At 47.6% G+C, this 70,867-nt stretch overlaps 2 protein-coding genes across 2 annotated transcripts; one reads left to right on the top strand and one right to left on the bottom strand.

The window, feature by feature from the left end:
* Positions 1 to 28,047: 28,047 nt before the first annotated feature.
* Positions 28,048 to 30,207, top strand: Vrtn (vertebrae development associated). The gene has a single exon (XM_052185423.1). It carries the CDS (start codon positions 28,048 to 28,050, stop codon positions 30,205 to 30,207), a length of 2,160 nt encoding a protein of 719 aa, XP_052041383.1.
* A 30,807-nt stretch (positions 30,208 to 61,014) lies between these two features.
* Syndig1l (synapse differentiation inducing 1 like) lies at positions 61,015 to 64,881 on the bottom strand. The gene is made up of 3 exons (XM_052185452.1): positions 64,414 to 64,881; positions 62,765 to 62,905; positions 61,015 to 62,607 (listed from the first exon to the last, which is right to left on the bottom strand). The coding sequence occupies exons 1-3, from the start codon at positions 64,828 to 64,830 to the stop codon at positions 62,449 to 62,451; spliced, it is 717 nt and encodes a 238-aa protein (XP_052041412.1). The 5' UTR covers positions 64,831 to 64,881; the 3' UTR covers positions 61,015 to 62,448.
* Between the last annotated feature and the right edge of the window lie 5,986 nt (positions 64,882 to 70,867).

Raw genomic sequence — 70,867 nt, 5'->3', positions numbered from 1 at the left:
TCTCCTACTGTAAATTTTAATTCCTAGCTAATTACCATTTATTTCCCCCTTGGTAAGAAAAAAACATAACTCCTGGTTTTTCAAGACTCAACTGAAAGTTTGCCATGGTGGTGAGACATGTCTTTTGGAGTCAGAAGCAAGAGGCAGTGTGGTCTACATAGTGAGTTCTAGAACAGTTGGGACTACATAACAGAGAGGTCTCAAAACAAACAAACAAACAAACAAACAAACAAAACCAACACACCATAGAAGGGACTCGAGTATACGCAGATGGTGAATGCACAGTTGGTACTCTGGGGAGAAGAGGATCCTGGAACCAACTCCTGGCAGATACCAAGGGACAATGTGCTGATAATATTGGAAGCCACACACAGTTAAGTGTGGGTGACAATGAAACCAGCTGGAGACAACCAATATTCAGTGCAACAGCTGGGCATGGTGGTCTAGACACCAGTGACTGCAATATCTGGAAGCTGGACATGGAAAAGGTCTAGTGGATATGGTACACATACTTGTAATCTCTAGCACTTGAGAAGTAAGGGCAGGGAGACTGGGGGTTCAAGGCAAGCTTTAGTCACACTCTGAGTTTAAAGCCAGCCTGAGCACTGTGTAAGACCCTGTCTTAAAGAGAGGAGTGTAGCCGGGCGTGGTGGTGCATGCCTGTAATCGCAGCACTTGGGAGGCAGAGGCAGATGGATTTCTGAGTTCGAGGCCAGCCTGGTCTACAGAGTGAGTTCCAGGACAGCCAGGGCTACTCAGAGAAACCCTATCTCGAAAACAGGCAACAAAACAAAACAAAACAAAACAAAACAAAACAAGAGAGAGAGAGGAGTGAGGAGCTGGGGTTGTAGCTCAGTGTAGAGAGCAGGCCTAGCATGCTTGAGGCCCAAGGGTCTATTTCCAGCACTGTCAGGGGGAAAATACAAATTTCTGAGTGTGGCATGTGCTGGTAGGGTGTGTGTGTTAGGGTGTATGTATTAGGGAATGTGTGTTAGAGTATGTGTATTAGAGAATGTGTGTTAGGGGAATATGTGTCAGGGAATGTGTGTCAGGGTATGTGTGTCAGAGTATGTGTGTCAGGGAATGTGTGTCAGGGTATGTGTGTCAGAGTATGTGTGTCAGAGTATGTGTGTCAGGGAATGTGTGTCAGGGTATGTGTGTCAGAGAATGTATGTTAGGGTATGTGTGTCAGGGAATGTGTATCAGGGTATGTGTGTCAGAGAATGTATGTTAGGGTATGTGTGTCAGGGAATGTGTGTTAGGGTATGTTTATCAGGGTGTGTGTGGTAGGGTATGTGTAGTAGAGTGTGTGTCCAGTTCTCAGCACTAAAAAGAAGAATGAAAAAACAAGGGAAGAAAAGTACAAAGCCTTAAGCCTTAAGCCCCCCACACACCAACATTTTATAGTGTGCCTGAGGCAGGATTTTGTGTTATTGCAAGTAGGTTCCTGGCTTTGGAAAGAATTCCATAGTCCCAGACTCTGGGAGGCCAAAGCAGAAAACTCACTGACAGTTGGAGGCCAGCCTACGCTACCCAGTGAGTTCCAGGCCACTGGGGCCACATCTTAGATCCTATCTCAAAAGCCAAACAAATATGGCAAGGGGCATGGCTCATCAAGTAAATCTTGGAATCCGAGTTTGATTTACAGCAGCTATGTGACAGGAGCGGACCAGCTCCGGCAGGCTGTTTAACCTTCACATTTGCAGTGTCGCGTTCACATCCACAGACATCCACACAGATGCACGAGTGCATATGTACATGTGTACATGTAAGACAAACAATCCCATGAAAGAACCTCACTGTCCTAACACTGTGAGCTCAGGGCATCAGGAGACTTGGAATTCCTTCAGATTCCATCGCTGACTGGGTGGGCAGGGCTCCCAAGAAAATGCTGTGCGCAGTATTTGGGACATGCTGTCCTAAAACATTCTGCATTGCTTATGTTGTGTTTGAAATGTACTGGGTGTCCTGCATTTTTCCTTAGCTCAGCCTGGAAACCTTTGAGCTGGGTGATCTTGCCCAGTTCCACAGTCCCTTTGAACTTCTTATCTACAAAGCGGAGGGAGAAGTTGGGACATTCCTCATTGTGGTGAGAGTAATGAAGGCTCTTCATAGGAAAGTGATTAACACAGCAGAAGGCACATGAGAAGTGCCCGCCAATGAGCTGTTAGAATTCATAACTTTCATTTTTTTTAATTTCTGTATCTCCTAGAGCATTTCCATATATTCTATCATGTTAGAGTTACACCGGCTTCCCAGAAATGCATCAGTTAACAGTGAGTTCACATGAATCCGGCCTGTCGTGCAGCTGGCTGGGAGCTTGAGTCAGTCCTGGGCCCCAAAAAGGAGATTAATGACGATAATGTATCAATCAGATGGAATTTCCTCAAGGGAGCAAAGCAGAAAAACAAAATAAAACAGAAACAGTGCACTTCTTTAAGAAACCACTAGGGGGAGTGTGCGCGTTTTAGACCAGACCTGGGGTCCACTGCAAATGGCGAGCTTTCCATCTTAAGAGAACAAAGCAAGGCTTAAGTGCCGGTTCCAGAAATTAGCCCGGAGGCCCGAAATGCCAAGAAAACCAGTCTATATAAGACCATCGCCTGTGGGGCGTCAATGGGAAGATGGTAGAAGGAGAAAACAACTCCGTGGATCAAAAAAGAAAAAGGACTGAGAGGTGGTGGCACATGCTTTTAATCCCAGCCCTCAGCACCGAGGAGGCAAAGGCCAGAACATCTCTGAGGCCGGTCTCGTCAACAGAGCTAGTTCTGTGATAGCCAGGCCTACGAAAAGAAACTCTGGGGCAGGCGGGGTGATGGGGTGGGGGATGAGCATACTGAAAGAGTAATAATAAAATAAAATTGTATGGCAAATTCCAGAGTTCCAGAATTTATAAAGATTTCACCACCATTAGACCACATATACAAAACAATGAAATAAAAGCACAAGACAAAATTAAAAAGGAGAGGGGGCTTTGCTGGAAAGATACTTGCCTCCGATGTGTGAAGAAGCCCTGGGCTTGATCTCCAACTCTGCAGAACAGAATAAATTGAATTAATGATCTCATCTTGGGAGAGGAGGCGGCAGAGGGATCAGAAGGTCAAAGCTAAATTGGGCTCGTTCTCTGATGGGACTCTGGGGGCGGGGAGAGATGGCAGAGGGCTGGGATGTTTGTGGTATAGTCCTTGCCCAGAATGTGAGGATCTGTGACCAGTATAATTAAAGGGTTTCAGAGGCTTCTGTCATGTGGCTGCTCAATGGCGTTTTAAGAGGCCCTCCTCTGCTCTGTTCCCCTTTTAATAACTGAGATTCTAGGGCGGCTTTAGACATGCCTTAGGTGGGATACAATCTGATAAGAAAATGTACAAGGGCCCTGAGGGTTGCATATGGGGTTTATGACATGTCTTTAAACGAGGGTTCTGATGAGGGTCCTAGAAACTTGCATGTTACAAGGTTACAGCTGGGAGAGAGGAAAGGCAAATGTTATTACCTGTGTGGGCATTCTTTTTTTTTTTTTTTAATTTGGATTTTTTTTTTTCCGAGACAGGGTTTCTCTGTGTTACCCTGGCTGTCCTGGAACTCACTCTGTAGACCAGGCTGACCTCGAACTCAGAAATCCGCCTGCCTCTGCCTCCCCTGTGTGGGAATTCTTGGTTCTCAGCTAGTGAGAGACTTCAGTCAAACTCTGGGAGGAAAGGCTCCTTCCCTTCCCTCATCTCAACAAATTTCCCATCTTTCTGTCCTGCCTTAATAGTACTCCAGGGCTGAAGAAGGAGAATCAGGAGTTCAAAGCCAGCCTGGAAACAAAGAGCTGGGAATGACAGGATCCGGGTGCAAAGTGGATAGATAGATAGATAGATAGATAGGAAAGAAAGAATGAATGAAAAAAGAAAAGAAAAAAGAAAGAAAGGAAGGAAGGAAGGAAGGAAGGAAGGAAGAAAGAAAGGCAGGCTTGCTGTTCTCGGATGGGACCAGAGTTCCAGTCTGGCTCCCACTCACACCGGGAGGCTCATCACTGTTCTGGGGACCTGGTATCCTCTTCTGGCCTCTGTGGGCACTGTATCCACATGATGACATGGTGCGCAGACCCATGTGCAGACAAAACACTCAGACACATTAAAAAAAAAAAAGCCTGCCTTTCCAGTGGGGACAACCTCCTTAAAAGAACAAGCCAATTGCAAAGGATCATCCTCTCCCTCATCCCTACACCAGAAGAGACGAGAAAATACAAGGAAAAGTGCCCATTCAGAGCCCAATTCTTTTTTTTGGGGGGGGGGAGGGTTGTTTGTTTGGCTGGTTTGGTTTTTGAGACAGGGTTTCTCTATATAGCCCTGGAACTCACTCTGTAGACCAGGCTGGCCTTGAACTCAGAAATCCACTTGCTTCTGCCTCCCAAGTACTGGTATTAAAGGCATGTGCCACCACTGCCTGGTCAAAGTCCAATTCCTAATTCACTAGTGGGAAATCCCCAGAGTGCTGTACGTCATGACGGTCTTTAGCCATCTTGCCTCAGTCTGCTCCACTGTCTAGTTAGCCTACAGGTGGGAAAGCAAGGGGGAGGGGAGAGGAGGAAACAGGCAGGTGGCCAGCCAATCTAGTCCACACAGCAAACTGCAGAATCTGTGAGAGGCTCTGCCTCAGAAAATATGGTGAAGTAGCTGATGGGATGTTTCTGCTGGTAAAGACACACCTTAAAGCCTGAAAGCCAGACTCAATTTCCAGAATCCATAAAGAGGCAGGAGAACTGAACCCACAAAGTTATCTTTTCACCACTCCACATTGTGTGCTGATGATGGACATCATACACACACCCGCTCTCAGGCACACACACACACACACACTTGCACGCACACACAGACAGTTTTTAAATGATAGAGAGCTGGGATAGTTGCAGACTCTGGTGGCCGAGGCTGGTCTATATAAAGAGTTCCAGGTCAGCCGGGGTTCATAGTGAGATCCTGTCTCAAACAAAATAAAACAAAACTGAAAGCTAAATAAATTAAAAACACCAATAAAATGGGGGAGAACAATGGAGGAAGACCCCCAGAGTGGGTCTCAGCCTCCAGATGAGAATGTAGGGACGGCACAGCACAGGCTTACAAGCAGGTGTGTACGTGATATATACATACAAACAGACAGATACAATTATATATGTGCATATATATGTATGTGTGCATATATATGTACATGTATGCACACACACACACACACACACACACACACACAATGTTAAAGCCACCATTGCTGGAGTTTGTGCCTTATGTCCCCGTGATTATTAAGGGAAGTGGTAGTCAACCACCATTGATCCTGTTGTATCAAGATCTTTTTAAACATTAGCTCAAACCAGGAGTCGTGGCTCCTGCTTATAGCCTTAGCACTCAGGAGGCTGAAGTAGATTTATATTGAGTTTGATGCTAGCCTGGGCTACGCAGTGATTTCCAGACCAGTTTGAGCTACAGAGTCAGACCTTGTTTCAAGAAACAAAAAAGCAGAATAATCCAGAAATTATTGTGTACAAACCCTCTGAGGAGGAGGTGAAGGATGCTGTGTATTTTACTGTGGAACTCTGAATGGACTTTGAGTCTTGGATCTGTTCAGTCTCCCTAGTCCGCTTCCGTTCTCGGGAATGTTTTCCTCTTTGCCCATAGCTGTTTCTGTTTCCATCATGGAAATAAATACCTATGAAAGAAAGGGAGAAAGGAGGGAAAGAAGGGGGAAAGGAGGAAAGAACAAAAGAAAAGAAGGAAGAAAAGAAAAGAAACAGATGTTATCTTGTCTGGGTTTACGCAGCTGGAAAGAGGACTCCAATTTGGACCTGGGTCCGAGCCCATCCACTCCCTGACACTGGTTTATCTAGGAAGTCAATTAATTTGCCCACTCAGCCTTTAGTGCCTGGAGTTTTGAAGCAGCACAGAAAAATAAAAAAACAATACAACTCCCAAACTTCAGAAAAATCCAACAGTCTTAGTTATGGGCCCCAGGAAGCTTTGGCGGATTTGGGGACAGGAGAGAGGGGGGTTTGGAATGACAATTGAGAGGTGGGCGGGTGGGGGGGGGGTTCAGTTTGTAGCCAGATTCTAATAAGCAGGATGGAGTCTACGTGGCTTGGAAGTTCACAGGCTGGGAGGCGAGAAGCTGTGAAATCTGTTTGTCTGGTCCAGGGCATGCTGAGTTTCCATTCTCATTTCTAAACCTTCTAGGCCTGAGTCTGCGAGGCCCTCCCCCATTGTCGCACCTGCTGGCAGCAGGGGCTCCAGTGAATGGACACGTTTCAACAATTCTCCCCCTTCCCCCACCTTTTACATAGCCGAGCCCGGAGACAAAAGGCGTCCAGAGTCTAGAGCTTCAGGCGCACCCTCTGCCAGCTCCAGGGAGTGTCAGACAGCTGGAGCCGAGCCTCCACTACACCATTCACACTTTTTAGCGCCTGCCCAGCCCACTCCCTCCTCTCCACCCCATGGCTAGGAGGTCCTAAGATCCTCCTCGCGGTTTCCTGGAGGCTGAGGGTGGCTGCCAGTAGAACCAGCAGGGAACCCGGCGCATACTCGGGGAACCCGGTCCATAGCTCAGATTACAGGTGCAGATATTTTGTATAGGGTAAGACACAGCACAATGGAAACGCAGCAGCGCAGAGGAACGGGGTGCAGGGTAACCCGAAGCTTTTTTGCCTGATCTCACTGCCCTGATTTCAGGCCTTGGTAGCTTCCCTGAAGGACATTGGTCCCCTGTCTTTCTCAGCTAGTTCATTTATCTTCCATAAATGTAACTTATTCACTGAGCACTTACCCCGATCAAGGTCGGTCAGCAGTAGCCCTGACGCAAATCCAGGTCTTCCACACCTGAGTGCAAGGTTGAGGATTGCTGTCCTGTCCAAATTCTCCCGGTCTGCTGTTTACTGATATTTCCAGATCTTGGCTTTTCCTGTCCTCAGGGGCTAGCCCAGTCTGGTCCTTCTTAACCTCTGAAACGTACATTGTTTTTTTTTTTTCTACTGGTAGGCTGGGAAGTCACGTTATCTCTCAGTTCTGGGAGCTGCCCTAAGGGGTTGGAGGCCCAGCTCGAATCAGATGCCACAGGTATGACTCCCTCTCTTGCAAGTCCAGTCTTACCGGACTAGGCCCACCTTCAGAGAAAATGAAGACCCTTTAGGATCGTCTCCCAGCACTTCCGACTCTAAAGCCAATGTATCAAAGACCATTATCATTTATCATTAATCACAATAAGATTTAACATCAGTAATGATAAAATAAATAAAAATGTTAAACAATCCACCCACAATAAGCCAACTGCTTGGGGGAAATGTAACTTTTGTGAATAGGGGTCTGAAAGCTGCTCAGGTCCTCCATGCACACCAGTTAGAGCCCCACCCCTTGCCCCTTAGGTCTTCCCACCCTGGTATGCCGAGCTGCGAGCTGCGACTAGATCCTGGCAGTCAACAGCAGTGTTATACCGCCATTTCTTTTTTCTTTTCTTACTTTTTTTTTTTTTTAAGATTTATTTATTGGGACTGGAGAGATGGCTCAGCAGGTAAGAGCATCGACTGCTCTTCCAAAGGTCATGAGTTCAAATCCCAGCAACCACATGGTGGCTCACAACCATCTGTTAAGAGATCTGACACTCTCTTCTGGTGTCTGAAGACAGTTACAATGTACTTACATATAATAAATAAATCTTTTTTTCTTCTTTTAAGATTTATTTATTTATTATATGTAAGTACACTGTAGCTGTCTTCAGACACTCCAGAAGAGGGCATCAGATCTCATTATTATGGATAGTTGTGAGCCACCATGTGGTTGCTGGGATTTGAACTCAGGACCTTCTAAAGAGTAGCCAATGCTCTTAACCACTGAGCCATCTCTCCAGCCCTGCATTTCTTATTACCACCCTCGCCGGAGGTACAAAGCATAACAACATAGGGAAAAAGTATTTGGTGACAGACACCCATCCAGCGCTCAGACACACGTCTCTGCTAGTTTGTCGTATTCCTTTGTGGATTTTTAAAGACCCACAAAGTCTTGCTGTATTACCCTAACTGACCAGTGATCTCTTCCTTGCTGCCTCTGCTTTACATTACATATTACATTAGCTCTTTAAAGTTGTTTGCATTTGCATACATTAACTATGTACAATACTGGGTTTTATTGTGACGCTTTCATACTTGTATACAATGTGTTTCCATCACATGCACCCCTCTTGTCCTTCTCACTCTGCCAATCATCTGCCCAACTAGCCCACTTTCTGTGTATATGTATGTGTGTGTGCATGCATGTATATGTGTGTGCATGTGTGGATATATATGTGTGTATGTATATATATATATATGTGTGCTGTGTAAGTATGTGTATGGTGTGTGCATATGTGTATGTGTGTGAGCTATGTGTGTTGTATGTGTATATGTGTGTTATGTGTGCATGTATGTATATGTGTATGTGCATGAGAATATGAGTGTATATGTATGTGTTTATATGTGTGTGTGTGTGTATGTGTGTTTATATGTGTGTGATTGAATTTCACTAGAGTTACTTACAGGAGTGCAGGTTAGAGTTTATTTATAGGCACATGGGCCTAATCCAGTGGCTACCCTACTGAAGGAACTGTCCTTCCTTCTCCCGTGCGGTGAGCTCAAGAAGGAAACAGTGGGTTAGTGTGGTGGGAATGCCTTGTAGGTGAGCTCTGTGAATTCGAGGACTGCCTGGGCTGCACAGTGAGTACCAAGTCATCCAAAGCTATATAACGTGACCCTGTCTTAAAGGATGGAAGGAAGGAGAGAGAGAGAGAGAGAGAGAGAGAGAGAGAGAGAGAGAGTTATATCCAGAAGGCAGGGTTCCCGCCTTCACTCTGGTTTCTCTGATCCCTTCCATCACCTCTTCCATGATGTTCCCAAAGCCTTGGAGGGAATGTATAGCTGTCCTCTTTATAGCTGGGCATTCAGTAGTCATTTATTTTTAGTACTTCTTTCAGTTGAGTCTCAATAGTCACTTCAGATCACTGCAAAAACAAAAACAAATACAAAGAAACACACAATAAAAAAAAAAAACAAACAAACCAAACCAAAACAGCAAAACATTTTTCTGACAAAGCTGGCACCAGGACTATTCTATGAGCATAAACACAGTCATGTAGCCGGTGATCTGACAGGCATAGCGCGCTCATCTACAAGGAGCAGTGGTAGCGCCCCACTAGAACTCAAATCCTTTCTACAGGCCTCTGACTGAGTTTACAGAGTCAGACATGATTTTCCCTGTGGGAGCTGGCATCAAATCCAAGCACAAAGCATTTGGTAACACCCATAACAGACTGGCCATTATTGTACCCATGAACTCGCCTCGTCTGGCTGCTCAGTATTGAGGGAGAAGTACAGACGACAGGTAAGACTACTGGTGGCATTTCTCCGCCACAGCATGCAAGGGTCTGTGACTTGCCAGGGCCAGCCAGCAGGCACAATGCTTGCAGCTTAGTTCAGTTTAATTTCACTGTTTCCTCTGACCAAGGTATATGTGGTGTCTTTATGATAATAGCCTTATCTAGCTGGGAATGGTGATGCTTGCCTTTAATCCCTGCACTTGGGATGTAGGACAGTCAGAGCTATACAGAGAAATCTGATCTCAAAGAAACAATAAACAAAACCTAAACAAACAAAAAGTCCTATCCAGTTCTTAAGTCCAACCAACAGTAGTAGCAATTGTTTATGTTGTTTTGGGCCAATAATTCATATAGCAGCTGGGCAGAGGTGGTACATTCCTTTAATCCCAGCACTCTGTGAGGCAGAGGCAGGCGGATTTCTGGGTTCGAGGCCAGCCTGGTCTACCGAGTAAGTTTCAGGACAGTCAGGGCTACACAGAGAAACCCTGTTTCAAAAAACCAAACAGAAACAAAACCACTTCATATGGCAGTAGCCCGTGTCCTGCCATTGGGATTTTCATTTAATTATCTGTGGCTTCTGGGAGCAGCTTTATCTACTCACAAAGGCTACCTCCATTCAGCTTATTTTATTTTATTTTATTTTTGATTAGTTTATCAAGTATCAGATTTCCTAGGGCTTTTCTTTACACTGTTGGTTAATCCTTCTACCAGCACCCCTTCTTCCCCATCACTTCCCTGAACCCTGCCTGCTAACTTTAATCCCAACACTCAGAAGGCAGAAGCAGGTGGATCTCTGAGTTCCAGGCCAGCCTGGTCTACAGAGGTAGTTCTAGGACAGCCAGAGCTACACAGAGAGACTGTCTCCAAATAAAACAAAGCAAGCAAATGAACAAAAAGACAAAGGGCTGTAAGGTTCGGGGCTGCATGTTGGACAAGTTCGCTGAGTAGCAGCCCTTGGAAAATAAAGACTTTCTGCTTTGAGAGTGCCTGTGTGCTAGTCTCTGGGCTTACCAGAGCCTACAGCAGTAGGCTCCTCAAATATCTGCCTGATTAATGCCTAGACATCAATGAATGGATGGTTATCTTAATAAATGAACGGTGAAAAGAATGGTGGGTTATAATACATAACACAGGGTTTTGTTTGTTTGCTTTTGTTTTTTAAGTGAATCCCAGAGTGGCTGAAGTAATACAAAAGAAAGATGGATAATGGATACATTCTTTGTTTTGACTTTTCTTTGCTTTCATCTTCTTTCTTCCTGTCTTTTCTTTCTTTCTGCCTGTCCTTCCTTCCTTAGCCTTTCTTTCTTTCCTTCTTTCTTTCTCTCTTTCTTTCTTTCTTTCTTTTTTCTTTCTTTCTTTCTTTCTTCCTTTCTTTCCTTCTTTCTTTCCTTCCATCCTTTTTTCTTTCTTTCTTTCTTTCTTTCTTTCTTTCTTTCTTTTTTTCTTTCTTTCTTTCTTTCTTCCTTTCTTCCTTTCTTTCCTTCTTTCTTTCATTCCATCCTTTTCTTTCTTTCTTTCTTTCTTTCTTTCCTTCCTTCCTTCCTTCCTTCCTTCCTTCCTTCCTTCCTTCCTTCCTTCCTTCCTTCCTTCCTTCCTTCCTTCCTTCTTTCTTTCTTTCTTTCTTTCTTTCTTTCTTTCTTTCTTTCTTTCTTTCTTTCTTTCTAGACACTCTCTCATCGCCATGTCTAGTAACAAAAGGGAAGAATTCTTTAAATCTCTCTAGAGCTGGATGCGGTAGCAATCACCTGTAATCTGTGTAATCCCACTCAGGAGGCAAGCAAAGGCAGGATGATCAACCCAAGTTTGAGGCCAGTCTAGCCTGTATAGCCAGTTCTAGGCTAGTCAGGGCTACAAAGTGAGAACCTGTCTTAAAAAATAAACTGGAGGTCCGAGATCCGGCTCAGCAGTTCTGTTTCTTAATAGCCCATCAGGTGCTCACAAGCACCTCTAACCCCAGCTTCAGGGCATCCGACATGACATCCTCTTCTGAGCTTCTCCACACACGGACACGGACACAGACACAATGTAGGCAGTAGGGCTTACAATTAGCTTATCAGCAAGACGGGAACTGAGCATCTAGGTGTTGGAACCCAGCTACACACTTTTACCAGCAGCCTGTTCACACACACACACACACACACACACACACACACACACACACACACACGAGCAACCTCTCATCTTCTAAGTGGGAAACTAACTCCTGTGGGTTAGAAAGCCTGCTCAGTGTCACACAGGGCAAAGCAGGTATTGATATCATTTCAGTCTACACCTGGGGCTTTTCACAGCATATGGATCCCCAACAAGTTGTTTACTCCTCTCCAAAGTGGTTTTGGCAGCTGATGTAAGAACAGGTAAACCGTGAACTCTGTGAACTTCCCTCAAAGCTATCCCTGGGAAGCTGCAACTTCAAACTGCTCATTTCCTAGCTCTGTCCGTTTTTGTTTGTTTGTTTTGTTTTGTTTTGTTTTAATGGAAGCTCTTCTTCTGCATGTCCCTTTATAAGTGACAGATTACTCTTTTCTTATCTACTCAATCTGGATTTTGTTTGAAGACAGGTATGTATTTACTAAAGATGTCTGCTTCTACTTTATTTATTTATTTATTTTGTTAAATAAACTGCCAGGCAGTTTTTTTAATTAATTAATTAATTTATTTATTTATTATATGTAAGTACACTGTAGCTGTCTTTAGACACCCCACAGGAAGGCATCAGATCTCAGTACGGATAATTACTAGCCACCATGTGGTTGCTGGGATTTGAACTCAGGACCTTTGGAAGAGCAGTCAAGCCATCTCTTCAGCCCAGATATCTGCTTTAATGGCCAGGTCCTCAGGGCCTTTACTTTTATGATACCTCATTGTTTTTTCTCTGTGTTTGAGAAAGGATGTTGCTATGTAGCACAGGCTAGCCTAGAACTCAGAGAAATCTTCCTGCCTCAGCTTCACAAGTGTCCAGATTTACAAGTGTGCACTACCACACACCCGGCCTCCTCTCTCTCTCTCTCTCTCTCTCTCTCTCTCTCTGGTATTTTTTGAGATAGAGTCTTGTATAGCCCAGAATGTTCTTGGCCTGAGGGAAAAGGGACAAATTTTCTGCCTATTAAATTGACAAAGATTACCAAAAAGAATTAGTTGGGCATGGTAGTAATATACATCTACAATCACAGCATTTAAAAGGCTGGGAAGGAAGGAAAACTGTCATGAGTGTGAGGGCTAGCCTAAGCTAAGCAATGAAGTTCTAAGGATAGCCTGGGCTATAGATCTAAACTGTATCAAAAAACAAAACAAACAACAGTTATTCACTGTAATTCACTTTAGCATAGTTTAATAGCAAAATATGGGAACTGTGCTGGCTTCAGACTCAGATCTCTGTCTCTCTGCCTCTCTGCCATCTCTCTGTGCCTCCTCAGTGCTGAGATTAAAGGAGTATGCCATCACCACCTGGTTTAGAAATAATCATAACCTTTATCAATACCTCAAGAGCTGAACTGATTTGTGCCCAGTTCATGGTCTGTGTAAATTTGTGATAACATAGAAACACTAGGTGATGAAATGTGTCTGGTCCTGCTTGAAGTCTCCCTCCCTCCGCCCCTGTTCCCAGTCTCTTCTTTTCCCATTGAACTGAACGCAGAGCCTCTCACAGGGAGAGTTCTTTAAGCATAAAACACTCACTCTCTCACACCCAAGCAGGACCTGCTGAGACAGGTCTGTAATCTCTGAATGCTGGAGATGGAGATGAGTTCCAGACCAACCAGGGTTAGGAAACTTTGTCTTAAGAACCAAAACAAAGGCCTGGAGAGATGGCTCAGTGGTTAAGAGCACTGACTGTTCTTCCAGAGGTCCCAAGTTCAATTCCCAGCAACCACACGGTGGTTCACAACCATCTGTAATGAGATCTGATGCTATCTTCTGCTGTGTCTGAGGACAGCTACAGTGCATTCATATAAGTAAAATAAATTTTAAAAAAAGGTAGGATCCAAATATAAAGACATCGATGTTAATAAACAGTCATGAGAAAAAAAAAAGAAATGCAAATTTGGGGATGTGACTTCATTGGTAAAGTTCTTGCCTAATATGGATAAAATCTTGTTTTGGTCCCCAGCACTCCGTACACATGTGTGACATACAGGTATAATCCAAGCTCTTGCTCACAGAAGCAGGAGGGTCAGAAGGGAAGGGTCTTCCCTAGCTACGATAGGTTTCAATACAGAAGCAAACCTAAAACGACTAAAAAAATGAAATCTGTGTGTGTGTGTGTGTGTGTGTGTGTGTATCTGTGTTTCTCTCTGTGTCTCTTTGTCTCTTTTCCTCCTGAGGCAAGGTCTCCCCCCCAGAGCTAAAGTTGGCCTGGAACTTGCTGTTGTCGATTAACTTCTCCAACCTCAGCCTCTGGAGTTTAAGGATTTCAGGTGACTCCTCCCTCATTTGTAAATTTAATATTAGCAAATAATTAATATTTCTCACCAAAAAACTTTTTAAAAATTTTTTTCTTTGTTTTCATATCTAGGAAATCTGTAACCTTGAAGTTCTGATACTCATGTCTAACTTCCCAGGGCGGGGACTACGGTCACGGGCCATCACACTTGGTTTGTTTGTTTTTTGTTTTTTGGATTTTTTTTTTTTTTGGTGTTTTTTTTTGTTTTTGTTTTTTTGAGACAGGCTTTCTCTGTGTAGCCCTGGCTGTCCTGAAACTCACTCTGTAGACCAGACCAGGCTGGCCTTGAACTCAGAAATCTGCCTGCCTCTGCCTCCCAGAGTGCTGGGATTGCAGGCGTGTGCCACCAGCAGCCGGCTCACACTTGGTTTATTAGTGCTGGAGACTGAATCTGTTGGGGTCTGGGAGTCGCCACACAAACCGTGCATCCAGCAATCTCAGTAAAGCAAGAACAGTTTACGGAACATACATGTGATACTGGACGGCCAGGACCACAAGAAGGAAAACCGTAATTGTGGCACCAGTCTGTCCTCAGGGCGGGCCTTTTATATGAGAGTTCAAAAGTTCAAAAGTTCAAAGGGCAAGGAGGAGAGCAGGTGGCTTAGGCAAAGTATTCTCCGCTGACCTTTAGACTGGCCCTGAGCAAGGTGAGGGTGGTGGGGATGGGAGGAACAGGAATTTCACGGTGCTGAGATGGCAGTGCATGAGTGTTAGAATCATAACTTTTGGCCTTATTAGTAGCATTCTTCAGTCATGAAGAATGTCATGAAGAATGTCAGCCATGAAGCCCACAGTGAGCTCATACGTAGATGCAGGAAAGGCTGCCCAGTGGCCAGTTCTGACTTAAGATATTTTAGACATAACAGTTCATATTGACTTCTGATTTGATGGGTCCTAACATACAGCTTTGTGGAATTTCTTAAGATCAGTGAGCCCCATACATTCAGAACATACAGAACAAGCCAGGAATATGGGCAGGATGTCCTTGGGCCAAGTCACTTCTGTGTCAGTGGCTGGCAGACTTGTTACAGCAACAATATGAAATAGCTGGCAGACATGGAACAGAATGGCTACAGCTATTGGTGGGGTTGGGGGGGAGAAGGGGGGGAGTGTCAGACCATAACAGAACCTAAGGCCTAGTGCCTGCTAGACAAGCACTCAACCAACTGAGCAGCACCCTCAACGCAGCATGACTGTATATCTAGATACAGTGTTCTGAGTAATAACTGTCTCCTGTTGGTCTGATGGGAGCACACTTACATACTTGTTCCTGCTGCCACATCTTCCGTAATGCACTGGACTGTATATCCAAAACCTGAGCCAAAATAATATGTAACATGTATGTGCATATGTTTGTGAACATGCTGTGACCAGCGTGTGGAGCTCAGCTCAGAGAACAGCTTTGTGGAGTTGGCGGTCTCCTGTGGTGCGGTAAGAGGGTGGACCTCAGGTTGCCTCGCTCCTAAAGGAAGGAAGTCCCTCTACCTGCTGAGCCGTCTTACCAGCCAATTGTTGTTTGTGGTTTTTTGTTTATCTGTTTGCTTTTCTTTCTGAGATGGGGTTTCTCTGTGTAGCCCTGGCTGTCCTGGAACTCGTTCTGTAGACCAGGCTGGCCTTGAACTCGGAGATCTGCCAGCCTCTGCCTCCTGAGTGCTGTCATTAAAGGCCTGCACTACCACCACCTGGTCGTTGCTCTTCTTTTGAGATGGTCTCTCTCTACATAGCCCTGTGTAGCTCAGACTGGTGTCAAACTCAAGGCCTACGTGCAGTTCTACCTGAGTACTGGGATTAAAGGCTTATGCAACCGTGCTCTGCTATTTTATTTATAAAGTGGCTAAATAACTTGTGACAGTATATATTACTTAGCATGATTTTCAACCTATTTCATTGGTGGTGTTATCGCTGGGTAAAAATAGACAGAAAAAAAATGAGGCACGTAATCCCAGTAATCAAAAAACCAAAAGAAAAAACCAACTAACCCACCCACCAACCAAACAAACAAACAAATAAAAGAAAGAAAAAAGAAAGAGGAAAAGGCCTTTCTATCTGGCTCTGCTCTATTTCTGACATAATTTTTGTTTTTGAGACAGTATCTAAGGAACATTTTTTTGAAGATTTATTTATTATTATTATATGTAAGTACACTGTAGCTGTCTTCAGACACACCAGAAGAGGGCATCAGATCTCATTATGGATGGTTGTGAGCCACCATGTGGATGCTGGGATTTGAACTCAGGACCTTCGGAAGAGCAGTCAGTGCTCTTAACTGCTGAGCCGTTTCTTCAGCCCCTCTAAGGAACTTTGTAATCATTCTGCACCTCCCAAGTGTTATGATTTTAGGAATGTACCACTGAAGCCAGGCCTGGTACATGCTGGACAAGTACTCTAATTGACCCTCTCCTCTCCAGATACTTCCTGGCTTTTTAAATCCTTCTCTGGAATGATACACTGAGAATGGTATCAGGTGGTCTTTTAGGTTTCTATTGCTGTGATAAGAACCAAGACCAAAAGCAAATTAGGGAGGAAAATGCTTCTCTTACTCTTTCAGGTAACAGTTCTTCACCGTGCGAAGTTGGCAGGAACTCAAGCAGGGCGGGAACCTGGAGGCAGGAGCTGATGCAGAGGCCACAGAGGGGTGCTGCTTGTTGGCTTGCTCCTTATGTATAGCTCTGCCTGGCTTCTTATAGTGTGCAGGGCTACCAGCTGAGGGATGGCTCCCCGTCCTCCACCGTGAGCTGGGTCCTCCCCAACCAGTCATCAATTAAGAAAATGCATCACAGCCTTGCCCACAGGCCAATCTACTGGAGCATTTTCTCAAGTGAGATTCCCTCTACCAAAAAAGACTCAAGTTGACTTAAAACTAGCCAGGACAGGTGGTATTTATTTAGAAAGATAAACTACTGCCAGAGAATAAGATTACCATTTGAATTTTAAATCTTTTCATAAAGTTTTGAACCAAGCCGTATCAGCATTTTAATTATTGTGTGTGTGTATACACATATATATTGTGTAATTTAAATGTTCTGTGTATCTAAGTGTGCCTGTGTGAGTCCATGCCATGTGGGTATACTTACTTGAGGGGGCCAGAAGGAAGTGTCAGATCCCTGGAGTTGGGTGACAGGTGGTCCTGAGCCATCTGCTCACTCAGGTCCTAGGAATGAAGCTTAGGACCCTGAAGGAGTGTGTGTGTGTGTGTGTGTGTGTGTGTGAATGGGGCATGCGCCAAGGCACACTTGGGTCCGAGGCCATCTGTCTCTTAGCCTCAGTCCTTGCTTTCCAGTCCACTGTTTCTGCTCCTGCATGGTTTCCTCCAGGCTAGCTGCCCACACACCAGGTTTTTCCCATAGGTTCTGGGGATCAAGTGGACCAGGTTTGAGAGACCTCCCTTGCCCTATTACGTACATTTTATATGCATGGCTTTTTTGTTTGTTTGTTTGTTTCCAGACAGGGTCTCACTATGCAGGTCTGGCTGTCCTGGAACTCACTGTAGACCAGGCTGGCCTCAAATTTACAGAGCTCCACCTGCCATCACTGCCCAGTCATTTAATGTGTATAATGCATCTGATCATCGTTTTAAAATCTTGGCTGTGTCTGGTGGAACTTGGGAGGCCGAAGCAGAAGATTGAGAGTGTAAGGCCCTGCCCGCGTTAGAGTGAGTCCAAGATCTGTTTGGGCAATGTGGTGAGATCCGGCTCAAAATAAAAACTGAGCTGGGCTGCAGCTCTGTGGTGGAGCTCTTGCTTGCCACCAGTGAAGCCCTAGCTCGAATTAAAAATTCAACCCTGGTGAGGATTGAATTGAAAATAAAATTCAGTCCTTAACATAGAACAAAAATATTCATCCAGAGAAAATTTCCTCAGACTGGAGTATACAGGAAAGGCCGTGACAGTGTGGGAAGACTGCTAAACTGACTCTATGTTCTAACATGTATTTTATTAAACTTATTGATGTGTGTGTGTGCGTGCGCGCGTGGGTCATGTGTATGTCTCTGTGTTTGTGTCTCTGTCTGTGTGGTATGTGTCTATGTGTGTTTGGGTGTATGTGCCTCTGTGTGTGTGTGTATGTGTGTGTGTGTGTGCATGCATGTGTCTGTGTGTATGTCTCTGCTTAAGTGTGTCGGTGTGTGTGCCTGTGTGTGTCTGTGTGTGACTGTGTATGTGTCTGTGTGTGTGTCTCTGTGTGCCTGTGTGTATATCTGTGTCTGTGCATCTCTCTGTGTGTGCATGTGTCTGTGTGTGCCTGTGTGTGTGTCTCTGTTTATGTGTGTCTGCGTATGTTTGTGTGTCTCTGTTTGTGTGTCTGTGTGTCTGTTTGTATGTGTGTCTGTGTGTGCCTGTGTGTGTGTCTGTGTGTGCCTGTGTGTGTGTCTGTGTGTGCCTCTGTTTATGTGTGTCTGTGTGTGTCTGTGTGTGCGTTGGGCAGTGCGCATACCACAACATATATGTGGAGGTTACAGAACAATTTGTTGACATCATTTCTCTTTGTTCATCTTGTGTTTCCCAGGGACCAAACTCGGGTCTCCTTCAGGCCTAACGGCCTTCTGTGCCTGAGCCATTTTGATGGGTTCTTATTCTCTCTGTTTTTTTTTTCACTCTGTGCCACTTGAATCTTTTAAAAAGAGAATGCTTAAACTGTGTAATCATAAGGGGGGAAAGTAGATTAGGAACAAAATATACCAAGATGTTCACAATAGCTGTCTTTAGATAATAAAATTACATGTAATTTTTTCTTTTATAAGTAATATTTTTGTCATGGAACAGCCCCCAAGCTCTTTTTTTTTCCACTAGAGCTTCTTAAAACACACACACACACACACACACACACACTTTAAAATATTCCATTAGCCTTTTAAAGAATTTTCAATTATCCTCATTACTTTAAAAAAAAATGATAGCAATCAATGTGGTCCCTTATGAAATGTCAGGCAGCACAGGAAGATGAGTGGGAAAGTTCCCTGTAATTCTGTCTCCTATAAGACTCCTACCACTCCCTCAAACTTTAAAGACACCGCAAACTTACATCAAGAACACAAAAAGCAATTTCAAATCACCAGAGGGCTTGAGAGTTTGAAGATTGTGCCAGGCACAATCCAAAACACTTTGAGAGGATCAAGACATCAAATGCTATGCCCCAGTGACCAAGAAGTCAGGCTGCTGGGGGTTCACGATTTGCACAAGGCTGGCATCCAAATCCAAGATGGAGACTCTAGGCTAGACCAGTGCCTCAGGCCATTACCATCTCGGTGGGTGGCACTGGAAATAGCCCTTCGGTGGAATGGACCGACGTCTAAGAAGGGATTTTTGAGTGATAAGAGAGCCTATAATGGGGACAGGGAAAAATGATAACAGTGCCTTTGAGTATAATGGGTAATAAAATAAAATAAAATAAAAATAAAAATACTGAGGTGGGGAGAAGGAGGAATGGGAGAGATATTAGCCAGTCACGGCACTCCAAAGGGTTAAAGCCAGGCAGGAAAACCCCTGGAGGGAAGCAACTTCCAAAGGCAGCCACTGGAGCCCTTCACCTCCCCCACCGCTGAAGACTAGACAGGCAGTTGGGTTTGGATCCTTTTGGGATTATTTAAAACCCCTAGGTGCACCGCAGGGAGGGATTAAAGCCCTTGGTACTGTACAGGACTCAGAGATTAGGTGTGCTGGGATACTCCCCCCACCCCCGCACCCCCCAGCTCCTGCCAGATGCAGTTTAGGCACAGGCAAGCTTTGGGAAGAAGAGCCCCAACCCTGAGAGATGAGCAGATATGGGCGAAGACTTCCAAGACAGACCTCACCCCGATGGGGGCGGGGAGCTGTTTCCACAGCTTGACTGGTCTAGTAGTAGTCTTGTAGGGCCTACTCAGGCAAGCGGGCTCAGGCAGAGATGTATTTTAGGGGTTCAGAAAAACACCCGAAGTCTTAGACTACTCAATCATCCAAGGCTCCTTCGGAGCGACACCAAGCTGTCACCCTCAAGCCTAACTACTAACTTTTCCCTTCCCTCTAGCCACAACCTTTTCCTCCCCTCCCCCCAAACTCTTAGGGAATCTTTCAATTTTCTTTTAAGTTTTCCGTGGTCCCCAAGGGGTTTGTTTCAGAACTAAGTCAGGGCACTTTAACAGACCCAGCGGGGAACAGTGGGTAAGACAATAGCTGCTATCACTTTACCATTGGAAGTGACCCCCGAATTTGCACTTCTTTCATCTTGGGACCAGAGCCCTGGAGGTAGGCGATTTCCTGGGGGGGGGGGGGGGAGTGGCTTAAACCACTTCCCCATCAGCCAGTTGGCTGTAGACCATCCACGCTCAATGGTTCACTACAGATATGAGACTGGTGTGGCCGTGAGAGTGGATCTCAGCAAGCGACGCTCTCCGGGAAGAGCTCTCCCGGTAGGGTGTCTTAAATGACCCAGGCTGGAAGGTGGAGAGAAGAGTGGATGCCCCCTAGGGCTCTGGACCACCCTCGAGGTCAGTAAAGTAGACTATTTTCTCCAAACTAGAAGGGGTCGGTGCTTCTTTCAGCTCGATGCCCTAGGCATCTAGGGGTTAGCTACTCGGCGGTTACTTAGGTCTAAGGGCCACCGGTGAAGATGCTACGGAAGTGTGTGGACCGGGCCAGGCATTGTCTTTAAGTTCTCCCTACCCCCACACCTCCAGCCCTTTCCCCACCCCCACCGACTAGCCTATCTTCCCTCCCCACCGGGCAAGCTCAATGGTATGGCCTCAAGCTCCTCCCCAGACCGCAAGAGATTCTCAGGTTAGGTCCCTGGCTTCTGCAGCTCCAGGTGGGCCGGCTTTCTACTCTAACACCCACCGTCTCCTGGCACCCCCAAGGGTGACTGGCAGCCCTCACTCTTCTCTCTCCTTCCACACACAGGGTCCAGTCAAGCGACTGAACTTGGGGTAACCCCGGAGGCTCTTAGCTTGCTGGCCTCAGGTGCACCCGCTAGCGCTCGCTTAGTTGTGGGAGTTTTTCTGGGAAGTTAGCATCTCAAGAACTACCAGGGATTCTCTACAGTATCCTCCTATGCCTAGTTTGGTCTTCAGGACATAGGGGAGGGAACCAAGATGGCTGGCAGTCCCTTGGTCACGCAGCCTGGGCAGCCAAGCCTGTGTGCCCTGGTGATTGGAGTTAGGCTGGCTGTCCAGGTTGGTAGGGTCAAACTGTATCGCCTTATTGAGCCTTAACCGTGTGGCCCACATACTGAATCTAATTGAGTAGATTATAGAGACTGCAGTGTGCTTTGAGAGGGACAGAAAGCGTGGGGAAGGTCACTGGATTCCAGTCGGGGTACAATTGGTTGGGAATTAATTTGTTCTATGCAGCCCCACGACCCCTGCCCTGAGTTACCCCTCCTAAAATACGCGGCCTGGAAGCCTGAACCCGGCTCTGGCGACAGGGAAGCTGGCCCTAGTAAAGGTGAGAAGAGCGCCTTTTCCCATCCACTTCTCCTAGGAGACTCCGGAGTCCTTCCCTGGCACTAACACGTTTAGAAACTCATGCCCTCCCTGGCTCTGCTCCTCCCCTCCAACTTGAAGCTTGTATCGCGCTCGGGGCGTGCGCCGCACTGGTTTAGTACTTTTCAGACCCTTTCCAGCAGCTATGTGTGGAGTTCAGGGAGGCCAGCCACCGACTAGACTCCTTCCTTCTGTGCACCTGGTCGTAGTCGCTCTGATCCCGCATCCATTTCAGGAAGGAAGGGCACCTTTAGCCAAAGCGCCGCAGCTGAATTCCATCACCGATTATCTACTTAAGGGCTCCCTCCTGCAGCCAGCCGCCTGCCCTTCCTCTCCACGCTGGCTGTCTTCGGGTGGTCCAGCCCTGTTTTGTTTGGCTGAAGGATGGGGCGATTTTTAGGCTCCCCTTTGAAGCTACTTTTTAATTTTATTTTAGAAACAACCTCTTCCTAAGTAGCATAGGCCGGACTTGAACTCAAGAGCCTCGCAAGTGCTGGGATTGCAGACTGCTCTCGGCAAGCGTTTGAGGAGGCCAGAAGTAGGGTATTACCTACTAACAACTCCTCTTTGGGGGAAAGAAAGGGAAAAAGAGATAGGGTGGAGTCGGATGTGACTAGGCCAGGGAAGGTGAGGTTGGGTAGGCCCTGACAAGGGTGAGGAGGGGTAAGGTCTGTGCACAGGAAGCGTGTTGCATCTGGACGCTGTGTTGGACACTACTGGAGGAATTCAGGCAAGTCGGTTTTGCTCTTTCTACCCGGTTTCCTTGTCTATAAAGTGACTAGGTGTATCTCAAAATGTCAGATTCTTTGGATCATTTAAACAAACGCTTCGGAGAATTGCCGAGGTTAGGGGAGCTCTGGAGTCAGACGCCTTGAGGTTTTTGCAGCTTTTAATAGCTGCACTTTCTTAACTCCTGCTGAGCCGCCTCCCTCTCCAGGTGTGAGCTAGGAATCTTGATGCCTGTGCTGGGATAGGTGTGATAGAGTTGTGGCTTTGTGTGGGGGGAAGGGGAGACCCACAGAGTAATAAAATTACCTCTGGGAAAAAAACCTGGAATCAAATGTTCACCCCCACAAAAGCCCACTTGTGATCGCCAGGGGAACATCGCGCTCCATTTCTGAGCAGGCGCTGGGAGCAGAAACAGGAAGAATCACCTACACGATTTAAACTGTTCTTCCTGAGACTTCGGTTGAATTACCTAAGTTAGATGGGTTGGAGCAGAGTCAGTAAGTGGCAGCTATTTTCCTAATTTTGTTTGCAAAGTATCTCAAAGCGCTCGTTTGCACGCAGCTGTGTAACAGCACTTAAGAAGTGACATCACGCAAGAAAAACCGAAGGAACACTATCTCTTTTCTCGGGATTTATTTGACAGTGAAAAACTCTTTTGTTTTTAGAACTTGGTTTTGGGGACTCAGTTTTGGTTTTTGGGTTTTTTGAGTCAGGGTTTCTCTGTGTAGCCCTAGCTGGCCTGGAACTCAGAAATTCTCCTGCCTCTGCTGGGATTAAAGGCATGCATGTGCCACCACCGCCAGGCTGTTTTTTCTTAATATGTACACCCTTGAAATCGTTTAGAGCTTAGAATATTAGCCAAAGATGCTTCTCATTATCACCACTTGAAAGGCTTTCCGTGCCATCAAGTAAAATTCTGGCAGTTCCTTCAGTGCTGTAAAATTCTTTTTCTCCTCACCTTTACTCAATCACAATTCGCATTCCAGTACATTTCTTTTAAGTATACAGTTTGAGAAGCTGAAGTATGTATGTGCAAACACATATTTTTTTTTTAAATGGGGGTTAATTAAAGCAACGTGTTAAGCTCTGAGAACCGGATCTGAGAAAATATTCTCTTTTCTAACTTAAAAGGTCCCCACCAAGGAAGGCCTCTGCTTGGCAGTTCCTGAGGTTGGGCAGATTGGCCTGTGCTGGAGGGGAGGCTGGCTGGCTGGCTCATTTGTGATACCTTGGACACATTAGGCTGCTGCCAAATGCCTCAGTTTCTCCACCTGTGAATTGGGGCTCTCGATAGTGCCAACCTCTTTCCTTTCATTTTGAGACAGGGTCTGAAATATCCCAGACCAGCTTCACATACCTTGGACGTCCATCCTCCTGCCTCCACTTCTCACGTGAATGGTGAAGTTCCTGCTCTGGAATGACAGGCATTCACTACCGCCCACGCTTACATGGTGGTAGAAATGGATTCAGGGCTTCTTGCACACTAGGCAAGCTCAGTGCTAGCTGAGCTGTCTCCTCGGCAGCCCCTTACACTCCCTTTCAAAATCAAAGGAGCGTTTATTTATTATTTATTTTATGTGGATGAGTGTTTTACTTGAATGTGTCTGTGCATCACATACATGTCTAGTGCCCTGTGGACGTCAGGAGAGGGTTGACTTCTGAAACTGGAGTTATGGAGGTCATGGGCTGCTGTGTGGGTGCTAGGATTTGTACCTTGGACGTTGGTGACAACAAGTGTTCTTAACCACTGAGCCCAGGACTCATTTAAAAAATTATATTTATTTATTTATATTTATTTATTTTGTATGTAGTGGACACACATGTCTTCTTAGCACATATGTGGTGGTCAGGTGACAATTCCCAGTCGCTTCTCTCCTGTCATGTGGGTCCTGGGAATTGAACTTAGGCCGTCAGGCTTGGCAGTAAGCTGTTTTACTCAGTGAGCCATCTGTGTGTGTGTGTGTGTGTGTGTGTGTTTGTGTGTGTGTGTGTGTGTGTGTGTTTGTGTGTGTGTGTGTGGTGGCCAGGGATTGATGCTAGGTGTCCTGCTCCGCTCTGCATCTTCCTTTTTGGGATCAGCTCTCTCACAGAACCTGGAGCTTGGTGATTCAGCCAGATTGCCTGGCCTCAGGGCTCCTCTTGACTCCGTGCAGGTGCGAGCTCCCCCTGGTTCCTACCTTGGCTCCTGATGATCTGAGTTCAGGCCCTCATCCTGGGTCAGCACTGTGCCAACTGAGCGCTCCCCCCCATCTGTTTCCTTTCCCATGCTGCTGATTGACTGAACAGAAGGTCTCTTGCATGCCGTGCTTTACCACGGAGCTATATCCCCAGTAGTTCCAACCTGATGGCCCTGCTGTAAGGCTCAGAATATAAGCAGGCTCCATTCATCAGTTCTCTGCACCAGACAGTCTGTCTTCCCTGCTGCCTCTGAAAGACCGTCTGTTACACAGTACAGACGGCAGTTCTCAACTTTTTAGATCTCTGTTAGCTCCTTTGTTTGATTGTTTGTTGGAGACAGGGTTTCTTTGTATGTAGCCCTGGCTCTCCAGGAACTCCATTCGTAGATCAGGTAGGCCTCAAACTCGCAGAGATTCACCTGCCTCTGCCTCTCAAGTGCTATACCACTGCCTCTCACCTCTGTTAGTTCTTTAAATGTGAGGAGCTTGAAGACTTGTTTATATAGGTGATATCTCAATGTGTACTGTGTTTAAAATTAAAGCAAGAGACTGGGGGTACTAGAACCTTGCATGTTTAAGGTAAAGGTCCTGGGTTTAACTTTTTAAAAAAAGGAATATTTATTTATTTATATGCATACATTGTTGCTGTCTTCAGACACAGCAGAAGAGGCCATCAGTTTCCTATATTACAGATGATTATGAGCCACCATGTGAGTACTGGGAATTGAACTCAGGACCTCTGGGAAAATTTAGGAGAATCTGAATGTAATCCTCGTCGGAAGGGGCTCTGTGGCCTTCCACTGCGTGGCTTAGTTCTTCTATCTAAACTGCATGGCAGTTACTCAAGGCTTGGTTGTTATGCAGGTTTTCAAACCATATCTATCCCAGCTCTCTGTGGTGGCTGAGGCAGGAGACCCTATTTAAAGGAAAGGAAAACAAAAAACTATATGCTGGAAATTCTGTATCTTGCTGTGCCCAAGCCAAATAATATGGTCATTCTTTGTATATTTTACAGAAGTTTATAAGGCTATCCCTTAGTTATATGATAATATAGAGTCTTGTTTGTAGTATAACTAATAGAAATGTTGATGATATGATTATACAGTATAAAAGCCATTTAGGTATTGGGAAGTTGTCAAGGTGATGTCAGTAGTAGTAGATAATATGTTCTCAAAACAAAAATGGAAGGAGCGTCTCAAAGAGTCTCTGTGGCTGTTTTTTTTTTTAATTTATTTATTTTATATATATGAGTACACTATAGATGTCTTCAGACACACCAGAAGAGGGTGTCAGATTCCATTACAGGTGGTTGTGAGCCACCATGTATGTGGTTGCTGGGATTTGAACTTAGGACCTTTGGAAGAGCAGTCAGTGCTGTTGACCTCTGAACTATCTCTCCAGGCCCTGGCTGGTCTTTTTTTTTTTTGTTTTGTTTTGTTTTTTGGGGTTTTTTGGATTTGTTTTTTTCGAGACAGGGTTTCTCTGTATAGCCCTGGCTGTCCTGGAACTCACTCTGTAAACCAGACTGGCCTCGAACTCAGAAATCTGCCTGCCTCTGCCTCCCAGAGTGCTGGGATTACAGGCATGCAGCACTACCGCCCGGCTCCTGGCTGGTCTTAAACTCACTACGTAGCCCAGGTTGGGCTTGAATTCTATCTTTAATTACCGGTATGTGCCACCCATGCCTGACTTTATTATTGAGACCGTCTTTTTGAGTCGGGGAGGGTTTCGAAACAGGGTTTCTCTGTGTGTTTCTCTCTAGACCAGACTGGCCTTGAACTCAAATTCGCCTGCCTCTGCTTCCCAAGTGCTGGGATCAAAGGCGTGCATTGCTATAGAGTCTTAATTGTGTTCCCTGTGCTAGCTCTGGATTCCTGGACCCTGGAGGTTCCCCTCCCCATTTACAGGTGAAAAATTACATTATAGTAATAGAGTTAACTTTGAAGAAATAGGCTCACCTGAATCTTTTTCTTATTAAAAAAATTAAAACATTTATTTTCTGTGTCTGTTTTGCCCGCATGTGCATATATATCATATGCATGGCTAGTGTCCTAGGAGGCTGGAAGAGGGTTTGGATCTCCTGATGCAGGGGTTACAGATGCTTGTGTGGGGCTTCCTCGAGAGCAGCAGTGGTTAGCCACTGAGCCATCTCTTCAACTAATATCCCTCAGATATTATATATAAGTCTATATAACCCACTTCTGTTTCTATAATGGTTTTGTTGTTTTTGCTTTGTCTTGTGGTGGGTTTTTTTTTTGTTGTTTTGTTTTGTTTTTGTTTTGAGTCAAGTTCTCCTGTAGCCCACGATGACTTTGAAACAAGCCTGACAACCCTGGCTGACCTTGAACTCTGAACCTGACCCTTCAGTCTCAACTTCACAGAGCTGGAATTACAGATGTGTGTCACCATGACTTACTGTAATGTGCGGCAGTCTTTATCCAAAAATAGTATTCCTGACAACTATCTTGAGAAGTTATCCTATTCTAGGCCAGGTCCTTTTCCTAAGCCTTTATCTGTAAGATCTGTCCTTAGGTCTACAGTAAGGTTCTTTCTTAATAAACTCCCAACTGTGCTTTAAAAAATAAAAGCTGGCTCTGCCGGATGTGGTGCTCACTGGGAAGGGAAGCACTGAGGGGTGGGGCCGAGAGACTGCTTGAGTCCGAGGCAAGCCTGGTCTACGTAAAAATGTTCTGTGCTAAAAGCAATGAAATCCATCACATACTTCTAAATAATAATAGTCCAAAGGAGACCTTCAGCCTCCTGAGGAGGATGAGGAAAGGCCCACTTCTAATTCTAGAAACATGTGGGCGCCCTTAAGGACGTCCATTTAATAAAATGTGTTCTGAAGAGCATTCTTCAAGGACATCATGGGGATGAACACGGCTTTATAATTAGATGCAGTTGCCTTTATTCCTGATAGGAAAGATAAGTTCTCACCCCCCCCCCAGCCCAGGCTGGCTTGGGGTTCACTTTGTAGTGTGAGCTGGCCTCAACTTCTTGTACGTATTCTGCCTCAGTTTCCAGAATGCTGGGATTATAGGAGTGAATTATCATTCTGCACCACAAAATAACATAGTTTTATTCAAACGATAAAGCAAATGATTGATTGATTGATTGATTTTTTTTTTGAGGTTTTCTCTGTATAGCCCTGCTGTCTTGGAACTCACTCTGTAAACCAGGCTGGCCTCGAACTCAGAAATCCACCTGCCTCTACCTCCCAAGTGCTGGGATTAAAGGCATGTGCCACCCCTGCCCGGCTATTTATTTATTTTTGAGGCAGGATCTCAAAACCTGGCTGGCCTGAAACTCAAAGAGATCTGGTCGCCTCTGCCTTCCAGGTGAGTGCTAGGACTGAAGGCATGCACACCCTACCCTGTAGAGGGGTAGCTTATGCTTTCGTTATATCAGTTATGTCAGTTAAGCCCACAAGGACTGTCAAAGGTAGGCATTCATTACCATCCCCATTTCACAGGGGAGAAAGCAGAAGCCATGAGGTTAAGTGTCTTACCACACTCACATCAGAGCCACATCTGAGTTCCAGAGACCAGGCTTTCCCTCAGAGCCACTAAGTGACTAAGCAAAGACATGGTAGCACTTAGCTGTCATCTCTTCTGGGGACATTACATGCTTTCCCCTCCCCCCCAATGGCCCTCAACCTTCCTAATGCTACAACCCTTTAATACAGTTCCTCATGTTGTGGTGGTCCCTCCCCCAACCAGAAAATTATTTCTGTTGCTACTTCATAGCTGTAAATTCGCTCCTGTTAAGAATCGTAACGTAAATACCTGGAGTCCAGGACATCCCACAGGTTGAGAACCGTTGCTCTAGGAGAAGGTGCCAGAGCACACCCACCATCCTGACCTCTGCCCTCTCTCCTTTGCCTTGTCAGGATGACTTCTCGGGATCAGCTGGTGCAGCAGGTGCTGCGCGAACTGCAGGAGGCAGTGGAGTCCGAAGGCTTGGAGGGTCTCATCAGCGCTGCCCTGGAGGCCAAGCAGGTCCTATCTTCCTTCACCCTCCCCATCTGCCAGAAGGGCGGCCCTGGCGCTCAGGTACTGGAGGTGGACTCTGTGGCCTTGAGTCTGTACCCGGAGGATGCTCCTCAGAACATGCTGCCCTTGGTGTGCAAGGGCGAGGGTAGCCTGTTGTTTGAAGCAGCCAGCATGTTGTTGTGGGGACACACCGGTCTCAGCCTGGAGCTGCGGGCCCGCACTGTGGTGGAGATGTTGCTGCACAGACACTATTATCTCCAGGGCATGATCGACTCCAAGGTGATGCTGCAGGCTGTGCGCTACTCCTTGTGCTCCGAGGAGTCCCCAGAGATGACCAACCTGTCTTTTGCCACACTGGAGGCCATCTTTGATGCTGACGTCAAGGCCACGTGCTTCCCTACGAGCTTCTCCAATGTGTGGCACTTGTATGCCCTTGCCTCCATCCTCGAGCGCAACATCTATTCCATCTACCCCATGCGTAATGTCAAGATCCGACCCTATTTTAACCGCGTTATCATGCCTCGCCGCTCCACCCATGTGACCTCCATGCTGCACATCATGTGGGCCGGTCAGCCCCTCGCTAGCCACCTCTTCCGTCACCAGTATTTTGCCCCTGTGGTTGGGCTGGAGGAGGTGGAGGCTGACGGTACCGCTAGCTTGGACCCTGTTCCTCCAAACCTGGGTCCTCTGCTACCGCCAGCCAAAACCCTGGAGCTGCTCAACCGCGAACCCGGCCTCAGCTATTCCCACCTCTGCGACCGCACCAGCATCACCAAGAGCACCTTCTACCGCTGGCGGCGGCAGACCCAAGAGCACCGGCAGAAGGTCGCCACCCGCTTCTCTGCCAAGCACTTCCTGCAGGACAGCTTCCACCGTGGGGGCTTTGTGCCGTTGCAGCAATTCCTGCAGAGATTCCCTGACATCTCCCGTTCCACCTACTATGCCTGGAAGCATGAGCTACTGGGCTCTGGTGCCAGCTCAGCCCTGGGCCCAGCCACACTATCCAGAGAGGCACTGGCTGTGCCAGAGGTGGAGAGGCCATCAGGGAAAAAGACCTCTGAGGAGGTAGGGTGTTCCCCGCTGGCGGCAGCGGTGTCGAGCCCTGCTAGCGTGATCTTAATGCAGCGTGCCAAGTCCTATTTGGAGCATTGCATCTCCCTGAACAAACTGGTACCCTATCGCTGCTTCAAATGCAGGTTCCCCGGCATCTCGAGGTCCACCTACTACAACTGGAGGCGGAAAGCCCTCAGGAGGACCCCCAGTTTCAAGCTGTCCCCAGTTCTTGAAACTGCTGAGTCTCTGCAGCCAGCAGATGCTGGGAAAGAGACCTTACTCTCTTTGAAGAGTGAGGCGGGAGAGGAGGGGACAGGGAAAGCAGTAAGGGGAGCTCCTCTTACTTCCCAGGGGCTCATATCCCCAAAGATGCCCTTATCTCGTTGGCAGAGACGGCTACGCAGGGCCGCCCGCAAGCAAGTGCTAAGTGGGCACCTACCCTTCTGTCGCTTCCGCCTCCGCTACCCTCGCTTGTTACCTTCCACTTTTTGGGTATGGAAAAGTCTTTCCCGGCGATGGCCTCAGAGGCAGGCTCCCTCTTTGGGCCAGAGGAAGCAGAAAAAGTCAGAGGGGCGGCAGAGGTCAGGGGGCCGGCAGCCTCTGGAAGCTATTCAGAATGTAACGTCTGTGGTGGTTCCTGCAGCGGACACACCGCCAGTGGCTGCTTCTCCAGAAAACATGCCAGAAGATGCCCCAGGAGGGCCTTCCAGAGAGGGGATCATTCAAGAGGCACCTACAGCCCAGGGCCAAACCCATAGTGCATCCATGCCAAGCCAGACTATAGCGGTGGCCCCAGGTGGCAGTGATGGGCAGGTGCTGGTGATGGACATGCTTACCAGCACGAGGTTCAAGGCCCAGGCCAAGCTGTTCCTGCAGAAGCGCTTCCAGTCTAAGACTTTCCCCTCCTACAAGGAGTTCCAGGCTCTCTTCCCCCTCACCGCCCGCTCTACCTACTACATGTGGAAGCGGGCGCTCTATGAAGGTCTCACACTGGTTGATGGCTGACAGGAGGGGGGCATGGGAAGAAGGGAGCCGAGGTGCCTCCTGACACGGACAGGATGTCCTTTGCTCTGTCTTTTATAATTTCCTGACGGAAGGGTGGAAATCAGCCACCCGCTCTGACAAAAGCTACAGGAGGGCCAATCGTCTCTTTGGTTGCTAGCTGGTCATACATTTTTTTTTGTTGTGTTTTGGTTTTTCTTTTTTCGTTCATTTGGGCTGGCAGGACCTCCTCCGCCCCGGTCAGTGTTAAAGCCCTGTCAGGACTGTGCAGTGGCTGCTTTCAGATTTTCCTGGGCCCACAAGGAAAGCATCACAGCATCCACATTACCTCCTGTCAGACAGAATAAATATATATGCCTTTCTTTTTAAGGATTGTATCCTTTTTCTTCCTCAAAGATGTCTTCCAAAGGAACCTGGGGATTGAGTCTGAGGCACCTGTGTGGTTTCTTCCTCAAAGCCTCCGTGGAGAAGGACTGAACTTCACAGAACAAACCACGGTGTTCTCTAAGCCAGGGAAGGCCCCTAGGCACCAGAGACCCCAAAGAGGGCATCCTGCTCAGGGAATCTCTTCGGGTGTCTGCCCGCCTGGCTGCTGAGAGTCCTCAAATGCCAAGGCACATCTTGTGCAAGGAGCTACAAAGCTACAAGGCTGGTGGGGACTGACTTTTCATTGTCCAGAAGCACAGTTGGAAACCCAAAGAAAATAAAGTGCTATCTTGCCCTCCACACAGCCTCTACCCTCTGGGATTTGTTTGGCTAAGATAGGACTGTGTTCTAGGGCTCCCTTCAGTTTAAGGGCCTTGGGAGACCATTTCTGTCTTCTGATAGTACATGCCTGGGATCAGGGTTTACCTGGCGGGATTCTATTCTGAACATCCAGGTCTGCCTGCATAAGACTCTGAAGGCTAGGTGCAGATCACAGCTGGTGTCTATTGAGACAAAGCATCGATGGGGGGGGGGGGATGCTCTGGTCTCCTGTCTTGGTTTCCTGTAGCCAGCATTTTTATGGTCCCAGGTTTTGCCTTTTGCTAATCCCGCGTCTATTCCATCACCAAGTCTGGTTGACTAGGAGGTGGCGGGGGCGGCGTGGAATCCAGAGCCCGGTGTATACTGGTCAGATGGTCCATCGCTTCTTTTTTTTTTTTTTTTTAAAGATTTATTTATTTATTATATGTAAGTACACTGTAGCTGTCTTCAGACACCAGAAGAGGGTGTCAGATCTCTTTACAGATGGTTGTGAGCCACCATGTGGTTGCTGGGATTTGAACTCATGACCTTCGGAAGAGCAGTCAGTGCTCTTACCCACTGAGCCATCTCTCCAGCCCAGTCCATCACTTCTTAACTTTAATTTCAAATTGTTTTTGGACTCCTCCCTCCTTCCCTCTCCCATTTGGTCCAATCTCCAGAGGGATTTTGATGAAATTGGATCCTGTCACTTTCCTGCTTAAGGTGTGTCTGCTGCTGCCTTTTAATCACAGAATTCCTTCCTTAAGAAGGGCTGTGTGGCCAGGTGTGGGAGAAGGCAGGAGGATCTCTGAGTTCAAGACCAGCTTGGTTTACAAGATAGCCAAAGCCGTCCAGAGAAACTCTGTCTTGCAAAACAAGAACAAAAGGGGTGTGTAGAGTGGCCCCCACCCCACTCTCCCCTCTCGGTGCTGTGTTTGTCCAAGCCGACTGTGCTTCGGCCACAATGGCTGCCTCAGACCCTGAACATCCATCCGCACTCCTTTCTGCTCTGGGTCTAACATACTGCTGCTTTGGTCTAAGATGCTCTGTCTTCCTCTTTGTTCTGTCCTCTCGTTTTCTCTTATTTCCTTATCCCCGCCCCCTTTTTTAAAAGATTTATTTCACGTGAGTACACTGTTGCTGTCTTCAGACACACCAGAAGAGGGCATCGGATCCCCATGACAGGTGGTTGGGAGTCACCATGTGGGTCCTGGGATTTGAACTCGGAACCTCTGGAAGAACAGTCAGTGCTCTTAACCACTGAGCCATCTCTCCAGCCCTCCCCCTTCCTTTTAAGATTAATTTTAGGCAGGGTCTCACTATGCAGTTCTGGCTGGTCTGGAACTGTGCAGACCAGGTTGACACTGAACTCCAGAGATTTCCCACTTCTGCCTTGTAGGTGCTGGATTGAAGTTATGCGTCATTGTTGGCATTTAGTCTAGGCTCTGCCCCAGTTACCTGGCAACAGCCAGGTGTGCCTGACTCACTATAAAAGGGGGCTGCTTGCCCTCCCTCTCTCCTGCTCCTGCTCTGTCCTCTTGCTCCTCCTCCCCTCTCCATGTGCTCATGGACGGCCTCTACTCCCCCCCCCCCCTTCTCTGCCTGTCTCTGTCTCTACTCCCTCTCAACTCCCCTCCCTGTGCTCTATACTATACTGTCCTGTGGCTGGGCCCACAGAGGCACCCCCTTCCCCTACACCTGACCACATATCTACCAAACATTCCTTCTCTTCTTATATTTTTATAAAACATAACAATCATGAAGACTTTCTCTCTCCCCCTCTCCCTCAAGACAAGGTTTCTCCATGTAGCCCTGGCATTCCTGGAACTTGCTCTGATGTCCAGACTGGTCTCAAACTCAGATCCAACTGCCTTTGCCTCCAGAGTGCTGGGATTTAAGGTGTGAGCCACCACTTCCTACCTTCTCTCTCCTTTTTTTTTTTTTTAATTTTTTAATTTTTTTGTTTTTTTGGATTTCGTTTTTTTCGAGACAGGATTTCTCTGTTAGGAATTCCTGGTTACAGGCATGTGCCGCCTTCTCTCTCCTTCTATTTGTTGTTGGGGTTTTTGTTTTGTTTTTTTTGGATTTGGTTGTTTCAAGACAGGGTTTCTCCGTATAGCCCTGGCTGTCCTGGAACTCACTCTGTAGACCAGGCTGGCCTCGAACTCAGAAATCCGCCTGCCTCTGCCTCCCAGAGTGCTGGGATTTAAGGTGTGAGCCACCACGTCCCACCTTCTTTTAAACACATGTTTTAGTATGTGGCCCATGTTGAGCACCCATGAATCTCATATCTTCATGCTCCAGCCTCCCGAGTGCTGGGATGACAGGTGTAGCTCCTGTAGCCAAATGCAATGCTTTTCCCTGCTGTCTACCCTGAGTCCCTATCACATTACCCTTTTGAATGCTCTAGTAGGTTCTTGTTTCTCTCTGTTGCTTTCTTGTTTGGTTGCATGCAGACTGTATGAAAAACTTTTTTTCCCTTTTGCTTACAGCACTGAATCTCATAGATGATAGGTTAATTTTAGGTACTGATATTTAGGTGCTGATATTGAAAACAATATTGGATTGTGTTTTTATCCTTTCTTAGTGTTAAACCTTTTACAAACCTAATCAGTGGTGGTCTTAAATATTCCTCATAGGCTAATTTTCCCCTCCGTCTTCACAGCCACCTTGCAATCTATGCCAACAGCAGCTTGTCTTCAATAATTATTCAAAGGGACTCTGCCTTGCCTCTACTGAATCTGTTGCTGCTTCTTGACAAGGTTCAGCATGATTTTCCCTGAATCTGATTCGCGGCTGGTTTTCCCGTTGCCATCAGCACAAATTCCAAATTAGTAAGGCCCACAAGAGTCTAGCCCCTATCTACCGCTGAGCTTCTAACTCTCACGCTGTATCTGTTACACGGACCTTTCTTTCTCCTGTATGCTCCCCTCCATTCCCACAGGGATCACCCCAGAGCCTTCTTTTTAATACTTGTTGATTTTATTCCCTAGACTGAGCTCTGGGATTTTCATTGAAGTCCTGCCACCTGTAAGGATTTGGTGAAATAATTGGACCAGGGGATTTCAATCTAACTTGCAGTGGCAACTTCTGGCCAGCAGGTGGCAATCCAGTGTAATGAGAGACACTGCCAGTGGGTGGGCGCTAAGTTCCAATTCCTTTCCTTTTGGGTCATGAGGTAGTGGCAGGGTCCCACCTGAGTATTCCATGATAGAAAGTACATTTTCTTACACTCAGCACCAGAACAGGCCCTCTGAGGTTGCGCAGCAGAGTCTCCTAGGGGGACCTACAAAGCATCCTGGGGGTTTTAATGCAGCTCAATGGATAAACACCCGATATAGGGGATGCTCTGAGTTCAGTTTCTGGTACTTCAAAACCAACACACACACACATCTATGGGTTACTGCCTGGGAGGAGGGCTTGTCAGGAATGTGGATTCCAGAGTCTCTGGATTTACCAATTCCCACCTTAGACATCCATGTTTCTCCTTTTTCCCACTTGAAGGCACGATCACAGTTGCCCATGGTGGTATGGTGGGCACCCATCTTCCCATAATAAGAGTTAGGTGGGTGAGTGTTATGGAGGCCCCTTGGAGTCTGATTTCTGCTTGAGGAACGGAGGGTGACTGATGGCTAAGGACATGTTTGCTCAGGGTTAGTCTCCAGGAAAACGCGCTCTGCTCCTGAGCTGGGAAGATGTTATCCAAGCGCACTGTGAAGCCCTCCACCTGCAGTTTTAACTGCTGTTGGAGAAGATGTGTCAGGATCATTGAAAAGTGATTATGTGGAGGTCAGGGTGGGGTCCAGTTTTGTTAATGTTTAGTATAATCTGCCCAGAAAGGCAAAGGAACCTAAGTTGTGTTCATACCTGTCAGGAATGCTTCATGCTGAGGTCTTACTATGTAGTTCTGCCTACCTAAATAAATTAAAAATACTATTAAACTATTAAACCTAAAAATGAACCTCCAAACCTTAAAATTAGTAAACAACCCATAAACCCACTAATAATTAAGCCAAGTTACCGTAAATAGGCGAAGGCTTCAATGCCAACCCAAGACAACAAGTTAAAAACAATAAACTTAAAACAAAAATATAAATGGTCATTATTTCTACACAGCATTTAACTGTGACTAATGGCGTGAAAACTTGCTCTGTATGCCAGGGTGGCTTCAAACTCACAAGAGATCCACCTGCCTCTGCCTTCTTGAGTGCTGGCATTAAAGATGTGTGCCACCATACCCAGCTTCATGCTGGTTTTGAGGTTGACATTTGTTGAAATTATTTGTGTGTGTGTTTACGATTTATCTTATGTGTCTATGTATAGAAATGGTCACTGTTTTCAGACACACCAGAAGAGGGCATCCGATCCCATTACAGATGGTTGTGAGCCACCATGTGGTTGCTGGGATTTGAACTCAGACCTCTGGAAGAGCGGTCAATGAAATCCTATCTCGAAACCCGCCCCCCAAAGGGTGTGCAACACCATGGCCTGGCTTAGCAGTGCTTTTAATTTGAGCCATCTCTCCAGCTCACCCAGAGAGACTATTTTAAATATAAAAGTTTTACTCTAGGAGGCTGGATGTGGTGGTCATGTACACCATTAACCCCAGCACTCCGGAGGGAGAGGCAGGTGGATCTGAGTTTGAGGCCAACCTTCAAGGGGAGCTCTGAGTTGTAGGCCAGTCAGAGACCCTGTCTGAATAAACTCTCACCCTAGGTCATTTGAAATAGCTCAGCTGAGGACAGGGTCTGATCCCTGAGACCCGGCTGATGGATGGAACAGACACCTGCGAATTGTCTTCTGGGCTCCCCATGCATGCTGTGGTACACACCCACAAACACACCAATAAACAAGCATCATTTTTTTTTTTAAATTAAAAACCAGGCTAAAGAAACATTAGTTTTCCTTTTTATTTCTACATTTCCCACTGAGGAAATCTTTCACTCTTTTTAGGGAGATTATTTTGGCCACTGTGGCACCTGACTTGCTGAATGTTTCTTAAGAATGAGCCACGGGTGTGATGGTTACATGACTCTAATCTCAGTCTATGGGAAACTGAGGAGGCCAAGCCTGGGCTACAAAGACAAGGATACTTCGTCTCAAACAAGCAAAAATAAAAAACAAGAAAGCCTTTCTCGGGAGTTCATTTCTGTGGAGTACTCATGTGCCCCTGGATTAATGGTGGTTCTCAGGCCCGGAGAACCTTACTTCCCAAATAGCCCTCAGCAGTGTTTCCACCTCACCCGCAGCTGCTCAGTGTTCACTCTTCGTCCCCACGAACTCTTCTGTGGGTAACCCACTTTCTATAGCACCCAGCTATCAGTTGAGCTGGCTCAGTTAACCTAGCATATTCTCCCACTTCTCCATTATGTGGGGACAGAATTGCGAGATGCCTGCTGCTGGTCTGTCACGGGACAGAATCCTTCCCTTAGTCCACCCCTGCCCTTTCCACGGAGCAAAACTAGCATACCAGCTCCCGCCTGTGGCCCGCTGGCCATCCGGCCGAGTTCTATCATCTGTGGCTGAGGCGCAGGCCAGCCTCCCTGCGGAAGGAGCTGGGAGATAGATACATCCTCACCCGGGGACCTCCGATAACTAAATGCTAAGGAAAGTCACTTGGACTTGGACTTCTCCGGGGCTTCTGTCGGTGGCGAGGCTGCCTGTGCTTGGCGGCTCCACAAGAAGCGGGCGCACCAGGAAGCTCTTGCTGGCTGTGCATGGCGTCTGGGCCGGTCCTGACCATCCGATCTGGAGCTGCTTAGGAGGCAGCGGGGGAGGGGGGCACTGGAATGTGTTGTTCAGTGGTAGAGTGCTTACAAAGCACTAAGCCTGATTCCTCCTCACAAGACTGACTCCAGTTTGCGGAGTCCTTAGGAGGCCGCTAATCTGAGGGACAGCTCTGGCACAGCAGACTTTAGGAAGGATCAGGAAGCCAAGAAGCAAGGCTTTAGCGCATGCAGAGAGAGCCTGCTGCAGCCGTGGGCTGTCTGCCTCCCGTCGCACAGGACCCTTTTCCCCAGCCACCAGACATCAAGGTTACCTCTAAGGCTGTTTCCAGCAGGTTCCTAAGTGTTCTGATTGCTGTTTACCTCATGGAAGAGGGGTGGCGCTTTTAGGGGAATGAAGAGCAGCAGAAAGTAGGTTTAGTGGTGTAAAAAAATTTTCCACGGAAGATGACTTTAAAATAGCATGAAATCCGCTTAGCTCGCCAGTGCCTCTGTGCTGGGCAGAGAGTGCTGGGGGCTCGGAAGGCAGCTAGGAGACTCAGCAGGAGATGTGCGCTCAGAAAATGATTGCTTTCCGTCTGGGGTGCCCACTGTGGTCGCAGAGGGAGGCAAGGCCACACGCTGAGGTCCTCCACGGTGCTTCAACTGCAATTCCAGACATCAGTCCTTGGTATTAGGGTGGGGGCTGGGAGGAAGAAAAGCCAAGCTGTGGGAGTCCTGAGGGAGATCCCGGAGAGAAACCAGTGGTTTGGGTTCCCTTCTCCAAGCCCTCAGGCCAAGGGGGCTGGGAGCCGGGGCCTGTCTTCTGTGACTTGTGAATGTTGGTAATTTCTAGGTTCCCTGATTTTGACAGAAGTCAGAACTGGGAACATGACTGGCTTCGTGGCAAGAGCTGTGGGTTTCAGAGCTCAGCTCCCTGAGGGGGAAGGAGGCTGCTGTCTGTGGGTGACTACCCGTTTCATCCATTCCAGCTATGGTCACTGTCTTAGCTAGGGTCGTATTGCTGGGAAGAGACACCGTGACCACAGCAACTCTTATAAAGGAAAACATTTGACCGGGGCTGGCGTATAGTCCAGAGGTTTAGTCCACTGTCGTCATGGTGGGGAGCACGGCAGTGTGCAAGTAGACTCGGTGCTGGAGAGGCAGCTGAGAGCTCTACACCTGGATCCACACAGGAGCAGGAGGAGGCAGTAGCCTGGCCTGAGCCCCTGAGCCCTCGGAGCCCTCCCTGGGACATGGCAGGCCTCACCGCCTAAGAGTGTCACAGAATCAGGTGAGGGTACCGGCAAGCAGCTCAGTTGGTGGGCTGCTTGCTTAGCACGCACAAGGCTCTGGGTTTGATCTCCCGTTCTGAATAAAATGGATGTGCCGGCGCTCTTCTACAGCTCCAGGACTCGGAGTAGAGGCAGGAGGATTAGGAGTTCAAGGTCATCTTTAGCTATACTGCAAATTCAAGGCAGTCTAAGATATATGAGGCCCTGTCTCAGAAAACAGGCCCAATGAAATGTCTCAGTGGTTTTTTTTTGTTTGTTTGTTTTTCATTTTTTGTTTTTGTTGTTTGTTTGATTTGGTTTTTTTCAAGACAGGGTTTCTCTGTATAGCCCTGGCTGTCCTGGAACTCACTCTGTAGACCAGGCTGGCCTCAAACTCAGAAATCTGCCCGCCTCTGCCTACCAGAGTGCTGGGACTATAGGTCTGCACCACCACTGCCCGGACATGTTTGTTTGTTTTTCATACAGGGTCTTACTATGTAGACCAGGCTGGCCTGGTACTCGCTATGTAGACCAGGCTGGCCCAGTCTCACAGAGATTCACCTGCTTCTGCCAAATGCTGAGATTGAAGGCAAGAACCATCACAGCTACACCCAACTGAAATGGCTCAGTGGGTAAGTACAGACACTTGACCTACAAACCTGGTGACCTAGGTTAATTCTCCCAAACCCACAAAAAGCTGGAGAGAAAGAATGGACTCTACAAAGTTGTTCTCTGACCATTGTGTCTGTGCCCCCTATTAATACATGAAAAATATGAGCTTGAGAGATGGCTCAGAGGTTAAGAGCACTGACTGCTTTTTCAGAGGACCAGGGTTCAATTCCTAGCACCCACATGGCAGCTCACAACTATCTGTAACTCTAAGTCTGACACCTTCACACAGACATACATGCATGTAAAACATCAATGAACATAAAATAAAAATAAATAATTATGTGTGTATATATATAATAAGTCTCAGAAATAAAAATAAAAAGGAGAAACTGACAGGAGCTAACTGAATAAAGATGGAAGACCATCTTCCATTAGTGGTGCCAGGACTCGCAGCTGGTGTGTACGAATAAGTCTCCCTCTGCTGTGGACTGGGATAGCTTTGCAGAGACTTAGTAGGGGTTGGGGAAGGGAGGCTGGAGAGATGGCCCCTGGGTTAAGGGCACTGGCTGCTCTTCCAGAGGACCTGCTTTGATTCTCAGCACCCACAAAGCGGCTGACAATCATCTGTGACTCCGGTTGCAGAGGCTCTGACATCTTCTTATGGTCTCTGCCAGCATGCAAGAAATGTGCAGACATACGTGAAGACAAAGTATTCGCAATCATAAAATAAAAACTAAAAAGCAAACTACAAAGTCTGGGGCTGTACCTCAGTGGTAGAGTGCTTGCCCAGTATTAAAAACAAAACCCACAAACAGTGTGCTGATTGGGGAAACTAAAGAAGGAAGGAAGGAACACAGGGGCTGCTGGGAAACCCCATGAGGCTGAGATTGTCATATAGCCATTTAGCTGCAGGATTTAGAGGCTCCAAACCATTCAAAATGTCAGTTTTCTGAGGGAATCCCTATTGGCCACGGTGTGTTTGTGTGCCCTGTTCATGGAAGGCTGGAAGAAGGTGGCATCAGATCCCCTGGGACTGGACTTAGAGACAGCTGTAAGCACCATCTGGGTGCTGAGAGTTTGACCTCTTTGTTTGAGACAGAATCTCTCTATTATGTAGCTATGGCTGTCCTGGAACTTGCTGTGTAGATTGGGGCTGGCCTTGGACTCACAGAGACTTAGTGCTGGTGTAAAGGCCCAGGTCTCTTTGCAAAGTAGCAAGTACTCTTTTTTTTGTCTTCTTTTTCTTTTTTCTTTTTTTTTTATTTGATATATTTTTTTTATTTGATATTTTTTTATTTACATTTCAAATGATTTCCCCTTTCCTGGCTCCCCACTCCCTGAAAGTCCCATAAGCCCTCTTCCCTCCCCCTGTTCCCCCATCCCCCCTTCCCATTTCCCTGTTCTGGTATTGCCCTATACTGCTGCACTGAGCCTTTCCAGAACCAGGGGCCACCCCCCCATTCTTCTTGGACGTCATTTGATGTGTGGATTATGACTTGGGTAATCCAAGTTTCTAGGCTAATATCCGCTTATCAGTGAGTGCATACCATGACTGATCTTTTGAGACTGGGTTACCTCACTTAGTATGATTTTCTCCAGCTTCATCCATTTGTCTAAGAATTTCATGAATTCATTGTTTCTAATGGCTGAATAGTACTCCATTGTGTATATATACACCACATTTTTTGTATCCATTCCTCCATTGAGGGACACCTGGGTTCTTTCCAGCTTTTGGCTATTATAAATAGGGCTGCTATGAACATAGTGGAGCATGTATCCTAAATAAATGCTGGAGAATCCTTTGGGTATATGCCCAGGAGTGGTATAGCAGGGTCCTCCGGAAGTGACAAGTCCAGTTTTCTGAGGAACTGCCAGACTGATTTCCAGAGTGGTTGTACCAATTTGCAACCCCACCAACAGTGGAGGAGTGTTCCTCTTTCTCCACATCCTCGCCAGCACCTGTTTTGTCCTGAGCTTTTGATCTTGGCCATTCTGACTGCACCAAGTACTCTTAACCACTGAACTATCTTTCTAGCCCTGGCCACGCTGCACTCATACCATAGAAATTGGCAAACCATCAATCAACTGGATATGGGCGACTTCCCTTCATTTTCTCCATTGTGACAGTTGTCTAGGCAAAATCATGTTAGCTATTCAGACTTAGCCCTGTCTTGTCACCCCATTACCACCACTCCTCACCACTGCTCTCATCCCCATCTAAAGAGGTCACCTGGGTTACTGTCCCTCTTGGGGTGCAAGCCTGCAGGGAGGAGAGACATGTCTGACTTTTCCTGCTGTGCTCCAAAGCCTGTACTGAACTGAGGAGGGGGAGGGTTTGGGACAGGAGTTCTGTTTCCTCCAGCTCTGGGCAGGGTCCCTGTGTGAGCTGTCCTGAAGAGGCAGTGACCTGAGACCACTGCTGGGTGCCAGGCTGCTCTTCACCAGGCCAGTCGAGGAGGACACAGAGGAAGATGAGCAGGAGAACGAGGAGGAAGGTCCCTCTTGGTCTAGAACTTTTGGAGCAGATGAAAATGGATTAAACCTACTGGGGCTTTGGAGATAATGTTGTGGTTAGACATACAACAAGGAAAAGAAAAAAGAAAAGAGTTAGGCAAATGATTTATATTCGGTTACATTTGAATTTCAGATAAAACTTTTTTGGAGGGGAGGAAGGGTTTTGCTATGCTGCCTTGGATAGGTTGGAACTGTCTCTGTAGCCCAGGCTGATTTTGAACCTACAGTGACTATCTTGCCCCTGTCTCTTAAGTGCTGAGATTATAGCCATGTACCATGGTGACTAGTTGAAATAATGTATTTTTAAAATATTTATTTATAAGCCAGGCCTAGTGGTACACTCCTGTGATGGCTTGTGTTGGTATTCTGTCTGGACTGCACCCCACAGTTACCTGGCAAGAGCCAGGTAGGCCTGGCCCACTATAAAAGGGGCTTCTTGGCACCTCTGCCCTCTCTTACTCTTGTCTCTCTCTGGCCTCTTACCCCCTTGCTCCCCCTCTCCTCCTCTGCTCCCCCCTCTCTCCACGTGGACATGGCCGGCCTCTGCTTCTCTACTCTCTCCTTCTCTCTGCCTTTCTCTGCCTCTACTACCCCCTTAACTCTCCTCCCATGCCCTGAATAAACTCTACTCTATACATTGTGTGTCTGGTCCCTCACGGGAAAGGGATGCCTTGGCCTGGGCCTGCTGAGGCACCGGCTTCCCCCACACCCCATGGAACATATTCTTACACTGCTTTCTCTTTTTATGATCACAACAGTTTGTATATGCTCAGCCCAGGGAGTGGCACTATTAGAAGGTGTGGCTTTGTTGAAGTAGGTGTGCCACGTGGGTGTGGGCTTTAAGAACCTCATCCTAGCTGTCTGGAAGTCAGTATTCTGCTAGCAGCCTGCAGATGAAGATGTAGAACTCTCAGCTTCTGTACCACGCCTGCCTGGATGCTGCCATGCTCCTGCCTTGATGATAATGGACTGAACCTCTGAACCTGCAAGCCAGCCCCAATTAAATGTTGTCCTTATAAGAGTTGCCTTCATCATTGTGTCTGTTTACAGCAGTAAAACCATAACTAAGCCAATGCCTTTAGTTCCAGCACTTGGGAGGCAAAAGCAGGCATATCTCTAGGCTAGCCTGGTCTACAGAGCAAGTTCTAGGATAGCCAGGGATACATAGAGAAACAAACAAACACCCTAATAAATAAAATATTGTTATTTTTTTTTTCTTGCTTTTTCGAGACAGGGTTTCTCTGTGTAGCCCTGGCTGTCCTGGAACTCACTCTGTAGACCAGGCTAGCCTCGAACTCAGAAATCCACCTGCCTCTGCCTCCCAGAGTGCTGGGATTACAGGCTACAGGCGTGCGCCACCATCGCCCGGCTGTTATTTTATTTATTTTGATGTATATCAGTGTTTTCCCTGCCTGGTGCTTTCAGAGATCAGAGGAGGGAATGAGACCCCCCCCCCCACAACTGGAGTTACAGAGAGGGATGGGCCAGCAAGTGGGTTCTGGGAATCTGGGAATCACACACAGGTCTTCCAGAAGAACTAGTGTGTTTGTTTGTTTTAAGACAGGGTTTCTCTGTGTAGGCTTGGCTATCCTGGAACTCACTCTGTAGACCTGGCTGGCTTCAAACTCAGAGACTGCCTGCCTCTGGAGCGCTAGGATTAAAGGAATGTGCCACCACTGCCTGGCTTAGAACAAGTGACCCTTAGCAGGGCGGTGGTGGCACATGCCTTTAATCCCAGCACTTGGGAGGCAGAGGCAGGTTGATTTCTGAGTTCAAGGCCAGCCTGGTCTACAGAGTGAGCTCCAGGACAGCCAGGGCTATATGGAGAAACCCTGTCTCAAAAACAAATCAAAAACAAAAACAAGTGACCCTAAAAACTGAACCATCTTTCTAGTTCCTGAAACAGGTGTCTTTTTTAATAGGCTTATTTTTATTCATGTTTTTGTATATGGGGTGGGGCTGGAGGCCAGGCGTTGGATCCCCTCGAGCTAGAGTTATAGGAGAGCCATCTGACATGTGCTGGGAAACAAACTCAGGCCCTCTGGAAGAGTAGATGTCACCATTGAGCCATCTCTCCAACCCTTCTACCTTATCTTTTGAGTCAGTCTCTCAGTGAGCCTGGAGTTCACTGTTCCATCAGGCTGGCTGGCCAGGGAATCTTCCAGATCCACTCAGCCTTCGTCCTCTCCTCCAGCACTGGTGACAGGTATAAACCAACACACCTGGCCTTTTGCATGGGACCTGGGGATGCGGATTCTGGTCCTATGTGTACATAGCAGCCATTTTACCAAGTAAGCCGTCCCCAGCCTGCAGGGAGCAAAAGTGTTATTCCATTACCATGAAAGCACATACACACACACATACACACACACACACACACACACACACACACACACAGAGAGAGAGAGAGAGAGAGAGAGAGGGGGGGGGGGTGAGCAACTGAATAACCATTCAGTGTTCACTGTCCAGCCTTTCTCCCGGTGGGAGCTGTGGTTAGCTCTCTGTGGGGATGAGGAGGAAGGCAGGGGACTGACTCCCCCCCCCCCACCCCCGCAAGCTCACAATCCTCTTCGCTGCCTGAGAGACCCTGGGCACCTTGAGCTTGACTCTGTGCACTTTTCCTACAGATAGTTTAGAGCAAGTGATGGGCTGCTCTGCATCTCACCTGTGGACGGACATGATCACCAGGGTGCTTTCAAGCTCGGCGTTGTCCAGGCCAACTGCACACCAATTAAAATCACAATCTGCATGATCTCATTTATATGTCCTGTGATTTCCTACCTTCTAAATATAGACTCTGTCCTTTCATTTCCTCCTCACATTAGACTGAGATGTACTCCTAATATATGAGATGAGTCCCTCTTCTCTCCCTCCTCCCTCCTCGTTATCTTTCTATAACTAGGCCTTCAGTAATCCTGGGTGATCTGCATGCTAGGCAAGTACTCTACTATTGAGCAGAGACATACACTCAGCCCTACTCCCAATATAACTCCCTTTAATTAAAAAAAAGTATTTTAACTTTCTAGATTTTTTTTAAGTATTTATTTATTTACATGACTGCTCTATTTGTGCACATGCCTCCTTGCATGATAGACTAGGGCATCAGATCCCATTACAGATGGTTGTGAGCCACCATGTGGTTGCTGGAAATTGAACTCAGGACCTCTGGAAGAGCAGTCGGTGCTCTTAACAGCTGAGCCATCTCTCAAGCCCTCCTGTAGAATTCCTGCCAGAGATTTATGTTCTTAATAAAATCCCGAGAGAAAACACCAATAATAATAATAATAATAATAATAATAATAACGATGGTGATAATAATAATACTTAAAACAAAAGCGGGGCAGTAGTATCACACACCTTTAATCCCAGCATTCCAGAGGCAGAGGCAGGCAAATCTCTGTGATCTCTGTGAGTTGAGGCCAGCTAGAGCTACACTAGAGGGAAAAAAAAAATCTGTCTTAAAATAACAAACATACTCAAAACAAAACAAAAAAGAAAACAAACAAAATAAAAAGAAAAGAAACCATCAGACAAGCTGAAACTGAGAGACCACGCATCGTAACTGACCAGTATCCTTCACCAGTAGTCTCAGCTCTCGGAAAGCAGAATTTGAGGCCAGCCTGGTCTCCACATTGAGACTTCATCTCAGAGAAAAACCAAATCAAACCAAACCAAACCAAAATGTCAAGGTCGTATAAAACAAAACAGAGAAACTCACAGATTAAAGGGGACAGAAACCGGAGAGCTTGGTGTGCTCCGGACCCTGGACTCAATGCATGCTGGGAAAAGACGGCGAGAAACCCCTAGCCCTGTGGGTAAGTTCGCAGTCTAGTTAATAGGACTGTGCTTTTATTTCCTTGTTATGATTATTTTTACCACACTTCAATGAGTTGTTAACATCAGGGGAAATTAGGTACAGAGCACATGGGAATTCAGTGTACTATATTTTTGTAGGCTTAAAAGTACTTAAAAACAAAAAGCTAAACAGAAAATATGGGTGTGGGGGCGGGGGCGGGGCTGGAGAGGTGGAACAGTGGCTAAGAGCTCTTACTGCTCTTGCAGGGGACCTGGGTTTGGTTCCCAGCACCGATGTGGGACAGATCACAACCACCTGTAAGTCCATTTCTAGGGGATCTGACACCCCATTTCTGGTCTCCAAGGGCACTGGGCACACGCCTGGTATACATACATACAGGCATGCACTTTATAAGGAAAAGAAGCATTTTAGAGCTGAGAATGTGGGTTAGTGGTGCAGTGCTTGCCAAGAATGCCAAGGGCCTGGGTCCAGACCTCAGCATAGGAAAATTATGCATATCTTCACAATGCTGGTGGCGTACTCCTGTAATCCAGCACGTGGGACATGGAGGCTGGAGGATCAGGAATTCAAGGCCAGCCTAGGCTACATAGTGAATTAGAGACCAGCCTGTGCTATATGACATCCTTTTTTTTTTTTTAAAGATTTATTTATTATATGTAAGTACACTGTAGCTGTCTTCAGACACACCAGAAGAGGGCATCAGATCTCTTTAAGGATGGTTGTGAGCCACCATGTGGGTGCTGGGATTTGAACTCATAACCTTTGGAAGAGCAGTCGGTGCTCTTACCCACTGAGCCATCTCTCCAGCCCATATGACATCCTTTCTTAAGAGAAAAAAAAAAAAAACCGAAATAAAACAAATGAAGAATCTACTCTCCTCTGTAAATGCTTTTGCTCAGGTATTTGGTCACAATAGAGAATAAAAACCCAAAACTAACACAGAGATCAATATACCCGTGTAATTGTGTTTCTGTATAGTGGCAGTGAACTCTCTAAGGAGAAAATTGAAAAGGCCAGTCCCAGCAACACAGCACTCAGAAACTTCCTGGAAGTAACTGTAGGCAGGGCACTAAGGATTTGCCCACTGAAAACAGCAGGAGGATGCGGAGTGGGGAATGGGACCTGGAGCCCTCCCCCCACCCCCCACTCACAGGAAAGAGAGGTGGGGTCAGGAGTTCATAGGGGTAGCCTTGGCTATATAGTGAGTTAAAGGTCAGCCTGGACTAAATAAGGATGGTCTGAAAAAAACAAAAAGAGGGCTAGAGAGAGGACTGAATGGTTAAGAGCAATTGCTGCTTTTCCAGAGGCTGGGATTTAGGTTCCAAGGACCCAGGTGTCACTCACAACTGCCTGTAACACCAACTCAAGGAGACCTAACACCTTTTGGTCTCTGCAGGTACTTACACACACACACACACACACACACACACACACACACACACACACGCACACGCACGCACACACACAAATACATTTTTAAAAAAGTTAAACAAAAAATCAAATGCATACAAATCATACATCAAATGCATACATAGAAAACTTACTATCACTAAGGTTGTAACCCTCTAGAGGCTGTAAAAATCCTTGTCAAAGCCCCGGTGATCTCTCCTCTTTTAAGCAGAAATGTAAACGATGAGTCTCCAGTTCACCAGTGCTGCCAATTGTCCTGAGGACCAGGCAGGACTTTAGGTTTCAGGCTAACATGGACTACACAGAGAGACCTCAATGAAGCAAGCACACAGACTATATAACAACTTAAAAAAATAATGTACCATATAAGCTGTAGTCATCAAAATGATATAAAAACATAGACCAGCCAGGAATCCCAGCACTTGGGAGGCAGAGGCAGGCGAATTTCTGAGTTCGAGGCTAGCCTGGTCTACAGAGTGAGTTCCAGGACAGCCAGGGCTACACAGAGAAACCCTGTCTCGAAAAACCAAAAAAAAAAAAAAACAAACAAACAAAAACAAAAAACAAAAACCAAAAAAACAAAAACCAACCAAACAAACAAACAAAAAAAACCCAAAACATAGGCCAAGGGTCTGGAGATATTGTTCAGCAGGTAAGAGCACCGACTGCTCTCCCGATGGTGTTCAAATCCCAACAACCACATGGTGGCTCACAACCATCCGTAAGGAGATCTAACGCCCTCTTCTGGTGTCTGAAGACAGCTACAGTGTACTTACATATAAATAAAGTCTTTAAAAAAATCATGATTAAAAAAAAAAAAGGCCAATAGAAGATGTCTTAGTCAGGGTTTCTGCACAAACATCATGACCAAGAAGCAAGTTGGGGAGGAAAGGGTTTATTCAGCTTATACTTCTGCATTGCTGTTCATCACAAAAGGAAGTCAGGACTGGAACTCAAATAGGGTTGGAAGCAGGAGCTGATGCAGAGGCTATGGAGGGATGTTCCTTACTGGCTTGCTTCCCCTGGCTTGCTCAGCCTGCTCTCTTATAGAACCCAAGAATACCAGCCCAGGGATGGCACCACCCACAAGGGGCCCTCCCCCCTTGATCACTAATTGAGAAAATGCCTCACAGTTGGATCTCACGGAGGCACTTCCCCAACTGAAATTCCTTTCTCTGTGATAACTCCAGCCTGTGTCAAGTTGACACATAAAACCAGCCAGTACAATTGACCCCTTGTCAACTTGACACACAAACACATCACTATTAAGCCTCAACCCTTACTTTCTTATTCATCCCCAAGATCTAAATTACTTTAAAAGTCCCAGTCTTTACACATTAAAAGTTCAATCACGGGGCTGGAGAGATGGCTCAGTGGGTAAGAGCACCGACTGTTCTTCCAAAGGTCATGAGTTCAAATCTCAGCACCCACATGGTGGCTCACAACCATCTGTAAAGAGATCTGATGCCCTCTTCTGGTGTGTCTGAAGACAGCTACAGTGTACTTACATACAATAAATAAATCTTTAAAAAAAAAAAAAGTTCAATCACTTCAAAATGTTCAATATCTTTAAAATTCAAAGTCTTTTAAAAATTCAAAGTCTTTTAACTGTGGGCTCCACTAAAATACTTTCTTCCTTCAAGAGGGAAACATATCAGGGCACAGTCAAAACCAAAAGCAAAACTCAAACTCCAGTGGTTCAATGTCTGGGATCCAACTCACAATCTTCCAGGTTCCTCCAAGGGCTTGGGTCACTTCTCCAGCTCTGCTCTTTGTAGCACACAGCTTGTCTTCTAGGCTCCAGCTGCCTGTACTCCACTGCTCCTGCTGTTCGTGGTGGTCATCTCATGGCACTGGCATCTCCAAAACACCGCTATCTTCCACTGTAATTAGGCTTCACCAATAGCCTCTCATAGGCTCTCTTCATGGTGACAAGCCTCTGCTCCTATGCATGACACCTTCAAGTCCTGGGCCATCAATTGCGACTGAGGCTGCACCTTCTCCAATGGCCTTCAGTGGCCTTTCACTGTGCCAAGAGCCTCAGCTGCTCTTCATGATCCCTTCATGCCTTCAAAACCAGTACCATCTGGGTGACTCTTACACAGTACCAAGTCCAGCCACAGCACAAAATGCAACTGTGGCTATCTCTGGAACACAGCCTCTGTGCTCTCAGAAAACACTTCCCAGAAGATTTCACCTCAGTGATGCTGGTCTCTTCTTAATCACCGCTAATTTCTTAGCTCCAGCTAACCAGCATCAATAGTCCCAGTAACACAAAGGTTTGCTTTAGTGGTTCTGGTATCTTGTTAATCACAGCTGATTCTTCAGTCCCAGCTAACCAAAACCACAGAATCTTCACAATCAAAACAGGGCCACTGTAAGAGTCTTTAATCTTCCCTCTGAAATTTCACAAGCCAGGCCTCCATCTTCTGCACTGTTCTCAACATTATCTTCCAAGCTCCTACAGAACGTACCACAGAGCTCTTAACACCAATGGATCATCTAGCCCAAAGTTCCAAAGTCCTTCCACAGTCCTCCCCAAAACATGGTCAGGTTGTCACAGGAATACCCCACTACGCTGGTACCAATTTGTCTTTGTCAGGGTTTCTATTCCTGCACAAACATCATGACCAAGAAGCAAGTTGGGGAGGAAAGGGTTTATTCAGCTTACACTTCTGCATTACTGTTCATCACTAAAGGAAGTCAGGACTGGAGCTCAAGCAGGTTAGGAAGCAGGAGCTGATGCAGAGGCCATGGAGAGATGTTCCTTACTGGCTTGCTTCTCCTGGCTTGCTCAGCCTGCTTTCTTATAGAACCCAAGAGCACCAGCCCAGGGATGGTACCACCCACAATTGGCCCTCCCTCTTGATCACTAATTGAGAAAATGCCTCACAGTTGGATCTCATGGAGGCACTTCCCCAACTGAAACTCCTTTCTCTGTGATAACTCCAGCCTGTGTCAAGTTGACAAACAAAACCAGCCAGTACAGAAGATAATCCAGATTACAAAAGTACTCTTCCAGAGGCCATAGGTTCGATCCTTACCACCCACACAAGAGGTCCCATAACTCTCTGCAGATCCAGTTCCAGGGATCCAGTGGCTGATTCTGGCCTGCCTGTGATTCTCTATAAATAACAAAAACAATAGATTTAAATAAAAAGAGATTCCAAATATAAACTACAAATATCTCTGGCTACTAGATTTTTAACCAGGGTGTCCTGACAAAAATAGAGTTTGAGGGTTTTTGTTGTTGTTGTTTGTTTTATAATTTGATAAATGTTTTTTTTTTTTTTTTTTTTTTTTTGAGACAGGGTTTCTCTGTATAGCCCTGGCTGTCCTGGAACTCACTCTGTAGACAAGGCTGGCCTCGAACTCAGAAATCTGCCTGCCTCTGCCTCCCAGAGTGCTGGGATTACAGGCGTGCGCCACCACTGCCCGGCAAATAAATGATGTTTTTAATACCTGGACAGTTACTTTTAAAAGACTGGAATGGGACCCTTATCTTATTCTGCATATGAATGGATCAATAACCTGACTGTAAGATCTCAGATTATATGGGCTAGAAAGACGGCTCAGCGTTAAGAGCACTGACTGGTCTTCCAGAGGTCCTGAGTTCAAATCCCAGCAACCACATGGTAACTCACAACCATCTGTAGTGGGCATCTGATGCCCTCTTCTGGTGTGTCTGAAGACAGCAACATGAAATAAGATAAATTTAAAAAAACTCAGATTATAAAACTATGGCCATATCTATGGTAATAGACATCTCAGATAGGACTCTAAAAGTGTGAGTGACTAGACCTATTATACTTATAAAAACTAAAACAAAGAATAACAACAGCAAAAACCATGGAAAATGGCATCTGCCTATACGCCTAACAAACAGCATCTGGAGTTCAAGGTTGGCCTCAACTTTATAGGAACTCTGAAGTCAGCCTGGGCGACAAGAGACTGTGTCTCCTAAACTAAAATCAAAACAGACAGCCTAGACACTTTTATAACAAATGACATGAAAAATGCAGAAAAGACAATAAAACAAAACTGAGATCAAATATTTGCAAATTATATAGCTTAAAAGAGCTTAATATCTAGAATATATAATCAACTTTTTAAGCTAAAAGAAAAGACAAGTGAATCCTAAGTTGGGGATCTGAGTCGACACAGATCCTGAGGAACAGAAGCTCCCTAACTAGCTGCTACTTGACACAGCCAGGGCTCCTCCTAACCTCAGATACACAGACTGTGATAGTGTATAGCATTTACCATAGGAGTCTGTGTCAAGTGGACACATAATTAAATTAAATAGAATAAATGATTCCCAGGAATTAATTAGTAAATATTAACTAATATTACATAATAAATAAATTAATTGACTTGAATAATAAAAATTAATTAAGATTCCCAGGGAGGTGGCCTATAGATAGTAAAGAGGAAGAATTTCTCAGAGGAAAGGGTATCCTAGGTTCAAAAATACCCAGAACACAGAAAAGGGGGTGTTTGGTTTTGGAAAACATGGGAGAGGTGGACAGGATATGAAGTCAGGGAAGGGGAGGAGTTTAGGCCCTGTTCATGGGCCATACATAGTAGACTGTGGCTGCAGGGCTGTTTTGTTTTGTTTTAAAATTTATTTACTTATTTCATGTACACTGTCACTGTCTTCAGACACACCGGAAGAGAGCATCGATTCCATTACAGATGGTTGTGAACCACCATGTGGTTGCTGGGAATTGAACTCAGGACCTCTGGAAGAGCAGTCAATGCTCTTAACTACTGAGCCATCTTTCCAGCCCGGCTGCAGGTTTTGTAACCTAGTGTGGCTCTCAAGGCTGTGATCCTGCCTGGAAGGTGTGTATAAAATCATACCTGGCCAGAGTCGGGCATGGTTGTCTACCTCTGGAATCCCAGCACCTGGAAAGCAGAGTCAGCAGAATCAGGGGTTCAGGGTTAGCCTTGGCTACATAGTGAGTCTGAGGTCTGACTGACTCAAAAAGACTGTCTCAAAAAAGAAAGAAAGAAAGAAAGAAAGAAAGAGGGCTGGAGAGATGGCTCAGTGGTTAAGAGTACTGACTGCTTTTCCAAATGTCCTGAGTTCGAATCCCAGCAACCACATGTTGGCTCACAACCATCTGTAACAAGATCTGACACCCTATTCTGGTGTGTCTGAAGACAGCTACAGTGTACTTACATATCAAAATAAATAAATCTTTAAAAAAAAGAAAGAAAGAAAAATCAGTAACAAAATCATCTCTTGTTGCTTTCTGGGTTCTGTTCACTCGGTATAGTGCAAGCTTCAGGTCATGCGTGTGAGCACATGCCTGCGCGCGTGCTCGCGTTCGTTCGCGCATGCGTGTTTCCTGGCTAGCTGTTTCATTCCTCCACAACCACACCCTGCCCACCCAGCTTTGACCTTAGCAGCTCTTCCTGCTCCGGCCTCTGTCAGTGCCTGGAATCAGTCTGCTTTCCTGACTGTCAGTCACACCTACTGCCTCCCCTCCCCCAACTAAGATCTCCTCCACCCTTCTCTCTCATGAAGTAGCTTTCAAATGTCACTGATGAGTGATGAGCGACGTCCCAGGTGCCAAATCTGAGTTCACCTCAGGGCAACTCCTTCTCCTCCTCCTTCTCATCTTATGCAAAACTCCCCCTCTCAGCCACGCCCCTTACATCCGGGATCTCGGGCTTTAACCCCTCCGCTCTGTTGTCTTTCAGACTTTGGCTTGTGTTAAGAAACAGCCAATGCGGCTGGGCCAAGGTCTCATGGGCTAGCAAGGATTCTCTGGTCTCAGCCTCCCACGTGCTGGGATGGCAGGTATGCACGCATGGCCGTGTCTTCTTGTTTTTCAGCTGGTGCCTGATGGATGTAAATACACGTTATTGGATTTTATATGTCGATCTTGTATCCTGCAGTTTCGCTGAATTCATTTATCAGCTCATTTATCATATGAATTCATTTATCAACAGTTTGTTGGTATCCCTCGACTTTTCTGTAGGTATAAAACCATGTCGTTCTGCAAAGAGCAGTAGTTTAAGTTCTTCCTTTCTATTGGATCCTTGTCATTTCTTTTTCTTTTCTTTTCTTTTCTTCTCTTCTCTTCTCTTCTCTTTTCCTTTCTTTTTTCTTTATTTCTTTTCTTTCTTTCTTTCTCCTTCCTCCCTTCCTTTCTTTCATTCTTTCTTTCTCTCTTCTTTCTTTCACTTCAGAAAAGTGGGAAGCCTTTGAAGCCTTCGCCAAGGGAAAGCAGACTCTTGTATTTTCCTTAGGAAAAATTCCTTTAGTGGCTGGAGAGATGGCTCAATGGTAAAGAACTGGCTGTTCTTCCAGAGGAGCAGAGTTCAGTTCCCAGCACCCATACGGCAGCTCACAGCTGTCCAGAGGATCTGGCTCCCTCACACAGACATACATGCAGGCAAAACACCAATGCTTGTGAAACACAAATAAATAAATAAATAAATAAATAAATAAATAAATAAATAAATAGTTTGATGTGAGTCGGGGCTAGAGGGACAGAGATTGAACATATTTATCCTAGTATTGGAGGGTTTTTGTTTGTTTGTTTGTTTTTTAACTCTATAGACCAGGCTGGCCTCGAACTCAGAGTTCCGAGTGCCTCTGCCTCCCAGGTGCGGGGACTAAAGGTATGTGCCACCAGTCACCCAGTTGCATCAGAGTTTTTGTTTTTTGTTTTTCCCACATAGCCAATTATCACTTATCACTTCCCCTAGGCTCATAGTTATTTTTATTTTTTGGTAAAAAGGCAGGTATGGTGGCACAGGTCTACAATTCTAACACCTCTGAGTTAGAGATAAGAGGATCCTGAGTTCGAAGTTACCCTTGACTACATAGTGAATTCCAGGCTAGCCTCAAAAATCAAACAACAAAAAAGTTGAAAACCACACAAGGGGCTAGGGAGATCGCTCAATGGGTAAAGTGCTTGCTGTCCAAAAATCATGAGGACCTGAGTTCCATTCCTGCTGTGCAGAGAAAAAGCCGGGCATGTTGGCACACCTGCTTGTAATCCCTGCTCTGGAAGGCTGAGACACTCACTGTAAGGTCCCTGGGCCTCACTGGGAGCCAATGTAGTCAAACTGGCAAGTTCTAGGTTTAGCGAGAGACCCTTTCTTAGGAAATAGGCCAAGGGCGGGAGAGATGGCTCCGTGGTTAAGAGCACTGACCGCTCTTCCAAGAGGTCTTGAGTTCAATTTCCAGCAACCACATGGTGGCTCACAACCATCTGTAATGGAATCAGATACTCTCTTCTGGTGTGTCTGAAGAGAACAGCAGTGTACTCACATACATAAAATTAATTAAAAAAAATCTTTAAAAGAAAATAAGCAGTCAGGCGTGGTGGCACACACCTGTAATCCCAGCACTTGGGAGGCAGAGGCAGGCGGATTTCTAAGTTCAAGGCCAGCCTGGTCTACAGAGTGAGTTCCAGGACAGTCAGGACTATACAGAGAAACCCTGTCTCGAAAAACCAAAACCAACCAACCAACCAAACAAACAAATAAAAATAAGATGGAGAGAAATTGAAAATAAGAAACTTAATTTCTGGTTCATATGCTTACTCACACATACACAATCACCACACAAGTTTTACAAACTTGTTTTCTTTCTTTCTTTCTTTCTTTCTTTCTTTCTTTCTTTCTTTCTTTCTTTCTTTCTTCCTTTCTTCCTTCCTTCCTTTCTTTCTTTCTTTTTTTTTAGATACTGGGAATTGAGCCAGCCTAATTTGAACTGAGTACTCTCCCACTGATCTGTAGCCCTGGCCCCTTTAATGCTTTTTATTTTAAGAAATGCCTAAGTTGACAGGCTAGCTTTGGACTTTCCATCTTCTTGCCTTTGCCTCCTGAATGGCTGGAATTCTGGCCCTGCACCACCAGGCCCAGTGCTTTCTTGATCTTATCCATGTAAACAGACACTTTTCTTAAAAACAAACAAATAAATAAAAATAAAAATAAATTGCCAGCCGGTGGTGGTTCACACCTTTAATTCCAGCACTTGGCAGAGGCAAGCAGATCTCTGAGTTTGAGGACAGCCAGGGCTACACAGACTTTTCCAGGACTTTTTTCCAGGACTTTTCCTGTCCTGGAAAAAAAAAAAAATGTGTGTATGTGTATGCATAAGTATGCGGGTACCTGTGGAGGCCAGAAGAGGGCAGCAGAGCCCCTAGAGCTGGAATCATAGTTTGGCGGGAGCTGCCCGTCCTCTACAAGAGCGGCAAGGGCTCTTATCTGTTGATCTATCTCTCCATCCCCGACTTATCCTTCTTTCTCTCTCTGTTTCTCTCTCTTGAGACAGGGTTTCTCTATGTAGTCCTGGCTGTCCTGGAACTCACTCTGTAGACCAGGCTGGCTTCGAACTCAGAAATCCACCTGCCTCTGTCTCCCAGAGTGCTGGGATTACAGGCGTGCACCACCACAGCCCGGCTTGATTTTTGATTTTTCAAGACAGGGTTTCTCTATGTAGTCTGGCTGCCCTGGAAGTCCCTATCTAGATAAGGTTGACCACAGACTCACAGAGATCCACCTGCCTCTGCCCCAGAGTGCAGGGACTAAAGGCTTGTGCCACCCCACCCTCGGGCACACTCAACTATTATCCAGTTTTGTTTTGTTTTGTTTTGTTTTTAAAATGTGCAGTTCGGTAATATTAAGTACATTCATGCTGCTCTACAACTGAGCTGCACGACTTTTCATCTGGCGAGCTGAGCTAGCTGTCTTCATTAAGCCTAAGCTCCCTGCCCTGTGGCCCCTCTGCTTCTGACAGCCGTCAGTCAGTTCACATCCTGTCTCTATGGGTCTGAGCACCCCAGAAACCTCACAGAAGAAAACATACAGAGTCTGTCCTTCTGTGATGCCCTGCTTCCCTAGCACAGCATCGTTGAGGTTCATCCGTGTTGTAGCATGCGGCAGGACACGCAGGGCGCTTTCGCAGTCATCTGAGGGGATGAAGGAGAGGATTCAGGAGCTTGGGCGGGGAGGTCAAATCAGAACGAGTGCAGGGAGGTGAGGCGTGGGTTGGGCTGTTGGCCTTGGTTGCCGGTGACCGACAGGCTGGTGGTATTCATACTTGTAGACTGCTTTGGAAAATGGGATCCAGACTGGCTCAGGGGCGGAGCTGTGAGTAGAAGACACCCTTATCCCCAGATCATCCAGGAGACCAAAGAGAGGCGAGCAGCCACACCAGCTCCTTTGTTCCTGTTTAGTGTCCTGCAGGGTGCAGACTTCACAGCACCAGGGGTGGTCTTTGTGGCATCTCAGATGAAAGGCAGAAGGAGCGGCAGATACTCTGGGGTCGGGCATTGCAGGGGTCCACAGTCTTGTCTCTGGCCCTCCCAGGAACCGGAAAGTCCCCTTCCCAATGTCACATAGCTGTAGAAAGAGCCTAACCCTGACGGCTCACACGGTGACTGAGAAAGTGAGCATCGGGCTGGAGTTAGACCTGATGCTGAGCGCGGGGACAAGTCCCTGCTCAGAAAGAGACGCGCCTCGCGCTAGCGGGCCAGCTCGAAGCGAACGGGTGTGGTGGTGTGGGGGAAGGGAGGGCTGTCAGAAAGTGCTGCACCGGAGAGGTTTTGCACCGTATCTAGGAAGAATCCGGACAGATAAGGGGATTCCAGGCTCGGGGAGAAACTAAGCAAAGAAGGTGAGAACCAGGCAGCCGCCTTCAGTTTGCTTCCGGTGAGACCTGCCCAAGAGTCAGCAGGAATCTGGGCAGCCGAAGATTAGTGTCTCCGGCTGTGGAAGGGTTAGGTGGGAGAGGCTTGGGAAATGTCTGCAGGAGGAGGGGAGAGGAGAGGAAGGGGAGGGGTGGCTTTTCTCCTCCCTCCCCCCCCCCCCCCCCGAGATAAGGTCTCCTGTAGCCTAGGCTGGCCTCAAACTTGTATGTAGCCAAGGATAATCTTAAACTTCTGATGCTTTTATCTCAGCCTTTGAGTGTGTTGGCACATGCTCACCTAGCCGGTTCATGTGATGCTGCCAGTGGAGGCCAGGGCTCCCTTCATGTGACACAAGCACTCTGTCAACTGAGCTACACCTCTAGTCCCTAAAGAAAAAAAAAAGTAGGAAATTTCATACAGCATTTACTACCCCCCCAATCTTATTTTATTTTGATGAAAATTCTCAATTTGCAACCCAGATTGTCCTGGAACTCATGCAGAGATGGCCTGGCCTCCTAGCAGCCCTCCTGTCTTCGCCTCCAGGGCGCAGGGGTTACAGGTGAGCATTCCACTCAGCACAGAGCTTGGTGCTGCTGAAGGAGTATTCGGTTATGTGCTACACCCAGCCATCCTTTCGTTCACAAACACCACCAGGTCCCCCAGTTTTGCAGATGGGAAAACGCTTGCCCAAAGGAGATGCCACTTGAACTGGGGACTTTGTCTCCAGGAAGCTGAGATCTCACACTGTGGTTATTCTGCGTCCCTGCCCACCTCTGAGTAGAAATGTTTAGGTACAGGGCTGGGAGTCAAAGTGTCTAGAAAGTGGTGGCGGCAGTCCTGTGGTCCCAGGGCCTGTGTGTCTATTTGCTATGACACAGGCTTCCGTAGCCTCACTCTCCCTGTCTGTAAGATGGAGTCAGGAGCAGCCCCCTCTGTGGTAGAGTTTGTTAGAAGGCCCTTTGCAAACCCCCACTTCACCAGGATGCCAAGTCACCCATGTCACCTTGTCTTCTGGGGTGCTTCTGGGGAGACCTGCTCTCTGGGAGTCTCTGCCATTTCCTTGCAGAGCTGGAACTGGCTCTGAAGCCAGCCATGCCTTTCAGAGAGGGGGTGGGGGCGGGGTTGGTTCAAGGGACAGAGGCTGGAATGTTGGAAATTCAAATGAGCCGCATGAACACCTTTTATTTTTGTTCAGAACATCTGAGTCTCCCTGCGGGGACTCCTCTGCCCAGAGTGGTTCCTCTCCTTGTGCAGGAGAAGATGTGAGAACCCCTGGGGACAGGATGAAGCAAGGTTGTCACCCTCTCACCCACTCGGGCTTTGTCACCAAAAATAGCAAGGACCAGGGTGTCAGCCCTACAGAAGGGATGGCTGGGGAAGTCTTTGAACCAGGAGATACCTGGCAGCTAAGGCTGTGTCTGTTAATGTTCAGGAAGGCAGCAGCAGGTGGCCCTGGGTTTTCTTTGCCTCCAGGAAGGTTAGTATCACCAGCCCAGATCAGCAGCAGCACCAGGGCCTGGGTAGTGAGGCCGGAGGTTAGCTCATAACCTGCTGTGGGATCCCGGGGAGCTCCTCCTTCCAGGGTTTCTATTGTTTCTTCCGCAGCCTGATCATCTGGGGCATGATCGCTTACAGTGCCTTCCTTGGCAGCGTCCCTGGATTCACGCCCTGAAAGACTTGGATACTGTCTTGTTGCACTTCTTTCTTGGAGTGGGCTCAGGCCTGGCCTGTCTGTGACCTGGGCTGAGATCATTAAAAAGCATCAAGAATACTTGGCATGTGAAGATGGTGGGTTTCCTCCAGCTCCATCCTGGGCGAGCTGCTTTAGGGAGGAGAGAGGCTGTGAGCATAGACAGGCCAAAGGCCTTCATGGTCAGGGACAGATAGATATTTAGCCATCGGGCAGCCCAGACTCAGAGCTGTATAAGCATTTGGGTAAGGGAGTTAGTGTGCTTTCTGCTAACTCTGTTTTTGTTTGTTCAGTGGTTTTGTTTTGTTATTTAAATATTATTATTATTATTTTACGTATTCATTTTACATCGCACTCACTGCCCTACTCCCTCCTAGCCACCCCTCCCACAAACCTTCCCCCATCCCCCTCTCATAACTGCTAACTTTTATGTTCTAGGGTAAGAGGAGATTTGGGGGTCCTGGGCCCATGGCCAGGGCAACAGAAAGTGGAATATTTGGAAGGACAGAGCCTCCTTATTAACTGGTATAAAATCATGTCAGCACCTTGACAATCTGTGTGACTATAGGAAGACTTGGTGTCCCATCGGTCTGCTGATGGGGAGGGCAGGTCAGAAAAGGCTGGGCCCTGGGAACTGGTTTCTAGCTGTCTGGAAAACACCTTTTCTTAGAATGGAGACGGGCTATTATCCTTACTTGGCCGTCTCCCACCCTCTTGCCTGCCCAGGGGCGGTGAGGGACTGACTTTCTCACCAGGGTACCCACCCAGGACCCTTGGCTCTGTCCTCTGTCCCCTCCCCAGCACGACTGTCCCCCTCTGCCAGAGACCTCATACATTAAGCAAGGACTTTCCTTGTCTTCATCTCAGAAAACAAACCCTGTCATGGAATGAGAAGGTGGAGGGGCAGTGGGGCAGGTGTAATGTACTGGTGAGCAGGACCCTGAACTCTCGGTGTGTGTGATGGTGGCGATGGTGGGGGGCTGCCCTGCTAGCTGCCCCGACCGACTTCCCTGTGCAGCAATTTCTGTTTCTATTTTAAACAGTTTGGGTTGGTTGCTTCCCTGCCTTCCTGCTGGGTGTTTATAGTGAGAAAAATAATTGGTAATATTTGCACAGATGTGCTGGCACCGCGGCTCATCACAGGCACCTTTACCCAGGGGACTGCCCCAGCCCCAGCCCCCAGTCTCTCTGCCAGTCAGAGGCACCAGCCGACAGCCCTGGGCCTCGGGCAGGAGGCGAGAGCAGAACTGGGAAGCAGGAGGACTGAATTGCCCCAGGCATGCCAGAGGCAGGAGTCATCCAGAGCGGGCTGTGCGGAGGTCTGTGCTCCAAGGACGCTAGGACAAGCCATAGCGCCACAGAACAGGCCCTTCCCGGCAGGGGGAGCCCCCCAGAGCCGTTCCTCACCCCATCATCTCTGGTAGACCCTGGGTTTGTATCTGAGGGTAGAGATAGAAGAAGGTTGTGCAGAGGGTGGGGCGGGGACAGGGGCAGGGAGGGGACCCATAGACTGGGATTGAAAGTAGTAAATCAAACTAGTGAGGGTGGTGTGTGCCTAATGAGGCAGCCTGAGAGACAGACTGAGCCGCCATCTTGAGAAAGCAGAGAAGAGAGCTGGGTAGTGCTGGTGCTTGCCTTTAAGCCTTTAATCCCAGCACCGGGAGGCAGAGGCCAGCCTGGTCTTACAGAGTGAGATCTGTGACAGCCAGAGTCACAAAAACCCAAAGAAGGCAGGGGACAGAGAAAAGGAAAGGGGGAAGAAGAAGAGAAAGAAGGGAAGAGAGAAAGAAGGAAACACGGAAAGCCATAGGTCTCCATTCCCTTCTTCTCAGGGCCCACAGCATACTGAAAGACAGGGAAGGGAGTGGGTGTTGTCTGGGCTGCTGAGGTGCCTAGCTAGGTCGAGCGTCCTGAGCCAGCCTAGAGAAGGGATGGTGGGCAGAGCTGGGTGAGTCCTCAACACCCTTCTTGGTCTCTTGAGCGTTCACTTACCGCATGCCGTCTGCATGATGCCCGGCTGGGCCTGTCTGTAGGCGAGTGTATATATATGCACATGTGTGCACACAATGTACACACACGTATGTATATAAGTGTGTGTGTGTGGGGGGTTGGGTTCCCTCAAAGCTAACCCTGAGAAACATCCAATGGGGAGCCATTTCAGGCAGTGCAGGAGAGCAATGGGAAAGAGAGAAGCAGCCAGCGAGGGTCATGCAGCCAATGAACTGCTTCGGTGGAAGGTGGAAAGGGGTCCCACTGGGGACCCCTGGGAACTAGGGGCAATATGCCTAGTCTCCCATCCAAGGGGCAAGACATCGAAGCTACTCACCCACCCACTCCCACCAGGCATTGAGGGAAGGTTGGTCACCTCTCCAGGACTTTCAGCTTGACTTGCCTCTGGGCACATCTCACCAAGTCACAGTATGCAGAGTGGGCAGAGGGACCTGGGAAGATGTTAGCACATCTGCTTAGGGTGGTGGGTATGGTGAGGCGACACCCAAAGGACCTTCAGATAGCTCCCATAAAGGCTGGCCTCAGCTGAAGAAAGCTAGCACTTACAAAGTCACATTCCCTTCTGGGTGGCCCAAACCAGTGACTGATAGATGAGAGGGTAGCAAGGCCTGGCTCATTGTCCTATCTTGTGCCAACACTGAAGAGCACCCTGGATCTACTCTGCATTGGTCAGACTGTAATTCTGGGCTCCATGACAGCCTGGCCTCTCCCTATTGCCAGCCCTGTACCCCCACTTCCACAAACACCTCCCCACATGCTAATTTCTCTTCTAAGGTCCCTGGCTCATGTACAACACATGGTTGTGCACAGGGCTCTGTTGGATATATGGATGCCCATAGCGGGAAGGATATGTATGGCATATGTCCCCAGGACCTTCTAGACACAGTGACTTTGAGTCCAGGCTAGCTCCTTTGCTAAGGGCTGAGGACAGAGCAGATACTGGGAATTTAGTCCTGAGGCTGGAACTGGAGGCATGGATAACTTCCTTTCCACATGTCCCAGGAGCAGCTCTGGGAACAGAAGACGCAGGGGATCCAAAAAATGGACATGTGGGCGATGGGACCACTGGCGCGCCTTACCCTATGTGTCTCCTGGTTGCTCCAGGTAGCTCTGTAGAGCGCACATTGTTTCCCATCTCTCCCTTCCCGACCTCCAAGGCTCTTAGATCTTGGAGAGTTTTCTCTGCAGGCCTATGTCTCGTCTTACCTTGCTTAAGTCAAATGCAATCCACCAACCTCCTTCCCAGCCTCCCCAGGCGAGCTGTCTTGGGCAGCAGTGGCCTCAGGCCCCTTTTTCCTGAGGTCCACATGGAGATCCAGAACAAGAGACTTGGGATGCACTGGAGAATCATGGGATACATGCACGGGACAGCCCGAGGCCCTGGATGGCACCAGGTGTTACCAAAAAGTTTATTATCAGGATAAATATAAAGACAGTAAGGGGACGTTAAAACTGCCGGTGCGGGGAGTGGAGAGTGGGCAACCCTGGACGTGAGGAAGATGGGGGTGTGTGGGGCTAGATGGGCATGGAAATGGCCAGGTCCCCCCAAATCATGCACAATGGTCCGTAGCGTAAGTCCCAGCGGGCCTGCCCTCCGACTGCACCATGCCCTCTGTTCCTCCTCGTGTCTCTGAAACTCTGGCATCTCTTAGTGCCTGGGGGTGGAGGGGTTTAAAAGCAGTCGTGAGTGGTGGTTATCAGTGAAGACGCCCAGGCACCATTACCACCACCGCCCCCTCATTCAGAGATGGGGAAATCACTCAGGTGGCGAGAAAGGCTTGGCCTTCCCGCTCAGGTTGATGGAGGGTTTAGAAATGGCTGCAAAATTACTCCAGACTGGATATTCCAAGCAGCCTGCGAACCTCCATGGGAAGCTCGGGCACACCGTGCCCACCAGCATGGGGAGTTATGGAGGAGCAAGTCCCTTCTCTGTGGCCCTCCTCTGCCTACATGCCATGGTCCCGAGGTCCTTTTCATCCTTTGCTGGAGGGGACTAGATCCAGGACTGTGTGCTATAGCTGGGACATTACAGTACACTTTTCAGTCTCCACGGGTGGGGTACCATCTCGGTGCCCTTCCAGGAGAGCCCAGAAAGGATGGGGGGGGGGGGAGTGAAGAACAGGGGAGGTCATGTGACCCTGCAGTATCCCAGGCCTCTGTCTTCTCTGTCACTGTATCTGTCTTTTTTTTTTTTTTCCTGGTACAGACAAGCCCTAGCAACCAGCCCTCATTACAGTGTTTTCCAGCTTCATCTCTACCTGGGAGACACCACAGAGCGTCTTCCACAGTGCAGGGAGACATGCAGTACCCAGAGTCAGAAAGAGCAAGAGATGGGTGGCTGGGGTCCATGTTTTCCTTTCCTGATTGGAGAGTCTTGGGCCTTGAGGGGGGTAGGGTGGGAGAGTTGCTCAAAATGTGCACAGGTGAGAACGCTCTTGACTGAAAAGTCTGACCAGGTCCTTTATCCCTTAAGGAATTCTTTTTCCTTCCTGGAACCTCCTGCTCTTTCTCTTTGGGGAAGATGACAAGTACAGACCAAGTTGCCTGTGGGGCAGAAGTCCTGAGGGGAATGGGCAGAGTTTACCGCTAGGCCTGTTGGGCAACCCTGCTGCGCCTGCTTCCCATCCATACCCAGCCTGCTCTGGGACTGGAAACAGCAGGCAAGAGGGCAGGATTGCTCTGTGTGGGCTGCAGAACGGGAGGCCACTCCTCAGCAAGCTATTGTCATAGGTTCTCTTCAGGGCCAAGGCGCTCCACAGAATACACAGTTCCAAGCTTTATACCTTCCTCCAGTAGGCCAGGAGAGCCAGCATGATAGTCCTACTGACCACTAGCCATGGCCATTCTGGGACATATAAGCAGCCAGAGCTACCACCACAGCCACATAGAGACCGGCCCCCACAGCGATGGAGAGGGTGGCCAGGAAGAGAGCCCGGCGGGAGGCCGTGCTGGCCAGGCGGAAGTCCCCTTTGGAAATGGCCTTGCTGGTCTAGGGAAGACAAAAGGTTTATATAAGACAATAGCCACATGCCCCCCCCAAAACCAACCCTGTCCACCAGATCCTGACCCCCATCCTGTAGGTGAGAGTCAAGTCCTTCAGCTGAGAGAAGTGGCCAGAGAGGCACGTCTGGGTCCGCTGTACTTACCCCCTGGGAGAAGTAGAAGGCAGCGATGCCCAGAGGCCAGAAGCAGCAGAGCATGGAGAAGAGTGTGAGCCCCAGGTGGTCCCTGGGCGGCAGCGTGAGGAAGGTGTCTTCACACTCACTCTCTGAGGACGTTCCATCGCTCTGCAAGAGAGTGAGGTCTGCTGGCACAACCCAGGGTCTGCTGAGCCTTGGCAGACTGGCAAGAATTGAAAACACACATGGGTCCTTGGGTAAAGGTGCCAACCACCAATCCTTGGGACCCACGTGGTAGGAGGAGATAATTGATTCCTACAGATTGTCTTCTGATTCCCCCATGTGGGCTGTGATCATAATACAGTAGATGATAGATAGATGATAGACTAGATAAATGATAGATAGATAGATAGATAGATAGATAGATAGATAGATAAAATATATAGTTTTTGTTGGTGGCTTTGGGGTTTTCTTTTTTTCCTTTAAAGGATAGGATGTGAGGTTTTTTTAAAGATTTATTTATTCATTATATATAAACACACTGTAGCTGTTTTCAGACACACCAGAAGAGAGCATCCGATCTCATAATGGGTGGTTGTGAGTCACCATGTGGTTGCTAGGATTTGAACTCAGGACCTTTGAAAGAGCAGTCAGTGCTCTTAACCGCTGAGCCATCTCTCCAGCCCTGGTTTGGGGGTTTTCAAGATAAGGTTTTTCTGTGTAGTCCTGTCCTAGAACCTGCTCTGTAGACCAGAATGTCCTTGCACTCAAAGATCTTCAGCCTCTGTCTCCAAGTGCCCAGGGCTAAAGGGGTGCACCACCACAGCCCCCCAATAATGCAGTTTTAAAAAAACTCAGCAGCAAAACAGGTACTACCCAGTGGGTAGATACTGAGCAGGCCTTGTCTGCTGTTGGGAGTGGGGGCTAGTTTTGCTTGTCACTCTGTCAACGCCACTGATGCCCTTTCAGTGACCTGGTGAATGGTACTTTTAGGAACTTCTCACCAGGGAAGAATGCAAGGCTCTGAACCCAGAGATGTTCATCCCGGGACAGAGACTGGGGAAGCCGGAAGATAAGTGTTCTCAGTGCTCAGAGACTGAGAGATCAAGTTAACAAAGGATGAAAGGGTTCACAATGAAAGACCCTGTCACTTTACAAATCACCTTGCAGGAGATATTAAATTACACCGATCAATATCAGAAAATCAGGTTATAAAACCACATAATTTGTGGGAGAGAGGCAGAGAAGAAACGTGATCAGCCACCAACATAATCACATTATTTTCAAGTGATTAATAGTTGCTATTCCCAATGGTTGCTCTGTACCACTTGGGTGGATAGTCAACCCGAGCTAGAGCTCCTCTCCCTCTCCCTACTCCTTCTTCAACAGGGTATCATGTAGCCCAGGCTAGCCTTGAACTCACCAGGTAGCCAAGGCTGACTTTGAATTCCAGATCCCTCTGTCTCTGCCTCCCAAGTGCTGTGAATACAAGTCACCTTCCTTTTTTGTGATGGGGTTTCTGTATAGCGCAGGTTGTTTTTGAAGTCTTTACACAGACGAAGTTGACATTAAATCCCACACCTTCCTGCCCCTGCCTCCAGAGTGCTGCGATTAAGGATTAAGGGCATGCTCCACCATGCCCGGCTTAGAGTCTACATTTTAAAAATGCCGCTTACCTCCTCCTCCTCCTGGCTGTCCTCCTGGCCCTGCAGCTCCTCTTGAACCCCGTAGGACACAGTGTGGATGGTCACATCGTCCTCAGCTTGGCCAAGTTCGGAGCCCTCCTCTGCTGGCCCCGCTAAAGGGTCGCTGGCTTCCGTGAAGCTGGTCTCACAGCTGCCTGCTTTGGGTGCTTTGGCCTTGTCCCTCCCCAGGAGGCAGCTGGGCCGATACCAAGCCTCCACGGCCAGTTGCAGGGACCCTGGGTCCAGGAGCTGGTGGGCACGGGCAGGACCAGCACCTCCGAGGAGGTAGGAATAGAGCTTCTCCTGGCAGGACCAGCCGGGCGGGGCCTCCGGGTAGGGGTAGGGCCGGTGGAGGTGGGTGGGGCTTCTTGGCAGCAGTGGGTTCTGTAGCTCACTCAGGCTTTCCATGGTTCGGGCCGTTGCCAGGGACGGGAGTCTCCGGCCGCCACGTAGTCTTCACGGAGCCTGTCAGGAGAGCAAGAGAGGCAGCCACAGAAGATCCATGGCCTGGCGTGGTTGAGCATGTGACCTCGGGGCTCCAACTTAGCCAGCCCTAAGCGCTGCTTAGCCGTTTGTCACCTGTGGGACCTTGAGCTAGCTGTTTCTCAGAGCCTCAGTTTCCCTGTCTGTGAAGAGTTTGTTCACTCATTTCCTTCCTTGACACGATCATTCAGCACTTACTATAAGCCCAGTGCTGGGAATACAGCAGTGGGAGGGGCAGAAGTCAGGGGAAAGGGAGACACTAGAAAGGGTGTCTGCTAGTCTTCAGGAGTTTAATCCAGGGTAGAAGACAGCTATAAAACATCGTTGTCTGCCCTGAAGGAGAAGTACTGCGCATGGCAGCTCGTGGGCTTAAGAACTGCAATGGGCAGGACCGGCAGAGGCGGGAAGGCTGAGAATGGAGAGCCAGTTAGCGAGGTGACGGGAAGGAGCGCGCAGCCTGGATCTGAACGCTACCCAGAGGCTGTGTCCCAGGCTGTGTCCTTGGTGTGTGCGGAGGTTGTGGAAAGCTTTAGAGGCCCGGCCTAGTGGGAGGTTTTAGGTCACAGGGAGTGTGGCCTTGAAGCGGATTGTTGAGATGCTGTCTCTCTTGCCTACTCGGGTTTTTTTTCTTTTTCTTTTTTTTCTCTTTTCTTTTTTCCCTTTCTTTCTTTCTTTCTTTCTTTCTTTCTTTCTTTCTTTCTTTCTTTCTTTCTTTCTTTCTTTCTTTCTTTCTTTCTTTCTTTCTTTCTTTCTTTCTTTCTTTCTTTCTTTCTTTCTTTCTTTCTTTCTTTCTTTCTTTCTTTCTTTCTTTCTTTCTTTCTTTCTTTCTTTCTTTCTTTCTTTCTTTCTTTCTTTCTTTCTTTCTTTCTTTCTTTCTTCCTGGCCCCTCTATGGGAACTAGATCTTAGGCTGAAATCTCTGGAGGAGTCAAAACAAGGCCTTATTCTTCTTAAATTGATATTATCATTATTATGAGTTTTTGTTTTTGTTTGTCTTCACACAGCGGGAGGACTGACAGCAAAGGTCCCGTGGCAGGTCACAGGACAGCGGGGATGAGTCTGGGAGAGGGCTGCTGTGGCCCTGCTAAGGTCCACGGGGCTGCAGACACTCATCAGGAGAGAAGTGGGATCTGACTCCTCAAGTGCTTTCTCAGCTCCCCATGCAGAGGGCTTTGGAGAGGGTCTAGTCTGACTCTGAAAGAATAATGATGCTTTTTTTCTTTTTTTCCTTTTTTTTATTCCCTGAGACAGGGTTTCTCTGTGTAGCCCCGGCTGTCCTGGAACTCACTCTGTAGACCAGGCTGGCCTCGAACTCAGAAATTCACCTGCCTCTGCCTCCCAGAGTGCTGGGATTACAGGCGTGCACCACCACCGCCCGGCTGATGCTTTTTTTCTTAATATTAAAATTAAAAAAAATTTTTTTTGAGACAGGGTTTCTCTGTGTAGCCCTGACTGTCCTGGAACTGGCTCAGTAGACTAGGCTGGCCTTGAACTCAAGGATCTGCCTGTCTCTGCCTCCTGAGTGCAGATTAAAGGCGCATGCCACCACACTCAGCTTTAAATGTTTATTTTAAGATTATTACTATTTTGTTTGTTTGTTTTTTAAGTCAAATTATTTTATTTGAGAAAAGAGGACACGGGAACCCTGCCACTCTTGCGGGAGAGGCAGCGGCAATGTCCAGATCCAGTGAAACTGGAGCATGCGGATGACACCATGAATTCACGGATAGTAGGAGCTTTAAGATTATTATTATTTGATTATTATTATTGACTGTTTTTATATATGTGTATGAGTATGTGTATGTGTGCACAAACATGCAAGCCCTTGATAAAAAGAAGGTGCTGTATCCCCGAGGGCTGGACTTAGTGGTGGTTGTGAGCGGATAGACATGGGAACTGGCATGGAGGCTTACACCTGTAAACTCAGCACTCAGGTTTGAGGCCAGCCTGGGCTACATAGTGAAACCTTGTCTCAAAATAAAACAAAGCAACAGCAAAACCCACTAGAGAACAACCAAATAACTAAAGACTCACCACCAGGTAGCTGAAACTGACCTTAGAATCTTCATGACCCGACCTCCTGCTTACTGGGTGTGCACAAATACTCCTGGCTCATAAAGATGGGGGACATTTACTGTGTCCAGGTAAGCCGAGGATACTTGAAGCTCCTGGTGATACAGGCCTGTAATCCCAGCTGTTTGGGAGGCTGAGGCAGGAAGACCGCAAAGTTCACGGTCTGCCTAGACTACAGAGATACTGGGGATTCAGTGGCAGAGCTGGAGAGAAGGGGACAGGTGATATTACAGGTCTTGGGGTAGACAGAACTGGGATGAAAGGAGGGTTTATTCCTAAATATCTGTTTAGCTTGCACGGGGGCTGCTTATAGCTACAGCTCTCGGCAGGGAAGGGTACTTTCCCCAACCCCCAAACATAGTTTTAGGAAGAGCACTTTAGGCTAATCTGCTCTCTGAGATCAACTGAGCGTGGGAAGTCCCTACAGATCCTAAGGCTGAGTTCTGCGTGCTGAGCCTGCATCAGCGCACCCTAGCTGGATGTGAACGGACCCTACAGGCTCAGATTAGGGATGTAGTAGAGGGCTGCCTTCCCTCCATCCTTCCCTCTCTCTTTACCCTGTACCTGGCAGGTTGGCTGAAGGGAAGAGAAAAGCCACGGAGTGTGTTTCCAACAGATCCACCCACTCCAGCAGGGAGGAACAGGTAGGGAGAGAGGGAGAAGCAGCCTCAAGGACTTCCATAGTTTCGGGATGGTTCTGGTGTGACTTGCCCCGGGGTTTTGGTCCACAGACTTGGATTCCACCTCTGCTTTGATGTCCCTGGTGAGCTTGCAAGACCCTGAGCTTCATCACCCATAGAGACTTGATGATGTTGGGCAGTGGTGGCCTACGCCTTTAATCCCAGCAATCAGAGGCAGAGGCAGGTGGATCTCTGTGTGTTCAAGGGCCAGCCTAGTCTACAGAGCAAGTTCTAGGATAGACAGGGCTACACGGAGAAATCCTGTCTCTAAATAAAATAAAATAAAATAAAATAAAATAAAATAAAATAAAATAAAATGATGATAAGCCCTGTCTATCCTATGAGGTTGCCTTGAGGATCCAGAGATGTCTGAGGTGACGTGGCCCTGAAGACGATACAGGGGAGATGCTATTTTTAAAATTTATTTATTTATCTTATATGTATGATACCTGTACACATGTACAGCACATGTGTGCCTGATGCCCATAGAGATCAAGAGTGTGTCAGATCCCCTGGGACTGAAGTCATGGGCAGCTGTGAGTCACCACGTGGATGCTGGGAACTGACTTGGGTTCTCTGGAAGAACAGCGAGTGCTCTTACCCACTGAGCCATCTGTCCAGCCCAGAGGCTGCAATCTTTATTTCTGGGCTTCAGAGCTCAACTGGGGCCTATCTGAGTCCCCAGCTGCCGTTCTGCTAGGGAAGCCTTGGGAGAGATTCCTGTCCCCAGGGCTGAGCTTATCTGATCTGATCCGTCCCCAGGTCCCCATCAAGCACTCGCCATCAGTGCCTGGGAAGGAGTCATGGACTCTGGAGTATTCTGAAGACAGAGTGGCCCCAGGAGCAGTGCCTGGGGTAGTGGGCACAAATGGAGCACATGGAGGAGAGGGGCATCGGGACGGGGGCAGGACACTGTGGGCGTGTCCGAAAGCTCTCAGGCTTCTCTGGCTGACTCGCCATCGCCATCGGGAGGGCCTGGGCTGAGACCTACAAGAGGGGAAAGAGATGAGAAGAGGCTGCCGCGGTGCTGAGCCCCTGAGAGTTCTACGCTGAGCCTGGAGCCAGAGGAATGTCTGACGAATAACAAAGCACAGTGGGCGGGGCATGTGGCCCAACAGGGCAGCTCCGGAGGAGCTGTGTGCCGCCTTGTGCCTAGGGGCCTACTTACACATGGCTCTGCTGTGAGTTCCATGCGACTGTCACCCAGTTGTGACAGAAGCTTCCCAGGGTAGCAATGGGCCATAAAAGTTGGGTTGGGATGTAGGTTCAGGATCACAAATGCAGGGCCTCCTTGTTCCTTCCTTGGAATCCAAAATGCCAGAACCCCCTAGACTACAGAGATGTGAACAAGGCTCCTTCCTGACGGCAGGCAACCCGAGTGCCCAAGGTCTACACTCAGGGCTTGGGCAGCTCTGGGGAGATTCCCAGCAGGCCCAGTTTCTCAAATTCCCCGAGGAAAGCTTCTGAACCCCATGGTATCCTCCTGTCTTCAAGCAAATGTGATTTACAGCCGTGGAGTTGGAAGCCACATGAGCCCAGGACTCGTGGGTTGGGAGTCAGGTGCATTGGGAGCCCATTCCTGGTCTGTTTCTGGCCTTTCAGGGTTTCCCTGAGCTCACCCATGAAGGGTTGGGGAGGTGCCCACAGAGGGCAATTGCAGTGCCAACATTTTATGATTCTATAGCTCCATGGAGCCCCACAGGAGGGACTCCTGTTAAAGTGGGAGTTAGGTGAGCACATTCGGAGCCTCGTGAGGTACACCATCCTGATTTTACCTTCCTGCCATTGCCCAGTGGGCAGGTTGAGCAAGGTGAGAGAAAGGCAAAATATCTGCTTCAGGCAGAGAGACAGCAGAGCCACCAAGTTGGCTCTGCCTTCCCAGCGCCACCTGTGCCACCCTACTTCCTGTCTTATCTCTACCTATGTCTCCCACAACCAGGGACATAGCTCCCAGAGGACCCCCAGTCTCTTCTCTAGATAGTCTTAATGGATAGTCCCTGGGTCTAGGGCCTCTAGGGTCTCAGCCAAAGCAGCACTCTGCCTCTCCTCTTGAGGCTGAGGTAGGCAGGGACCTTGAGGAAGAGTGGGCAGCCCCAGGGCATTTAGAGCATCACACTCACTCCTGTCCTAACCTCTCTAAGCCTCGGCAGGTCTCTGCCCTTCCTTTTCTCTCCTTCCTCTTCTCTCCCCCAAAGGGACAGAGAGGTGCCTGGAGACCACAAGGGCGCTCTCAAGCCCAAAGCAGGTAGAAGCAAGTGACCCTAGCTCACTCTCCCCTCCTGTCAGACTTTCTAGCTCAGACACCCAGCTAAGCCTCCGTAGCCCAGGCTACCCGCAGCCTTTCTCTCCCTCCTTGTGCTCTGAGGGGTTCCTCCAGTTCCTCAAGCAAGGCTTGTCCCCTTTGTGTACAAAGACCTGTGATTTTTACACAGCGAGAGAACAAGAAGTCAACTGAATGGCCAAGAACTGGAAACAAGTTCAGTAAATGATGGCATACAAGCCGGTGGTAAAAGGCCTTTGAACAGGTTCACAAAGAATAATGACTTGAGAAAAACGCCCCTTGCTGGTCCAATGAGAAGGAAGAAAAGCAATTGGTGCGCGCAGCCTTCTCTACGCTGCCAAATGTCAACGGTGATCAGCGAACGACTGGGGTGGGAGCACAGGTGATTTTCATTTCTTCTTCATGTCCTTTTTTCCCTGTTTCCCATGTCTGTCTGTCTGTCTGTCTATTCATTTACAATGAATGTAAATGCAAATTTACTATTTACAATTCTAAATCAGAAAAAAACGCAAGAGCTTAGATTTCTTCTGAGCCAGATTACTTAAAATCCATCGAGGGCTAAGAGTTCTGTCTGGGTCTGTGGCTGAACACAATATTAGAGCCTCTCCCTGCCGACACTCCTACCTATACTTCTGCTTTGGAAAAGTCACTGGTGGGTGGTTGCAGACAAGAGTCATGAATCTTTGTACAGTTCGTGTCTGCCCCCCACCTCACCCCACCCCCCACCTCACCTCACCCCCCACCCCCCAACTACAAGGTCACTAACAGAGTTCAGGGCCTCATCCCAGGGACTCTACTCTGAGACCCTGTGGAAGAAAAGATCACTATCTTTTCACCAAGCTTTCTGCGCCATTGACCTGGCTGAGCCTTTGGGCTGAGCCTTTGGCTGGCCTTTCTGTGTTCTTCTTCCCCAGGGTAGGAGGACCACA

This window comes from Apodemus sylvaticus, chromosome 6 (assembly GCF_947179515.1).
Source record: "Apodemus sylvaticus chromosome 6, mApoSyl1.1, whole genome shotgun sequence".
Taxonomy (NCBI): Eukaryota; Metazoa; Chordata; class Mammalia; order Rodentia; family Muridae; genus Apodemus; species Apodemus sylvaticus.
Note: the sequence above shows the minus strand (reverse complement) of the source record. Positions and strands in the feature narration are given on the sequence as shown.

What these genes read in the sequence shown, in the direction of transcription:
- Vrtn (XM_052185423.1), top strand. Translation starts at nt 28,048, where the DNA reads ATGACTTCTCGGGATCAGCTGGTGCAGCAGGTGCTGCGCGAACTGCAG.
- Syndig1l (XM_052185452.1), bottom strand. Translation starts at nt 64,830, where the DNA reads ATGGAAAGCCTGAGTGAGCTACAGAACCCACTGCTGCCAAGAAGCCCC. An exon ending in ACAGCCAGGAGGAGGAGGAG is followed by an intron (nt 62,906 to 64,413) that starts GTAAGCGGCATT and finishes ACTCTCTTGCAG; the next exon opens with AGCGATGGAACGTCCTCAGA. An exon ending in CCTTCTACTTCTCCCAGGGG is followed by an intron (nt 62,608 to 62,764) that starts GTAAGTACAGCG and finishes TGTCTTCCCTAG; the next exon opens with ACCAGCAAGGCCATTTCCAA.